The sequence below is a fragment of the Ambystoma mexicanum genome, chromosome 2p, assembly GCF_040938575.1.
Source record: "Ambystoma mexicanum isolate Mex_15411 chromosome 2p, UKY_AmexF1_1, whole genome shotgun sequence".
Taxonomy (NCBI): Eukaryota; Metazoa; Chordata; class Amphibia; order Caudata; family Ambystomatidae; genus Ambystoma; species Ambystoma mexicanum.
In genome coordinates this window covers 865,138,850-865,210,938 of record NC_090923.1, presented here as the reverse complement: position 1 = coordinate 865,210,938, position 72,089 = coordinate 865,138,850, and positions in this window count along the sequence as shown.

The following is a 72,089-nucleotide window of genomic DNA, read 5'->3' as shown; positions in this document are numbered from 1 at the left end:
TTAAAGACTGCCCTGAGTAATGGGCAATGTATATGATTTATTGAAAGATTTTCCATCCATCAGAGTACTTGTTGTAATTGCAAAGCGTCAAATTGAGAGACATGCTAATTCTGCCTGTCTCTAATATTCACTTTGTAAGTTCAGAGTGAACAAATATGATTTGTGCTGTGTGAGCTCTGAAGATCCAGGGCACTTGGGAGGTGTGTGTATGTTTATTTCGAATGAAACCGAGCAAAAAAAGCAGATAATTAGGACAATTAAATGTCTCAATAGAGGCTAACAGCAATAAAGTAATGAAGGGTCCCCAAAGGCTTAAAGGAAGAATTTACGACATGACTAAATCACCATCCAAGACCTTGTACAGATTGTGTTTAAATGGGTTTGCTGCCATCCAATCTCACGCATTTCCCATACTAAATACAACTCTGTGAATATATAATTATTAACCCTATTAAACTTTGGAAAATCTGTATATATAATGTGTGTGCATATATACCTGCAAATCACACTATGAAGCAGATTTTCAAGTGGTTGGAGGCACCGTTTAAATAGGAAAAAGGAAGCCATGGCTTCTCCTTAATGCAAAACCAGGCCAACATCAGATGACCCCTTCACTGATAAGGTACTTCTAGTATGCCCACAATATTGTTTTAAGGGAAACAGTCAAAAACAGAACAATCTGCCATACACGACATATATACAGCAAAAATAATGTGTTGCCAATTTCTACACTACTTACATTGTAGATGCTTAACTAACCTGTAGCCAGTCACTGATCTTTCTTGAGCATCCATAACACAATCTCTAATAAATGTGAAGAGAGCTGGATTCTTCTCATACACACACCTGCTATTATGCTTCAACACTTAGTTGTGTGCTGTTGAGAGAGAGAGATATTTCACCTTGTGTATGGGTACTGTGGTTCAGAGGAGTGTTCTAGGGTCGAAATATATTTATATTATAGATTTACCTGATTTTTATCAACTTTACAATCATTTCTGAAAATGTACAAAAACAAATACATTACATAACAAGTTCATTAGCTAATTCTGTACATTTGGTATGATTCAATAAAAATATAAAAAGGATTTGAGTGCTTGAAATAAAATCAATGGGCCTCATTACACGGACGGCGGTAAGGGTTAACGGTCACCGTCAATGGCAACGGTGACCGTTAACCCTTACCGCCGTACTACGAGGTCCCTTTGCGGGTTGGAGGAATTAACGTCTGCTTCTTGCAGGCGTTAAGTACCAACCCGCTAAGGGACCTCGGAGCTAATTACGGCACCGCAAAATTGCGGTGCCGTAATTAGCGCCTTCCCCATTCCCATAGAGCCCTATGGGGCAGAAATGGGAATGGGGAAGGGCAATGGCGGAAAGGGGATTTACCGCCCCTCCAACCTTGGAATGGGGCGGTAAATCCCCTTTCCGCCAAGGCGGTGCCGGTAATTTACCGGCATGGTCCAGGGTGCTAATAGCACCCTGGATTACCGCCTTCCGTGTGATGAGGCCCAATATCTCAATGCTTTGATTAATTGGAATAAAATAAATGCCTTCACACAAGATACATAAATCACCGAAAGTGAACACCTGTTAAAATTAACAAAAAATAATCATGTTTATTAACTTATATACAACAATATGAAGCAAGATTCTAATGTTTTAAATCATTACAGAATCTTAATTAAACTGAAGTTTAAACGAAGATGAAATGGCAACTTTAGAGGAACAACAGTGGGTCAATTGTCTTAATACGAGTTAGCATAAGTGAATAAGATGTTATTTCCTTATGTGTCAAAAAAGAATTTGCATCATAGCTAAGCTATTGTGCACATTTATTTTTCATTCTTAGCACTCTTGTTTTGATGACAAATGTGTTTTAGTAATAATTGCTACTTCATTAGTTCAGCTGTACTGCATACAAAATTCCAATGACAACAATTCTTACTGAAGTTTGTTTGGTAGAAAGAAATTAGTTGCCATAACATGTCAGGTGTTACTTGTTTAAAATCTTGAAACTGTTTCTTTAAAAAGAGAATATGATTTTGATCTAGCATGTGGCATTGAACTAGCAAATGACGTAGGGTTTTGTTCTGAGAGGGTTTGTCGTAAAATCGACAGATATTGTCTTCTTTATCTATTAGCCCACGTCTTGCTTGTACATCTTTTGTAAGCCACAAATTAATCTGACATGCAAAAAGGCTGACCTACGCACTGGCGGTGGATATTTGTTTATATAAGATTCCACTTTGTGGTATCTTTTGTCTTGCAACGGGTTATTCCTGTAGTATTGATAAGTTTGGCATTTTGCCTGTGTTTTGAACCAGTCATGTTGGATGTTGGAAACGTTTCATCTTAGTTTGAATGGGATTTTCTAGCAACAATTTTAAGTAAGATTTATTTTGTTTCTGAACCATATAACAACATGGGGGTAACCTTCTGATGGTAATAGGTTAGTGCAGGGATAACAGAATATTTGCCAACTGTTGCCAGTATAATAACAGCCTGTGTAGTTGCTGTGGCACATTTCTTTCTCCAGATATAATAAGTAGGACTTGTTGTTGTTCTGATCATTGATGGGAATGCGTAAGTATGTGTATTGATGAACACGCGATAGTGATTTTATTCCTTGCGGCATTCCTTTGCAACACATTACCTTTGTTTTTTTGAGGTTGATGGTTAATCCTTTTTTCTTTTGTAAGTATGTTCCAAGAGCATTTAATACACTCTGAAGATCTTGTGGGGTTGTAGATAATAGAGCTAGGTCATCTGCATGTACTACTGCTGGAATTTGATGTGGGCCTAGGTTCACAGCATCTGATATCCAGAAAAGATTGTTTTAGATCAAAAATGAAAAAAATGAAGAGGACTGAAGCAAGTATGCATCTTTGCTTCAACCCTCGGAATTTGTGAATTGGGGCGGTTTTATCACCTTCAACCGTTAATCTGATCTGGACCTTGGTGTTGCTATGCAAATATCCGATGAGTGAGCTGATGAAGATGGATATTCGGCTTGACATAATTTGTCAAAAGTTCTCTTGAAACAGAATTGAAAGCTGCACGAAATTGACAAATGCCGGATAGAGAGGCTGTTTTACAGAAGTCATATGTGTTTTGACGGTTTATAGTGATAATTTAGAAAAACATAGGGCCTCATTACGACCCAGGCGGTAAGTTACCGCCTGGGTCGTACCTTTACCACCATGGCGTAAACTACGTTTACGCCATGGTGGTTGGCGGACTTACCGCCCCATTCCGAGGTGAGTGGGGCGGTAAATCCCCATTAACCCATTTACCCTTCCCCATTCCCATTTTTGCCCCATAGGGCATAATGGGAGTGGGGAAGACGTTAATTACGCCACCGTAAATTACGGTGGCGTAATTAACAACAAGGTCCCTTAGCACCATGGATTTTAACACCTGCTAAAAGCAGGTGTTAAAACCTCCATGGCGCTAAGGGACCTCGGAATCAGGCGGTAAGGGTCGGCGCTGTTTACGCCGCCGTAAACCCCTTACCGCCTGGGTCCTAATGAGGCCCATAATGTCAAAAGTCAAAATGTCGCAAAAAAATGGCCAAAAAAAAATGTTGAATGTCTTTTTTTTGTTTTGTTCGAAATGGGACGGTGGGGGGTTCCCCCCCGTTTTTAACCCTTTTTTAACGCACGAAAGCAAAACAAAAACATGTACATTAAAAAATGCCGTATTCGAGAAAAAAAAATGTGGCCAATTTTTTTCAACATTTTTGTCATTCAACATTATGGATTCGACATTTTAACTGGACACCGTTTTGACAGCAGTGATGGTTAGCAGATTAATTGCTGTCCCCATCTCAGCCACAAATCTAGTCTAGCATAGATCACACGTCTGATGTGTGGCAGACCATTGATTAAAGTCTCTGAGGATGAACCGGGCAGAAATCTTTCCTGTGGAGTCACCCTTCTTAAATATGGGCGGCACTATTATGTAACAGTGCCATGAATCCAGGATAGTATTGGTTTTTAAGATGTTAGAAAAAAAATTGTACAGAAAGATTGACCACGCTTGTGGATGTTTTTTAAGCATTGCATTATTTAACCCATCTGGGCCCAGAGCTCTTGAGCTACTTAATTTCTGAAAGTAACTAAGCAATATGCCCCAAGCGGCGGGGGCAATACCGACTCAGGTAATGCCCCGGGGCCCATAGTTATAGGCCCAGAGCGAAGCGAGGGACTTAACGAAGGCCCCGGGGCATTACCAGAGTCGGTAATGCCCCCACCGTGAGGGGCATATAGCTATAAGTGCCCCGGCCCGCAAAAACTGCGTGACCGGGGCACTAAAAGCTTTATTTTTTTCACGAAACGCTGCGGCATTTCGGGAAAAAAAAAAGACGTCAAAGAAAATGGCCACCATGGAAAAGGAAAACAAAGTCAGTTTTCCCTTTCCATGGCGGCCATCGGGATTGGAAGCGCTGGAAACAGAAGCATTTCCAGTGCGTCCGCTCCCGAAAAAAAGAAGGTAAGTGGGGTTGGGAGGGCAGAAGGAAGGAGAAAGGAAAAAAAAAAAAGAAGAAAAAAAAACGTACCTGGGTCCCGGAGGGGGACGATGGAAGTCTCCAGCCGTGTGGAGCCCCGCTCCAAGTCTTCACACGGCTGGAGGCTTTCATCGTCCCCTGCCGGCACCAAGGCATAGAATGTAAGTGGGGTGGGGAGGGCAGGGAGGTGGGAGGAGGGAGGGAAGGAAAAAAAAAAGCCTTACCTCTGTCCCCGGTGTGGTGAGAAGGTAACCTCTTCGCCTTGGGGAGGCTCGGAGCGGGGATGGCCCTGCTTTGAGCCTCCTCATTGGCTGAGGGGCTGCCACGCTCCCCACTGGGGACAAAAGCTATGGAATCCTGACAGAGGGATTCCCGGCCTGGTAACGACTTGGCGAGGGCCAATCAGAATGGCTCTTTCATTCTGATTGCGCCCTCGCCGGGTACTAATATTAGATATCCTCCTCTGAGATTTGTAGTTTTGATTCAGTTAGTGTAGTTGTCATTAGGCAATGGCTTGACATGTCAGGTTGAGAGTATATGCTGGAATAATGAGATACTCTGTTGATCTGAAACTGGGATTTGACCTGCATGGTTGGCTAAATTGAGCAGGGACCATGTTTGAGCTGAGTTTTTTTGAATTTATAGGTTTAAGCATGGTTTCTCCATCACGTTGGTAGAGTTGTGCCTTTTTGGCTCTCGACCACTTTCTATATTTACATCTTAGTCTTTTTAGGGCCTTGGCTCTTTCAGATCAAGGAAGAAATAAAGCTACTTGTTTTGACGGTGAAAGTCAGCCTTTCTTATCTTGACTTCTGGGTCAAAGCTGTGCTTATTTTTAAAGTTTGGTTGAGATGCTGTGGTAGAACAAATCTTGAATAGCTGTAATGAGGCTGTATATGTTTCAGCTTGGAATTTAGGGGCTGATTCATGGAATTATTTGCGCCGAAAAATGCTGATTTTTGCACCATTCTGCCCATTTGTTAAACAGGGATTTGCGGGCAGAATGGCACACAAATCGCCGTTTTTCGGTGCAAATAATTCCATTAATCAGCCCTTTAGTGTTCTTGGCCGCAATAGCTTGAGCTTGTAAGATATTTGTATTAAAATGTTGTAGACTGAAGTCCATCCAACGAAATCGAGTTTTTGCATTATTGACAATGATTTGTTCATTGTATTGGTGGTAGCTCGTTCACACAGGAGATTACTCTACAGACCAGTGCAAGGTTAACATTCCGTGGTCGCTATGAGGTTGTTTGATTATCTCAAGTTTTGTTGCTTTCGAGAATGTGTGTTGGTCTACATAAATGTATTCAATAATGCTTTCATTTGAACCTCTGCACCACGTGCTTTGAGGGGGCACATCGCCTGGAAGAGATCCATTTGTCATTATTAGTTGTCTGTCTTTCATTAGAGTTACCCATTTTGATCCCACTGTATCAGATATTTTGGTCTGTTATGATAAACAATGCACATTTAAACCACCCACTGAGATAGTGTTGGTGATATCTGGAGATTGAGCAATAATGTCCAAGATGTTTTCAATATCATAGAATAATGTGGTATCTGTTATAGCCAGAGTATTTCTAAAGATGTTAATAAGAGCTATCACACCCTGAGAGTGTGTTATTTTAACCAACTGCAAGAATCGGTTTGGGTCTTCCCACTGGTGTATCGTGAAGCCTGAGTTGTTCTTAACTGCTATCATAAGGCCTGAGGTAGGAAACCTTTTTGCAGTGACTTGGCTGGATGTAGAATAATATTATAGCTGTCCCACATTGGGACTTGAGTAAGCCATGTTTCTTGAAACACAGTTATATGAAAGGAATTTATCGAGTTTGCACTTGCATCTAGGAGGTGAGTGAAGCCTTGTGTATTCCAGCTGACAAGTGTAAACATTTTTTGACCATTTTGTTTGAATTGTTATGGTTGTGTTCTATAACAATTTCGAAGGTTTGATGGATTGTCAAAGATAGGCAATATACATGGCTTTGTCTGGCCATGTATAGTAGATAAAATGGTAGAAAGACATGTCTGGATTTCTGGATTAATAGATTGTTCCGTTTTTTTAAATAATTGGGCACTGTGGGATCTTGAGCAATAACACATCATAAGGCAAAGAGCTCCATTTTGCCTTGCCATATGGCATTAATTACCACGCCCAACGGAATCCATAGTCTCACCACAGATAAATCGACATTGTTCAGAATTCTACTTGGTCGATGTCAGCTGTTGTTATGTCTTCCAGGGTTGGAATATCACCAAAGATACCAAGCACACTAGTCCTGCTAAGATCATACCAGGTATAAGGAGACGGGCAGCATTTCATAATTAGCCGATAGTGCTGTTTCGGTAGGCTTTTAGATTTATAATCGTTATTTCTTCTGACATTAATTCCACTTTGCCAGTGAGACTGTTTGCGGGAGGATTTCTAACTCAGACGCGAAGATATACCATGTTGACTTTGATGTTGTTCCAAGTTGAGTTGTCTACTCGTATCTCTTATCTTTTGTCGTCGGATGCACAAGGTCTTGTGATTCCACTAAATGAGCATTTCCATGTTGTGAAGCTAGATATATTTCTATTGATTTTTGTATTTCTGCTCTAACCTGTGAGAGAGACAAATCACTCTGATTTGACGGCACTGTTTTATTGGAATCTATGGTGTCTGGTGTCAGCAGTGGTACAGTTTAGTTGGTTGTGCTAGGTGTCTGGGCTGCACTCTGAGAACTACGAAGTACATTCTCTGAGGCAGTTATAGCCATAAACGACTCATCTAGCGGGGGATGGGTAGGTATATTGATTGGGTTTTGACCATTAGGGTCTCTTTTGGCGCAGCCATGTCTTTATACTTTCTGACAACGGCTATGCTAGAGTTAAAGCTTTGTTTCTTAGGTATGTGAATTGCTCAAATACATTGTTTGGAACTTGATTTGGGAAGAGGACAAAGAGTTTTCTTATTCTTAGTTTTTTTATTTGCAGATTGCATAACCAGGAAATCATGTGTCTTTCTTTTCTTTTTTTGATTGAACATATTGTACATCGGTTGAACTAAATAGATGCACGTGTTTGCTGACTCAGTAAGAGCTACTGGAGGAGACTGATCAGATGGGACAGAGAACTGTTTAATGATACTATCCTCGCAAGGGTGAATTACTTGCGTGAGCATCAGTAGAACTGCTCTCTCCAGCACTGGCATAGGAGGGACAGTGTTTTGTAGATTAAATGTCACTTCAACCCTTGTTGTTTTGTCCTGTTGAATTTTGTCATCCAATTTAATATTTGATTTATTTGTATAGACTGATTTGAAATCTTAACATCTAACATTTCACACAATTTGGAAAGGGAAAGTATAGCCATGTCCATATCGGCCAATGTAATTTCTAGTAAGGAAGGCTCTGAGGTTATGGGGTCTTGATTAGGAAATGAAAGTGGAAGTTGAAGGGAAGGAGAAGCAGACATGGTTTTACGAGATGTGGGACAGCTAAAGGACAAGGAGGGAGTCAAAGATTCATGAACAGAGTGCCTGACATGATGGGCCACAGTGAAAGGCTGTGAGTGTTTTAGGGCATGTCAATTGTAATGGGTGTGGGTGAAGGAAAAACAGCATTGTGCGGTTGCAAAAATGAACGGAAGTTATTTGGTCGCGTACAAGAGAGTGGTCAGAAGCGATCAAGATCGCTGATGATTGTGAATTGGTAGTCACTTGATTTACCTCAACGTCTGGAATGTTACTAGTGGACTGAATGTTTGACTGATCAGAACATAAGAACACTGGGACAGGCGGAGTGACGTTAGCAATGAGTATTGGCATATCACTAAAGCCTGCTGCTATAAGGGAATTGGGTATGTGAATGCACTCAGTTTGACTTTTGTTGCACTGAGGCCTGATGGGGATTTGCTCCACAATGGTAGGAGATATGCTAATCGAGTCATTCGCTATGTGTGAGTGTTCTGTTTCTTCGCTTTAAGGAGCAATGGGGCTCTAGTGGTTAATACGCGAGCCGGCATCCCTGACTTTAAGGTGCACAGAGATTTATGCATACAAGAAGTGAAATAATATTTGGAACTCGCACAGTGGGTGAAAGTGATACCTTTGCAGAATGGTTGAGAACCGGTATGACTCACCACCCCAGTCAGTCAGCCTCCGGTCCCGGGAGCGGGGATTGTGTTTCACAATAGTATTTCACTACAAAACGGACCAATATTCTACAAATAATGAGAGTAAATACACTGTTAGGGTATTACATCAATTTTGAAGTCCTTATACGTATATGAAAGTTGGTTGTAGCAATATAGTTGTACCAGCAATAATTTCAAAATGAACGTGTCCACAGGGAGCAGAGTCCAAGGATGCAATGCAGCACTTTCTTGCACTTCTTGGTTGAACATATGCGGTTGCTTATGCATACCTGGTTCTATGGAGACGCTGATGTTGGGGGCGGGGCTTGTGATTTACAGTAGTATTTCACTACAAAACAGATCAATATTCAGCAATAATTTCAAAAGGAACATGTCCACTGGGAGCAGAGTCCATGCCACCAAAGCAGCACTTTCTGGCACTTCTCGGTTCTGGCACTTCTCGCATATATTTTATGTATATATAATTAGAACCTGGGGTGGGAGAGGCAACCAATAAGGTTGCTCGTATCATGGACGGACTCCCACGATCTCAGCCAACATTCCATGCAGCCTGATGGCTGCTTCCCCCGCACTGCCATTTTACCCCCAACCTTCCTCTTCCTTCCACTCAGGGGGCAGGTCCCTTCCCACCCGCCCAGCCCCACTTACATTTTTCATTCGGGAGTGGCAGCACACCCGCTCATGCTGCTGCCACTCCATGTCCCTGTGTGGAGGCCCACCTTCCAGCTCCATGGTGGCAACCTTAGGTAAGTATTTTGTTTGAATGAACGGTACGCCATAAGGCATCTCGCTCATTCAAACCAAATACATCGCTTTCAGCACCTCAGGTTTCCGGATTCAAAACGGAGAGGTCCATCGTTAAGTTTAACTTGGGCCCTAGGCCATTACCACCTGATCAGGCTCACTGAATTGGGTATCACTCTATGATCTGCAGCAACTGTGGAAGCTGCTATCTGCTGCTCCTAATGAAACACTGTGACCAATGTCCCTGATGGCTCTGGCACCTTTACATAAGGTAAGCCCTCCTGGACTAATTGAGGATTGACCAGTACTTGATTGCATATTTGCCGAAAAATTATTAGTAACAGCTCATTTTTGTCCTGATATGATTTGGTGCATATCTTTGCATCGGTAAAGGAAGCAGCTTCCTCTACGTTCCATTGTGCATCCCGAGCTGCCTACTATAATGGAGGAAAGATACCCCCTTCAAAATGGCAGCCGCACCACCCACATCGAAATATTCTCACATTGCAGCATGAAGCTGCACTGATTGGTTGGCCACCTGTTTAAGTAGGGCAATTTGGGAGCTGGCAGGCGAACGCCGGCTCCCACCAAAGGCCCACGCTCAAGTCCCCTGTCTGAGCCTGTTGGAGCGCTGGGGAGCGCCCAGGACTTGTGACAACTCTTACTGTGCCCCACCAACCCCCTATCTACATCCGACCCTTGAACCACTGGAGAAGTTGAAGTTGAGCCCTATGTACACCGAAGTCTCTGGAAATATAGCCCATCAATCTGTCTCACGATATCGTGAGACAGATAGACTGTCAATCTCGCCTCTTAAGTAACATCTCCCCAGGCACGTCATGTCACTGCATATCGCAGTCATCTGGCACCTGGTCATCAGCATCTAGTAACACGATAGATCTTCTGTCCTTGCACTGGCTACTGGCTACAGTGTACCCACTCCTATGCCCAAAGCCTCTAACCATATTGTGTCAGGCTCACTGCTGTATCCCTGCATTACGCACTTTTGCAAAATATAAACCAGGTACTTTACATAATGGCTGCAAGACTTTAACGTACTGCATTCCTGCCTGCCCCGTTATAGCTCACTGCTGATTAGTTGGATTGACCTACATTATTGTGTCCTATGTACTAGATGATATAGCCTGTTATGATAGCTTGAACTGTGTCCTATCTGCTAGCAGCCCGTTAAAACTCACTGTAGATTTGTTGCCTTGACATACAGTACTGTGCCCTGTGTCCTGTGCACTACCACATCACTGCCTTAATGTATCTCACTTAATGTCCCCTGATTGCAGCTTATTGCATGCTTGCTAGCCCTGTTACAGCACACAGCGACTATTAACACGATACAATATTTTATCATCTTGTGTATCTCTTTTGTCCTGCCACCTGGACCATTAGAACCTAAGCCCACCACCAATGACTGCCTTACCTACATTGTCCACGGTAAATGGCCGCTCAAACTACTGTCACGTGAGCATCTCCCCACCCACACAGACCTGCCCCCCCATTAAGGCATCATGGCACCTCCCTGTCAAGTACCTAAGGCACCTCCAGCCACTACTAACAGAGTTGCAACTACCAGAGGTATCCAGACCACTAATCAACCAATCCCAACCACAGTAACACCAGCACTCAAAGAAATCCTCTATCACCTCCCACCCCTGATGAATTGCCATCACATATTGCGAATGGCCAAAGTACTCCTTAACCATCTTACTATCCCACCATCACTCGTCCTTCCTCAGATGCACCCTTTGAAACCACCAACCAAACCCCCTACCCTTATAACTGCCGACCTACTAATAACCAGGAGTTGGCCACACCCAGGACCACACAGGAAATCCCAGTTTCACCAGCCTTGCTGTTGACCCGACCCATATCCTCTGCTAATTCCACACTGCCTAGCTGGGAACTGTAGGATTGTTTAGCGTGTTTTGGGAGCACAGAGCGCAGCACCACTGCACAGGATCAATCTATAGCATGTTTTTTGAAGTGCAGCACCACTGCATGGGTTTGATGCATTGATATAATGTGGTACAGCAAGACATGTGTTATTGAGCATTTTTTTTATGCAGCGCCACTGCATGGGTTTAATACAATTGCTTCAAGCTATGTGTTGCCAGTGCAACATATGGATATGTAAATGAAGACAGACTACACAGGTTAAAAACAAACCATTTTCTCATTTAAAAGCGCATTTTTTTTTTCATATTCAAAATGCACACAATTTTTTTTCTTTTTATCTGAAATGCCTATGTTGCAAGAGCCACATTTGAAGATTAATGAACTAATATAGTTAACCATACTAACATGATTCTAACTTCTTAATAATATAATGTGTTCTTCACTACAAAATGAGGCAGGGTGAGACTCATTTCAGACTGTGTGCAGATTTTTTTTTTTTCTTCTTGTTTTTTCTGTGCTGCTTTGTCCACAGTATTTTGCAGGAAGCAAGGATTTGAATAGCAGGAAATCAGTTTTGTTACAGTTGCTTACTGTAAAAGATTTCTATTGTGCGCAGAGGGTGGATAGGGCATGATAGAATTTCATTGGTTAGGATCCTTTGGTAGGAGGTAACCAGAGTTTTCTTGTATAATATCGGGAAGAAGCTGGGGAGACGACATCTTGACACAGCTCGGAGAAGGACGGGGTTGATAGCTGGGGATGCCTGATTCCTAAAGCAGATTCAATACTGCAACAGAGGCTGGGATTTCCAGTCAACAAGTCCCAGTTTGAGTGACAGCAAATGCTTGTCCTTGCTGGGTGAACACCTCCAGAAGGCGAACAGCCAAAGAAGTTACATGCTGAACAAGCCTGGTAATTATCTCGCTGAAGTGTGGGAGCTGTGCGTATGTTTGCAAAAATATTCAGTCAGAGTAGGAGTGGAGATTCCTGTGTTTTAACCACATGTTAATGTTGCAAATTGAATTCTTGTTCCTCGCCACTCTCCTTTCATTGTGTTACAGATAATGTTGTTACTGTGAGCTTTCCATTTATTTCTGTAAAAAAAAAAGTAAGCCCATGTTGAAATGCAAGTTTTATAATACAAAAAAATTATCTGAAAGCAGGCGGGAAGTGTGTTTCATTTTATCTTGTCCTTTGTGCATCTATCATTATAACACTGGGAATATCGGAAGACCTTTGCACAGTGCAATTGTCATTTTAAAAGTTGCTAAAAGATAAGACATGGCAGTAGCTGTGTACATATGAATCCATTCAGTATATGAGTGTGTGTGTGTTTTCTGAATGGAACATAATAATAACAAGATGAAATAGCCGGCTGCCGGAGGTCTATGAGTCGGCAGGAAGAGAGGCCCTGGACATAGCTCACCAAATGTAAATAAGTTGGTGATAAATACCACTGTCGTAGATAAGTCAGTGAGAACAGCCCATGGTGGCACTCCAATTGGAAATGTGGTGTTTCTGAAATGCAAGCCTGAGGTCTCTCTAGTGATCACACGAACAAACTAAACAAAAATAAGGGGTTCTGGATATTGTGGTCACATATATAAAACAAAGGATTTATGCTCACCCATAAATACCACCAATAATGCATACCAACATAATGTATACCACTAAATGTATCAGTGTGCTGAAATTATATATGTATACATACCAAATCTAATCTGAATGCAAAGAGTGATTATTACTGAATTATTTTCATTTTGGCGGTAAGAAAATACTGCTAGGCCCCAGATCTATACAAAATACCCTACAGAACACAAAGGCACTGAAACCAGCAATTAAATCTTGCCCTGTAGATAATGGAATGGAACAGCCCATACACCACCACCCTGCATGTCATGCCAACATAGTCACAACTACCATCCATGCCACTTCGCTGAGAAACAAAAGACTCAGCAACAGGATGAAAGTCCCACTTTCCTCCAGAAACTGACATCAGCTCAGAGGATCCAGCCCCCTACTTAAATGCCTCTCTCCTAAAACAACCAAGCACCTATGTTGACCAGTAGAACTAAAGAAAGAGAAACACTAACACATGTTAAGGGTGCCCTCATAAACGCCAGATCCCTCCCAGCACATGCCCTCGACATTGCTGACCTGATTACCATGAAGAACTTATCACCATCACCGAAACCTGGCTGCACCCTGCAGCCGACCCTGCCCTTGCGCTAGCCATACCTGATGGTTATTCCATCTTCAGAAAAGATAGAATGACATCCAAAGAAGGTGGAGTCACTTTCATCACCAAAACAAACCTCGGTCTAACAGAAACTACCAACCAAGCCTTCCCAGCAGGAGAACTGATTTCTGTCAAATTAGCCCTCTTGGCAGACATAGCCTCTCTTCTGGCAACAGGCACAAAGCCCATCTCCAAAGTTATCATCTTAGGAGATTTTAACCTAGGACTTAATGACAGCACTGACACCAAAGCTCTTGCAGCAGCCAACGCTATCAAAGCACAAGGCTTCACCCTGTGCATTTCTAGCCCAACTCATGCTAAAGGCTGCACCCTGGACTGGCTTGTCTACCTTCGAGTTTCAAGGCACCTATTTCCAACAAATAGAAGGGACAGCGATGGGGGCCACTATGGCCCCTAGCCTAGCAAACCTATTTGTAGAATTTTTTGAGAAAAAGTACCTATACACAACTAATCCTTTTGAAGCTCACATTCTATCATGGGCTAGGTATATTGATGATGTGCTGCTAATTTGGGCTGGCACAGTTGAAAAAGCAAAGGAATTCCTGATTTGGCTAAACAATTGCAATCCACAACTACAATTCACCATAAACATTCAAAATACCTCCATTGACTTCCTAGATCTTACCATCTTTCATGACAACGGGCGCCTTTTGGTCAAACCCTATCAAAAAAAGACAGAAAAAAACTCATTGCTACACTACTCAAGCCATCATGTCAAACATTTGAGAGATAACCTCCTGTATGGCCAATTTTTAAGACTCAAGAGAAATAGCAGCCAAAATCAAGACTTCGAAACAGAAGCGAAAAATCTGACGGCCAAATTAAAACAGAGAGGATATCCTAAAAAACGGATTAAAAAGTCAGGCAAAAGAGTTGCTAATAATAATAGGGAGGCCCTCCTAGAAGCCAAAAGCAAACAATCCCAATAAGATCTGCTAGTCTGTGTAAATACATTTTCCAACTTGAGCCTTAAAATCAGCCAAATAGTCAAAACGCAATGGAAAATCTTTGAAAAGAGCGACATAGGGATCCCAGCACCTCTATTTGCTTATAAAAAATCCAAGACTATTTGAAACAGAGTAAGTAGCAATAAACTCAAAGAAAAACCGACAAAAACCAAGAGTCTGACAGAAACTTGGGGATTGAAACCAATAATTGGATACTACCCCTGTACAAATTGCGCTATGTGTAAATTAACACATACAACTAAAGAAATAGATATAGGACTATCTATCCCATGGCAACAAAGGTTAATGACAAACTGTAATACTGAATACGTTGTATACATGATTACATGCCCGTGTAAAAAACACTACATAGGAAAAACAAATTGTAAGGTTAAAACAAGAATGCTAGAACACAAAAGCTGTTTGAAAAATAAAGTCATCAATGCACCTTTAGTGAAACACTTTATGGAAGCTCAAAACGGTCATGAAGATTTCAGCTGGACCGTATTATTAATGGTACAAGGGAGAGATCATAACACCAAAAGCAGAATTTTGCTTGAAAAGGAACAAAGACTCAGTTTTATAACGAAAAGCGACAAGATAGGACTGAACGAATCTATAGATTGGGTAAAAATCTGACTGTCCTAGTTTAAAGACATCTGCTGATGCCTTTTCGTTAAATTGAAGGCATGTTCTAAGTATCTCTATGCCCATAGGGTCGAATGAATAAAGACTATAGGCCTTTAATTTCATGAACACTAAAAAAGGACCACCTGAGAGCCTTATCTAGACCTCTCAAAATGGCGGCCGAGACTGGCGCCCGGATCCTAATGTGCGCTAGTACGTGTGGAGCAGGACCTCTTAGTAGGTGTTAATTCCAGCCCGTGGATGTCGCTACCAAACAGGGATACCAATTCATCCGATTGCGGCACCAACTGGACGAATACAAGAGTAGGAAACAGGTAAACCACCGCACACGTGCCATTTCACTCCGCGTACTACACCAGTAATAAGTTGCTAAGAGCATAGTGCTAGACACATGGTTCTAATTGTGATAAATTAGGTTATAATTGTCTGTAGCCAACTGCTAGACTTGACAAACAGAACTCCCCCGTTTTTTCCTATCAGTATTTCTTAACGAAGAACAAGAATTTCCCTACATATAAATGATATGTTCCCCTCGGCTTTGTTTTTATATTAGCAACCACCTGTAGAAATCTCTACTTAAGAAGCCAGAGACCATTAGAACACCTGCGACTCACCGCGTAAGGATAAACGAACAGCGGAACATATAAATCCAACTTAATGGTAAGCTGACAGCACGTTACCCTTTTCATGTCACCAAGCTCCATGACCTCTAGGAATAAGGATTTTTTACAAAATATTACATACTACGTAAGACTTGATTCCTTACCTCTAAAAATGCAACGGGGCTTTACCCCCAATAGAACTACCATTACCAGAATGCTTTGTGTTTCTATAGATTGGAGGCTGTAATAGACTTTCTTGCAAATAAAACATTAATTTGTTTTCAGAACTTGTAGGAAGAACTACTTTCCTCTCAAGAAAAGATATCCAACATATGTGGACTTTTCTCACCTGCTAGCCAAGGAAGCCCCCACACCAAGAAGACCAGGTAACCAATTGGATCCTGTTTCCTTCTTTGACACATTTTGTTGTGTCCTAAGAACATGAACTGATTCTTTTTAATGGTTCTTTATCAACAGTTACTACTATTCAAAAGAGAGGGCCAGAAGACCCCAAATCTGTCTGAAGCCCACTCTAAATCCCTCATTTTGACCACTACTGAAGAAAGTCCCAAGATCAACAAAGAGGACTGAAACATGTCGAGTTTTTTGTCAGTTTAATTAAATTGCATAAGTGAATTGAAAACTCCACTGAAGGGATGTTCTAATTCTAATATTTGAATAGAATTAGAATAGTAGAATAGAAAAATATAACGATTCATGATAATCGTAATTCCGATTTGAAAATAACTACACAACAGAGATTGAAATAGAGATTAAAAATGGAAATATCTCTATGTTATTTTTAGAATTGAATGTTTGTGATTTTTGTCATTGTTATAACGATACACATGTATCTTTTTAGAGGGTTTAATCATGTATTTAAGACAATTTTTAAATCTCAATTGTAATGAAACTATATTAAAATTTGTATTTTTTAATCATTTGATGGAATCCAGATGAATGTATAACTGTTGATATAGGACCTAGTCCTATCTTTCTGAGTCTTGTGTTGTCTACCTCAACTGCATCATCAATATTTAACCATGTCCCTGGTCTGACCACAATATTATACTTTCCTCCATCAGCACCCCCGCACAACTCAGCACTCCCTCTATCCTTGCCCGTGTGGCTCCACACACAACCATTGCAACATTACGCCAGACAACATGCTTCCCCTGTTACTGCCTCTCACCTCCCAACACGGATGACAACGCTAAACCCATATCTTTAGTAGCTCTCTTCAACCGAATTCTGGAGGCAGGTATTAACAAAGTGGCACCCCTGGGCATCAGCAAAGCTAAACCCACAGCCCACATCAACCCCTGGTTCACCACGTGCCTCAAAGCTCTGCGTAGCAAACAAAGAAATGCAGAGAGTAACTGGAAAAACACACCTACTGACGTCAACAAACAGTACTTCACCTATCTAGCCACTGAATACAAAGAAACCACTTTCCAATCTAAGAGCAACACATACAATATGAAAATTGAGAATGCTAACTCAAGCACCAGAGAGCTATTTTCCATCCTGCTGGAACTGGAATCACCCTCCCATGTCCCAGACCACTGCACTAAGGACCAAGCATGGTGCGAAAACATTCAAAAAGCCCTCACGGATATGATCTCCTCGCTCCAACTCAAAATCAAAATAAAGAAACTCAAGCTTGCCCCGAGTGTTCAGCCCATAGCTGCGGAATACAAGATACTAACCTCACACCCTAGGTTTGATTTCACACCCATCACCACAGCGGAATCCATCAAATCCATAAAGAGTTTAAAACCTTCAAGGTGTCAAGGTGATATATGCCATGCCTCACTTATCAAAGAGTGCACAGACAAACTGGCCCCATTTATCACAACTCTGATCAATAACTCCTTTGCCGACAACAAAGTACCCAAAAGCCTGAAGGAAGCTTGGGTACTCCCACTACTGAAGAAACCCACGTTAGACCCCAATGTGCCCACCAACTACTGACCTATTACCGCTGTTCCCTTTCTACTAAAAATAATAGACAGAGTAGCATATGTAGAGATTAAAAACGTTCTCGAAACACATAACCTCCTTGACCTTCGCCAATCAGGGTTACACCCAGTCCATGGAACAGAAACAGCCCTTCTGGACCTTAAAATTCAAATGGATCAAATCAGAGACAGGGGTGATCTAGCCATCCTCCTCCTCCTCCTGGATCTGTTGGCGGCATTCAGCCTAGTAAACCATAACATCCTGTGCCAACACGCCCACTTCTCAAATAATGTCATAAATTGGATAGAATCGTTCCTCTCCAGCCACGCCACGAGAGTCTTTTCCTCGTCTGCCGCAGCACCTTCCACCCCATCATGTGCGTAGTCCCACAAGGGTCCTGCGTCTCTCCAACATTGTACAATGTATTTACAAAACATCTCCTCGACCTCCTTGACAAACTGGATGTCACGTATACTAACTACATGGATGCCACCCAAATACTGCTGTCTATCACTGCAAATCATGACATTGGGCCTCATTACGAGTCCGGCGGTAACCGAGGCGGTAAAACTGCCTGGTTACCGCCGGACTCGTATTACCATTCCGCCTCTGTGATTCTCGGAATTACCGGGGCATTACAACCCCGGTTTTCCGGGAATCACGGAGGCGGAATGGTGTTAATCCCCATTCCCATTGAGTCCTATGGGACTCAATGGGAATGGGGATTATGGAAACACCAGCAGCATCTCGTAATGCTGCCGGTGTTTCCTCGTCCGCCTGCAGGCGGGCGGTGTTAAACCCGCCAGGTCAAACCTGGCGGGAACATCACCTCCCGCCTGCAGGAGTCGGGATCAGGCGGTTCGGAAACAACGGTGGCGGCGGGTTTACCGCCACTGTTATTTCCGGACCGCCTGATTTGTAATGAGGCCCATAGACTCTAATTCCCTGAATACCATCTACCACACTATCCAAGCCTGGATGGCACAACACAGACTCTGTCTTAACGATGATAAATTGGAGATCCTCATTATGGGTAGCTCACCAAGGCTAAAGAACGTACCACCAGCCTACAAATCCTTTGACGTTGACGGCAACAGCATCACGGTAGCCAAAGAAGTGAAAACACTAGGAGTGCATTTGGATTCGTCACTCTCCCTAATTATATAAGCCAATGCCATCACTTTGCCCTCAGCCTACACTGTCAGGCTCATCACTGCTTGCAAACACTTCCTAACTACGGATAACGCTAGAGCACTTATCCTCTCCAGGATCAATTGCTGCAATGCCATCTTTGCAGGATCCACCGCAAAAAACATTAAGAAACTCTAGACAGTACAGAACAACGCAATCAGAGCTGCCCTCACTATCCCCAGAACAGACCACATCACCACAATCAGAAGAAATATTAACTGGATACCAGCGAAAGAGTGCTTCAAATTCAAAATACTATCCGTATCACATACATTTCTGTCCAACACTGCTCCGCTATACCTGACCAAACAAATCTCTAAAATACAATCTACTAAACTAACACACTTAAAATGTGTCGGCCACCTGCCCACCCAGAGATTCAAATGACAAAAAACTGCAGGCTCCAGCTTTTCCGGTTGTTGCAGCTAAATATTGGAATGCCATGCCCTTGGAGTTAAGAGCAGACCCATCACTTTGGTCCTTCCGTAAAAAACTAAAAACTTGGCTATTCAGCCAAGACATTGAGAATTGAACCCTAACCTATCACTGATGATAAGGCCAGCCGGTAATAAGATGCTCAAGCTATGTATGCAAGAATTGTATATTCAAACTGTTGTTATCCATGTATGTATTTCCTGTATCCTGACCAACAATGCAACGCAGCTGATTAAGTATGCAATGTAACCATCTGTACCCTAACCAAGAATGTAATGTAACTGACTACGTATGTAACATAACTGTCTTCTTAAGCATAAGCGCCCAGATGCCTAAGGGATAGGTGCGTTCTATAATTGTAAAAATAAATAATTAAATACATAAATAAATAAATTATTATTAGCACCCCATGTATTATTGCTACAATATTCACTGAAAGACCTTTGCTAAAGAGACGTTAACGTGAAAACTTAATTCAACAAAACCCTTGAAATTTGGCTGCCATTTCAAGCAAAGTCACTTTAACTACGCACCCCTTTAGTACAGCGTATGACCACAATGATGACATCAGAGATTACATCACTGAGAATCTTCGGGTAGCCCACACCAGGGCATCTGTGGTCTAAACCCCACCCTTATTTTTTATGTGCCCATACTTCCTTCCACCTTTCGCATCATTAAATACTGACCATTTGTGGTAATTTGGAGACTAGGGCAGTAATTAGAGGGTCTTTGCTCTCAATGTTGTCTTGGCCATGGTTTCAAATTGTCCATGTTCACCATGGCAAAAGCCTAATGACTACTGATCAAAAACTGTCTTTGTGTCCTTGCAAGCTTTGCCCAGAAACACAAGCCTAGGGCATGTCACCCTCTCCATCAGGCTCCATTATCACGCTAAGCAGAAAGGATCAGGCAGTCAGAGCTTCCAGGTGGAAAATGGACATTCAGGGGACTCAGTGGGTGGGTTTCAGATCAACTCATACTGTGTGCACCGCCTTCTCATTACAAGCACCCACAATTTGGACCTCTGCCCTGTAAACAGCTGCCGAATAGAGTACCACTTGGTCTTCAGGAAAGCACTCAGAGCATCAATCTTCCCCTCTTCCCCTTCTCTCTTACATACCAAAACTGATATACTTGCCCCAGCACAACTAACAATTCCCTTATTTGCCTCGATACACCCACCAAACCCCAGTGACCCCACCACCTTCCACAACCTACATAACCTATCCATAAGCTTTCTATTTAAACAATTCAGATGTGACTGCTGTGACAGGAGCCAGTGAATGTCAATGAACAGAATCAGGTTCTCCTAACATAACCTATTCCAGACACCATCCAGAGCCCACCTGCCAATTGAATTTCTATTAACTTAGGCCCTCTTAACCTAATCTATCCTAGTACCTCGCAGAGCCCACTTGCTTCTGATTTATTTTTATTTGACTCACCATTTATAAGCCTCTCTGGGCTTTTCAGCCACGCAAAGTGGAAAGGATCAGGCAGTCAGAACCTCCAGGTGGGATATGGACATTCAGGGAACTCGGGTGCGTGGGTCAATGAGAGGGGACTGAGGGGCGCAGTGAGTGGTTTCTCTCTTTCTCTAGAGGACCAAATCTGGAGACTTTGGTATTTTTCTATAGGTGACTACGCACTATCGCTGCCACGTTTGAATCCATTGTACTACATTTAATGCAATAGCGAGGTGGTACAGACAAAGTTGCACGTTAACTTCAAATCCATACTAATGGCAGGAGGCACTACACAAATATCAAATAACCTAGCATAACATACAATTCTTGTGGTAATGTGACGTAAATTAGGAAACAAATTAAAAAAGTTATTTTGCTCACTGTTCAGGGATGATTTCCAAACTTTGCAAGTTAACCTTTCTGGCATACAACCCCTCCCGAATGTTTTTGTGGGACTAGTGGAGTAAGTAGAAGGGCTTTGCCGTCTGTATTTTCTCGGGCATTACTTCAACATGCACAGTCTCACCATGACACTGTGGAAGGCTCAACATTCTGACCACTACTGAGCCAAAGGTGCACTTTGTGTCCTTAAGAACGTTGCAAACAAGCACAGGTCTAGGGTTTGGTGGAGTATAAAATCCTTGCTATAGGATACATGGTGATACCCTGGTGAAGGGTAATTTCATTGTCACTGTAATGTTGTTTATGAGGGTGATTCTTCCACTCCTCTTGCTGGTGAGATTAACAACATAGATAGTTAGAACAAAAAATAAGCCTATGCTGCCCTAAAAGGAGTAGTTCATATGTGTTGTCATTTGGACATAAAATGAATGCTAGTGAGAAGTCAACTCGTCCTTCAAATTTCTTTCTAATTTATCTGGGAGGATGGAGCTGTTAGGTATCTAGTATGTGGTGGAGTTTATCCTGGAAGAGACTAAAACATTTTCACTTAGGATTTGAATTGCCTTCCTACAATGTGTAGCTAGTCGCTTGTCATTAAAAATGGCATTTTATTAAGTTACAGGGAATTATAGCTCCTAGTCAATTCCATTCCACAGACTATCGTCTGGCGACACCCTGGCAGGATCACAATATGTCAACCAACTTTTGGCAAGGCCAGGCGCCATAAGACCACTATGATGGTGATGGGCACAGTATAAATATTCAATAGCATAACATAACATATTGTTATAGATACCCATCAAGTTCATTGCAAGGGTGTTGTAAGTCTGTTCTGTGCTATTAGGCAGCCCGTGTTCAGCCTCATGCTTAGAGATGCAGGGTCAATTCACCACAGCAGTTTTGCTTCAGTGTCCTTCCATATGAAAACTTGAGGAAAAGCCAGAAAGAGCGGGCTTGAAGGAGGAGAAGATTACACTTAGGTGCACCTCAAAAGTTAAGCACGGACTGAAAATAAGCAAAAAGACTGCAAACAAGGAAAGAGGGTGCAGGGACTGGTATGAAAATAATGTTAAGACAGAAAAACAAAACAACATCAAGGTACAACAGGGACATGCTTCGGCCTATGAACCCATGAAAGTGATTACACACAGCAGCAGTCCTGACAGTGACACAGAGCTAAGCGGGAAAGGGACAATAACACCCCAGTAAAGGTAGAAGTATTGTGAGGGCGATCAAAGGGGATGGTGGGGGACCGGGGGCTCTGCACAAGTTGGCAAGGATCTGTGTGAGAAGGGGTGTCTGAACAGTGGTGGGATAGAGAGAGAAGCAACACGTCGGCACGTCAGTAGATGGTATGACCCCCCAACTCTTTCATTATCCTTCTAGACTACAGATGGGGGTACTTTATTCTATATATCATGTACCTGGCTTCCTCACTGGTTCTAACCACTTCCCACCGAGAAGGTTTATCCTGGACAGCTAAAACATAGTATAAGTTAAGTTGGTCATTATATCCGTGAAAAATGTGTGTGGACTGACTGTCCTTCAGTAGACAAGCTAGCAGCTGCCTTTAAGAATGTCCAATCAAAAACGCAGGGACTGTTCCGAATTGGTATTCTCAGTGTTTTCCCTGATTGTGTTGGCTAAAACGATTTAATGATGCTCCCATCTCGCCAATGAGACTGCGACCTTGATAGGTGTGCCAATCTGGCCCTGTTCCCGTTCCCAGGACAGACGCTAAGGCATAAACTATGTGAGCTCTTGATGGAATGACTGACGCATCATATGTCATGAGACTGAAGGATTCTGCTGACAGCATCTGCGCAGATTGTTATGTGGATTGTCAGAGGCAGATTGGAAGGTCATTTTAATGCAGGCACCTTATGGCGGGCCTTCCGCACCGGTAGCGCGCAGGATCCAATATAATGTGACGTTTACTGATGCGTTAGGCATGAGTTGTGACAGCTTGCTGTGATGTGCTCTACCTTTCTGATGTGGGAGTCATTGGAAAAGCAGTGTACATTTCACAAGATTGCAACAATGATTTAGAAATCGGTTTCGGATCAGTGTATATGTGGGGACTTGAAAATTGAATATTTGTGGGTATGTCAAGTAAATATCGTTAGAATCAATAATGCATAGGATATTGATGTTTAGATCATAGCAAAATTGCCTTTCGGTAGTAACATTAACAGTATGATAAGATTACAGAGCTGTTTTTCTCCATTTCTCAAAGAAAGACGTCCTTCAATTTGAAGCTAATACACTGTATAAATGCCTAAGGACTTCATGCTGAAGTAGAGTGCCACAATTTACTTTCAGAGCCGAGCACAATTTAGTGACGAACGGTAAATGAGCAAATTCACTCGCAACACAGTGCATTAAGATGAAGAAAAAGGTCAGGCATCAACACATACTTGCCCATTGCACTTTGCGATGCTGCAACACATGTGGAAACAAACTGCAGTGCACCAAACCATCGCAGCATTCATTTTATTTTGTGGCACTTTCCAAAATACAACCCTTCAATGCATGTTTGCACCAGAGCAATTTGCCCTAATCCCAGTCTCTGTGCCTGATGCACCAGCGCTAAAGATTCGGCCTTCGACAAACAATGCCCTGCTGCAAAAATACATTGACAGAATGCGTGTTTGCACAAGGGCAATGTTTGTGTTAATTGCACTTGCACTTGTGTAAATCGTGTTATTCAGGGACGTGTATTTGTTATTTCAGAATTACATATGCTCAGGTTCCTTCCAAGCCATACAAACATTCCAACTATTATCAGAAGAAACCGAGTGTTAGAAGTTCTATTGTTCAACCTGTTTTTATCTAAACAGAAATGTCCGATTTTCTCAAATCTGCAGATAATGACCCATTTACACTCCTAAACGTAACCAAAAGCACACTTGTGTGCTCCGTATATCCATCCATACATTAATATTTATGCTCAATTCCGAAATTAGTAGTACAGATCGATACTTGACATATCATATATCAGATCTTAAAGAGTATTGGCCTGGAACAAGAAACGGGATTCAAGGTAAAAGAGACTAAAACGGTAAAAAGCTCGGACAAACTGTGAATAAGACTTAAAACATAAGAAACATCAGTGGGACAAGGGAACCATACCAGGGGACACGTCCTAAAAATTAAAGTGGGGGGGCTCCTCAACAAACGCAAATGGATGCGACGTGACCAGAAATTAGCATATCAAGGTGAAATATACACATTTCATTAAATTGGCTTTGCATAACCCCCCAAATTGCATGGGACAAATGGCATTTGCCTTTCATAAAATCAACACACACACAAAACCAAGTTAGGATATTTTCCTCTAAAAGTGTTTTTGAAACCATTAAAAGGTGTGCATGTTTTAAACTCCAGGAACCAATACAAATGTTTTCGTTGTGTCTTGAAGTACTGAAATGCAATATTTCACCTTTAGTTGGCTGTCATTTTTCATGAGGTTATATACTGCAGTGGGGAAGTGTCCAGCCTACAAACCTGACAACTGCGGTTTGATACCCGACGTCTTCTTTAATTCATAACTTCAAAGAGGTCATTCAGTATTTCTCATTTTAGGTGGTGGGACTGAGTCCACCCTCTGAATAAAGTGGGTGGACTCCGTCCACCCGCGTGTACCCTCGACTTGAGCCCTGAACCATACTCATGTTTTGTAAACATTGTTAAATAACAATTAAATTCAAATAAAAGAAAAAAAAAATCATATATTTCATTGATGATGTTGGGATATCAGTGAAGCACCAAAAAAATAAATGCAATTATCATTGGAACCATAGTGCCTCCTATCCCCTGAAGATGGTGTAGCATTTCAGTGCATTACAGACCAAAGCATAGGTATGTCGGGAATTACATACAACATAGAAAACTGTGTGTCAAGAAACCTGGCAGTCACATACATTATAGAGCATAAAATACAGTATACACATGTAGTACAAAAAGAAAGAAGCAACAACTATAATCCTAAATACACCATAAAAGAAGCTTTGCTTTACTCTATCCGATAAACCCTGCATTATTGTCCTTGGGCTTATAATGCATCCCTATTCTTTGTTTAGCATCCAGTAATACTGACTTCTAGGAAAGTGGTTCAAGATCCTAGAATTAATCTTTACCAAAGAGCTGTATCTGAGCTGAGCCACCAAAATACTAACATTGGTATGATTGGCTCGAAATCTGGTTCAAATGTTTTGTACCATTACGAGCCTCAGCTCCAAATGGCTTGAATCTTTTCAACACCAATTTCGATATGCACACATCTTTTTAAAATCAGTTTGATCATCCTTTAGGATAATCTGGAGGAAACAATACCAAATGCCATCACATCATTTCATGTTCCTCTGTCTTCACATTATACTTCTCTCAACTGGTAATGTCCTATGCATCTCTTGCACCCATTTGCCTCTCATTAGGGGCCTCACTAATTTCCATCTCACTAAAATCCATTTTTAGGCGACCATTAACACTATAAACAGCTAGCCTTTCTGTGGGAAAGATACGTTCGTTAAATTAGATTCTCAACCCAGTATCATCATCTTAAAGTCCTATTCCCAGTCAGTCATCAATACTGTGTTCAACACTATGTTATTTTCTTCCCAATATTTACTGATCCTACTACACTCACAGACTTTATTTTCCAGCATAGCATTCCTGTGCTTGTGTCTGTGACAAATTTCAGAGTCACTCATTCCCCCTTTGAGTAACCTAGCTGGTGTCCAGTATACCCTATTGAACAGTTTAATCTACCTGGCTCTGTATCCCCAGATCTGGGAGACCGATTTGTCATTCCAACAGAACTCATCCCTTTTTTCTTCACAGATATCCCTATCTAACACCTAAGATCATTTTACCAGCAATGTGTGATTCCCTGATCCCAATCTCTGTAGAGAGTAGATTGCTGAAACTGTATACCCTTGCCTCCCCAACTGTATTATTAGCACCCCTAAGACTATCCTAATTTTACCCAGAGAATCCACTTCCATTATCACCTTTTTCAGTGTCCTGCATTGCCCATAAGGGCAGCCATCCAAACCTTTACTCTCTCATAGGACATCAAAGGGGATCCATTTCTCCTTTACTACCTAGTCGCCCACCCGCCAGACTACATCAGGTGCTATGCTGGCAAATAAAGCAACTTACAATTGATAACAAACTTTGGGTTAAACCAAATTGAGTCATTTCCCCCAATGCGTATGGATCCTGTCCTAATGACTATGATGTATCATTCCATCTCTTCCTGATAAATTCTGTCTGACTTTTCAGGTCAATCTTTTTCCAGACAACAAATATAAGCATGGCCTGTTATTCCAACAGCCACATCACATTGGCCTTGGCGTACCCCATGCATGGTGTTCCCCTATCAAAAATGCATTACGTATGGCGCTGAGAAGGCCAGAGGATAGAATGGAAAATTAGTCATACTCATTCCCCCATTTTAGCTTGACTGCTTGAGTTTCCATAATTCCAATCTCAAAAAGTTTTGAAATACCTTCACTTCCCAAAACATCCTCTGATCTGCAATCAGTCTTATCATGGCAAGTAGATAGTTACATTTCGGGGCCACCCTCACCTTCAACACATTTACTTGATAAATGTCCAAGTCTGCCTACAGGCGTACAAACTCCAATAGACAATTTCACCTTCATCAACTCAATCTCTAGTTAGCCATGGATCAGGATATTTCATTCTTAAAGGACACCAATTGAAGCCAAATTAAACCACATCTTTGTGGCATCACATTGAGCCTGAAGAGGCTTCAGTCTTGGACCAGTTCATTTTATATCCAGAGATTGACCCAAAGTAGTAGATTTCCAACATCAGGAGTAATAGTAACAGGTCTTTGGCATAAAGCCACAGTTTTCGCTGTTGCTCCACTGATTGCACACCTTGGGTTCATATTTGCCATGTAATCCATTTCTCTAGTGGTACCAGAGCCAGTACAAAGAACATTGGGGAGAGGGGCCATCCTTACCTTGTTCCACAGCACAGTGAGAACATCTGGTAGCATATGTTATTTGTGATGATTTAGGAAGTTGGGTTGCAGTCTAGTACCATAATCCCATTAAAATAACACTGATCAAAGTCCATTTCTTCGTGTGTCCTAAAGGAGAATTTCCAATCAATATGATCAGAAGCTTTCCCTGCATCCAATGATAATGCTTCAACTGATGTGTTCAGCCTCGTACCGTCCATCGGACTAAGTTGGCAATGTACATAAATATGCATTATAGCATTAAAGCAGGGTACAATACTACTATTCCTTCTTCCCAGCATATCTGTTGTATTGTCTTTGAGAGGTCAAAGGTTACAGACTTACTACGGATGGGTGAGCTTTAAGATGCTCAATTTGAATGCCAGTTGGAACTTTTGAAGAACAGGTACACATCGGCTCGAGACATGCAAACTTCCATGGGAGTCACATCTAGCTGAGTCAGTGAATACTCAACTTGGGTAGAAATGACTTGATCTAATTTGCTGAAGTCATGTTTGTGTTGAATCCATAATTATTAGGTCATCAGCCTATGTCAAACAACAATATCTGCACTGGGAAATAGTGTTTCTTTTCAAATTTCAGACCCAAATCAGCTAAATAAAGATTAAATAAAGAGGCACCAACACCCACCACCTTTTAAGGCCCTCCGTTTTAGTGATTATCTCCTAAAGGTGACCCATTGCATTGACCTGATTTGACTGACGTGTTCTTAATTAATATCACAAGCTGTAAAATAAAATTAGGACTACCCCATGAAGAACGCTTATGGCAAAATCTATTATTGTCCACTGGATCAAAAGTTGCTCTGAAGTCTAGGAATTCTACAACAATTGAGTTATCTCGATTTAATGAAGTCATGCTTAAACATGTTTAAAAGAAATCCATTAACTATTGTGTTCATTCCAGTATCGTTTGGAATACAGATAAGATGTTATCATCAGAAATACTTTTCTAGTGTTTAGCTGGTAATTGTGTGATAAATATTTTGATTGCTGATCGCACAGTGAAATATGGGTAAAATTGCTGTGCAGGTCTCTTTTTCCATTCTTAAAAAAAGGTTGTATGTGAGAAACAGTCCAGGTAGAGGCAAGGTGCTCTGTATTGCAAGTGTGCAGAAGGGGGAGATTGCAGCACAGGTGGCATGATGATTGCTTTAATCAATAAAATAAAGAGAATTCCTAACTTTCCCTATCTCTAAAAGGGTTTTCCATACCTCAACTAATGGATACCATGAAGGGAATGTCACAATGTCCGTGTCAATCAATAGTCCACCGTCCTGTGTCAAAACCCCTAATTCTGTCCCTTACACTAGAAACTAAATGGAAAGTAGACCTTCATGGTCCCGAAGAATGACTCCCTTCTTCTGGACTCAGGATAAAAGTTCACTTCTAGGCTTTGACTTCTTCTTATGGGAATGACCCCCTTCCTTGGTTCAAAAGTGTCCTCCAACACAAAATACAAAGTTCCAGCACTTTTCTTTGCCAGACACACTGCTTATGGTTCAACACGTATCAGAAATTCATTTTAGCTTTGGTTATGAGGAGAATTACATGCTTTTCCTGGTATCTTGATTTCACGGTTCCACCCAACTAGGGGGAATGACTCCACTCCCATGGCCCTCCACTCCCACTCCCATGGCCTTGGTTACCAAGTCAATGGGGGTCATTACGAGTTTGGCTGCCTCCAAACTCGTGTCCGGGTTCTCTGAATGGGGATTTACCGGGTCATTCCAACCTTGGAGGACCTGGTAAGTCCCCATTAAAAATAAAACCTTCCCCATTCCCATTCGAGCCCCCATAGGGCTCAATGGGAATGGGGAGGGAGCTAATAACTGGCCCATAAATTATGGGCCTGTTATTAGCTCCCTGGTCCCTTAGTGGCTCCCGCTGAGGACGGCTGATTTTACCAGCCGGCCTTAGTGGGACCCGCTAAGGGACATCAGAATGTTGTGGTAAGGGGTTAACGGCACCGGCATCCTTACCGGTGCCATTAACCCCTTACCGCTGCACTCGTAATGACCCCCAATGACTCTCTTCTCCTGATATCTTGACTCCAGAGTTTGATACAACCAGCGAGAATGACTCCCTTCCCCTGGTCTCTTTTTACTTGGTTGCACAATTCAACACCACCATGGGGCAGGACTCTCTTCCTCTTGCCTCTCTTTCACTTTGGTTCAACAGTCAACAATTTTAGTCTTTCACTTTAAGGGTCACAAACCCAGGCTTCCCTGTCTCTGTACTTGTAGTCTGGGTTCACTCTACTGCCAAGTACTGCCATAAGGAAGATGGTTTGTACCTTCTCTTGTGGGTGCATATCCCAGACCTGTATTTCTTTCCTGCTTTGATTTGGCAGATTTGGTTCACTCTCCTGCCAGGTACTGCAACAAAGAGGATGATGTGTGCTTCTTTTCTTTTGTGGGTGAGGTTTCCATACCTGTATTGCTTTACTGGTTTGATTTGGCAGACCTCGTTAACTCTCATGCCAGGTACTGACACAAAGAAAATTACTTGTAGGGATCTTCTTTTTTGGGTCTGTGTCCCAGACCTGACCTCTTATCGTTTTTCTTTTGGTGCTCTTAATGTTTTCTTCTCCCCCAGGGGCTTCCTTCTCACCCCAGCTTTGTGGGTAAAGAATCTTCCTCAACTCTTCAGTGCCCCTACCAACCGTCCCGACAAACCCTGTACCTTCAGGGTGGCTGCGGGAGTGCTCTGGTCAGTACTGGGCTCTTGTAATTTCTGTTTTGGGCTTCTTGTGTCTTCTCCCACTCTCCAGCATGCTGAGGTGGCTCCACAGCCTGGGGTTCCTTGCAGGATGCAGGTCTTCACTTGACAGCACGGTCCAGCTTCTTTGCTCACCTGAACCACTGCATCTCCAGCTTTCCAGTCGGTCCGTCCACGGCGGAATGGATAGGGGCTCCTCTGCCTTTTTGCCAGAGCCCCGGTCCTCAGCCTCTTTTGTCCTTGTGCCAAGCAATTCCCATGCTCGTGGCTCCTCCAGGGATGGCTTGATGAAATTATAAGTTCTTCTTTTGTTTGTATCATAAATGGACACAGAAGACTAGACCATTAATTCAAGATCTCACCATCGCTCTTTCTTGTTCCTGACCACCTTCCCTCCTCAATACGTGTCAAGTAGGTCTCCCTAGGTAGTCCTTGCTCTTCCTTGTCTCAGTAATTATTAAGTTTACACACTTACAGACATACATGGAAGTATGGGATATGGAATTTCGTTTTATGGCATAGGAAGATGTACACAGTGTGGGTGGAGGGTTGGCATACCATGTTTTCCCTTGATGTCTGTCTTTAACCCCATAGGGGAGTCTCTTCCCATGAGATACTCCCGCTGTGCTCCACCCCAAGGGGGACTTTCGGGTATCAGCTTCGCTTTGCTGACTTCATGGGAAGGGGCTCTCCCTCGGGGAGAAGTGACGACATCTCAGGATTCGGCATAGTATGTATTATACCAATGAAATTATAAACAGCATTGAGACTCAAAGGGCTTCATTACTAGCTTCACGTTGCAGGAAATGTGCAAGTAAAAGTGCCGGTCACATGACCGGCACTTTTACCATACCGCAAAACTAGAAGATTGCTGGTGGGAGTGACTGATTTACCTCCAGCTGAAAACTGCATGTAAATCAGGGTCCCACTGCAAAAAACTACCAGAATTACCAGCACCGGAAATACCAGTGCCAGTACTATCAGCAATCCCCTCAATTACCAAAATTTCCACCACCTCTAATACTCTGGATATTCAGGGACATCAACTGGCACAAACGATGGGTCAGTTTACCAGTATCCAACAGGAATTACTAGCGGGATACCGGCAGACTTGTAATGAGGCCGAAAGAAGAGGTCTACATTAAGGACCACTTTAGAAAATACATCATGACCCAGAGAATAGGACATTTCCCACCGTCTAATGATCTCGTAAATGTCTATTTCAGGGATGTATCATTCCAAATACTAGATGCTGGACTTGCAACCAACATGATATTAGCTAAATGCATAGGCAGTGCATTTTCGTTATACAAATCGGTATAATGCAAGACCCATAAAGGTTCAGGAATTAGCCTGAAACTAATCTTCATTAAAGGATGTTTCAGAAATGGATACCCAAAATGTACAGGTGTCTTTAATGCTTATGATAGAAAGCATACTTTAGAATTTTATGGTAGTGTGATTATTTAGGACAAATAAGCCAATGTGTACTTACCTTTCAATGACAGCAACTTAAATGACTACCGATTTTAAATGAAAATCTCAAATAAGTTTCTAACTTCTTGTTGAAGTTCACATTTTCTGTCTCGAAGTATAGGATCAAACTGTGCCTGAACTTATTTATGAATGTAAGCACGTCTTAATGGGTAGAACATGTCCTAACATCAGTCAAAATGATCTCAGAAAAGTTATTAGGTGTGAGCCATGCCTGCTATCTTATCATAGATGGATCATGGACAAAGTCATGGGATTTTAGCCTTTGTGTCATGGCCCTGATGTTTTCGACGTCCATCTCCCTGATTCTTATTCTGGTTGATACTCAAATTGCTAGATGGAGTATTAAATCAAATATCAGTATTTGTCTGCCAAAACTGAACAGACAAGAACATATAATCACTAGCCAATGTATCTATCAAATCTAAACGTTGAAAAAACTCATATAGAATAATAGAAGTGAAGATATAGGGGCTCATGATGAGTTTCCTGGTACTGACATTGCCTAATGTAACATTGTTTGAGTCAGTTCTCGCCATTCTCATTTGCCAGTTAATGCTGTGTCTTATTAGCCCAATACCTTTACATATTGTATACTAGACTTATCCCGACGTAAATATACTATAGCAGTTACTTCCTCCATGGACTGACTCCTATATTGTTGTGACTATCTCCCACTTTTCTGGCATCTTTGCCATTGAGATCTTACAGCACAAGTTGGCACAACTCGCTTTCAGTGCCTGTACCGGTCCATATTTGATAATACAATACTTTGATTGCTAACCACTGAATACTGGACCCATTCAATGCCGGTAGTCAAGCCTGCATCATTGCTTACAAAAACCCCTTGGGTCAGACCACCCAACATATTTTGACTGCACATTTGTAGTTACTGTCCTACTCTGGAACCTTTATTGGACATTCACCCATAGACTAATGTATACCTTTGTCCAAATATCAACAAAGTGAACCAACTAGTCTCCTCTTCATGAACGCACGCCCTGCCCTCCTTACCCACCAACAGAACTTCCACCATATATGTGTATTACACCTGCACCTCAAGTCATTCACTTCCTCGCCACAACTATTTTACGTATACTGCCGCTAATCAGCTACCTCCTCATATTAACATTACCTCCACATACTATTGCCTCGATGGCCAACGCCCAGACACACAACACCCTGGTGACAGGTAACACCACTATGGCCATGCCTCATAAACCTTGGATTTCTCTTACTATGACTACCCCACTACCACAGTCGGATCTTATAGTACTGACTAAATTCTTGCCACCTCTACAACCAGTCACTGACAATCCCACTCCTATTGGCAAAACAATCACAGGCCCCACCTGTCTACTAACCCCAGCTAAATGGGCCTCATTACGACCCTGGCGCTAATGGGTTAACGGCGTCGTAAAAGGCTGGGGCGCCGTTAACCTATTAGTGCCTAATTACGAGGTCCCTTTGCGGGACCCGAACATAACGGCTGGTGTAGACCAGCCCTTAAAGTAGGGACCCGCAAAGGGACATTGGTGCTGATTAGGGTGCCGCACTTAGCGCCTTCCCCATTCCCATTGAGCCCTATGGGGCAAAAATGGGAATGGGGAAGGGCCATGGAGGAAGGGGGAATTACCACCCCGCCAACCTTGTAATGGGGTGGTAATTCACCCTTTCTCCATGGCGGAGTCGGTAACTTACCGGCGTGGACCATGGTGCTAATGGCACCATGGTCTTCCGCCAGGGTCGTAATGAGGCCCAATGGATCCAACTATATCCCACCCCGCCAACACCCATCCAACCTTTCTCCAATAACTTCAGAAACTGCAGGCTTGGATCTAGACTGAAAAATGTCCATCAAGCGCTAACTATCAACAGTGACAAACCAAACATCCAAAACTCACTAAAGAATAGAATCAAACAAAAGCTTAACAACGATATTTATACCAATAACCAAACTCGACAGAAAACTGTGCTCTATCTGCCAAACCCACCTGCAATGACTTACAACATATCAAAGGTGCATTGATAAATGACAGATCTGTGGTAGCTCATGCATTAAACATTGCTGACCTCATTGTCTCAATCCAACTAGATTTACTATCCATAACTGAGACTTGGCCTCATGCAGCAGCAGGACCAACTCTGTCACTAGCTATACAAGAAAATAATACCATACTAAGGTTAGATAGAGAAACTTCCTGAGGAGGCAGCATTGCCTTAATTGACAAAATTAAATTGGGACTAAGGGTCCTCCCACATTTCTTGTTCGCCTCTGGAGAACTTTTGACAGTCAAATTGCCACTCACAGCGTCACATACTATAATTATGCACCTCATATATAGACAACCTGGCCCTATCTTAACTTTTGTGGAAGATATCACTTCACTATTTAACATAAACACGAAACCTAGCTCACAAATTATACTACTAGGAGAACTCAATCTAGGACTGTTGATTTAGTTAACCACAATGTTTTATGTAATTGGGAAGATAGCTCAGCGGCGACGTGCTCGCCTTGGAAGCAAAACAGAGCAACACAGGTTCGATCCCTGGGTCCGCTCTTCGAAACCTCTGAGTATTAAGCACGTTATAAATGACCTATAAAATGAAATCATTTGACATGAGCTGCCCACCTTTCTACTGAAGCCACTACCTGGTTACAATCCTTCTTGAATAATTGATCAATGAGGGTCTTTTTACCAACTTTATCAGCTGTGCCTGCACCTATCACCTGTGGAGTACCGTAACGGTCATGTGTCTCTCCGACGATGTACAATATCTTCACCAAGCCACTTTTCGATGACCTTGACAATCTGGGTGTCACCTACAATAGCTATGCAGATGACACTCAGATTCTCAATCAAATCACTGGTGATCATGACACTGGGTCTCATTACGATTTTGGCTGTAGCCATGCCCCCAAAATCGGGTCCGGGTCCAGGTTCCCAGAATGGGGAATTACCGGGCCATTCCGAGTTCGGAGGGCCCGGTAATTCCTCCCTCCAGGAACCCAGGCCCGGACCTTCCCCATTCCCATTTCAGCCCCCATAGGGCTGAATGGGAATGGGAGAGGGAGCTAACAACGGGTCGATTAAGACCAGCCCGTTGTTAGCTCCCTCTTCCCCTCGCGGGACCAGCTCTGCACGTCTGGTTTAACCAGGCGTGCAGAGCAGGTCCCACGAGGGGACCTCGTAATGTGGCGGAATGGTGTTAAACGGGTCTGCATCATTTTGTGGCTCCAGTTAACCCATTCCGCCACTCTTGTAATGAGGCCCATTGACTCAACCTTGCTTAAAAAAATGCACCTTTTCATCCAAGCCTGAGTGGCAACTCATGGCCTCTGTCTTAGCGATGAAAAGACAGAACTCCTTCTCACTGGCTCTACAGTAAGACTAAGCAAATTAACCAACCAGTTTAAATCATTCAACATTGACGTTATAAATATCAAAGTATCCAAGGAGGTAAAAACCTTGGGCTTTTACCTTGACTCAGCCTTAAACCTAAACAGACAAATCAGTCCTACAGCCTCGGCCACAGCTTACACCTGTAAAATAATTAATGCTTGCAAACCATTCCTCTTGACAGCAAACTGTACCACCTTGGCTAGAGCATTAATTCTTTTGAAATTTGACCATTGCAATGCGTTGTATTTAGGGTCGAGCAAATGTTAATAAATTCCAAATATTGCAAAATAATGCTTTAAGAACTGATCTAAGCATTCCCAGAATGCAGCACATGTCATCTGTCAGACGCAACACTGAATGGTTATCTGTTAAGGACAGAATCAACTTAATTAACCCTCACCCACAAATGCCTTTCCAATGCAGCCCCTAAATATTTAGCAGACACATTTTCCAAGAACACATCAGAATGTCCTACGAGAACCTTATGCTCACATTGCCTCAAGGTTCCCAGATACAAGCTTCAGAAAGCAGGTGAAAGTAGCTTTCCTGTATTGGCATCCAAACTGTGGAACTCCCTGCCTGCATTCTTAAGATCAGAACCGTCCTACTACAGTTTTAGAAAAAGACTAATATAAGGCTCTTCTCTCATGATGTATAATTTTGCATTACCCTGCCATCCTTGTAAATATCTGTAATGTAACCATGCAAAATGCAGTGTAATGTAATAATCATAATAATGTAATGTAAATAATCTCATGTACATGCTTATCTGTATCACTGCTCTATGTTTTATGCAACTTTGTAACGCGCCCAGATACCTCCAGGTGTGGTGCACTATATAAATAAATAAACAAACAAACAAACATTCCAGCGGTAAATCTGCCAGAATACTGGCAGACAGAATTACTGATACTGCCACTTGGTCACATGATATTACCACTGCAGGTATTACCTCTGGTGGTTAATACCACCCGATTACAAGTGGCAGTTTGCTGGTGTAAATCCCAATTTAATAGAGTTCATATATATACCTCCATAATGCACTGGTTTTACCATCCAGTAATACTGGCGGCTGTCATATCTGCTAACTGATAGTTGAGTGGTACAGGAAAAATTGAGGTAAACGGTATTACCTCCATCTTTTTCCCTCATCGCCAAATTCATAATGAGCCCTATAGTACAAACATGAACTGGGTTTTCCCATTGGACTAAGTAGACTTGGCTGGAATAGCACCCTTAAAACACCCGTTTAACATAATCAATGCCAAGGTATCCATAAATTCAGTCAAAGAGGAGGACAAACTGGATAAATATTTTGATCTTTATCAAAATTTATGAAACCTGGACCCACACCCTTAAAATCATGCAAAACTATACAATTTAAATTACCTTTATTAATAGACCAGGCACTGAATAATGTAATAACATGTGCCAACGTTTCCATCAACTTTCTCCTATTTGGTGGGCTATAAATATTAATAATTAGCCAAAATTCAACATTGAATAGAAATTGCCAATAAGTCGGAACTGCTTGTGTATAACTGCTTAATTATAAAGGGGAGACACTTTTCTGGGTAGGAATGATAGGTTTCTTGGGGAACCCCAACAGTCCTTTACTGCCTCTTGAAAAATAAAAGAATAACCATCAAAATGTGGAGTTACTCAGGTTTTCTCAAAACAAATAATATCATGTGATGGTAGAATTCCAAGAGCCTCTGTATTCGCTAAGAAACTATTATGTCAACGAGAACACCAACATAATATATATATATATATTTTTTATTACGAGTATATAATCACCGAAGTGATTTTTACAAGAAGATGAACAGGACAGAAGGTTGTGAATAACGAAGGTAATAATAATTTAAGTCCTATGATATTTATGGGAGGGTCAAATAGGTGATTATTGAAGCATTCGAGTAACCAAGACCAATCTTTTACATTCGAAGCAGAGGATGATTTTCCATTTCCAGCCTGGCAGACCTACCCATCTTATTGATATCATTGAATATAAAAGCCATATTTTACAATGGAAATAGAAAGAATATGTGGGGCCAGTTGATTTCCTTTGATCGTATTTTGGCAGTGTATTACTAAATGCCCTTGAGTTTTAAGAATCGTATTGCATCACTTGCAATAAGTCTCTCTCTGCCAAAGGTCACTTAAAAATAGCTGCTGATTTACTATGAAAGTTAACCAAAATTAAAGTCTAAAACTATGGAAATACATCCTGATTGATGGAGAAGGCGTTGCCCTGGGGACAAGCAATTCGTTCAGCAACGTTGACTTTATCCTTAATATGACTGTTCCACAAGGCGCAATATTAGCCATTAGATGCTTAACAGACTCTCTGACTTACTGGTTTACCGCCTGCCCCGATGTGATACTGACTATGTTAACCATCTTTTTGAAGCCACTTACAGTACATTAAACTCACTATTTTCATCTCAAACTTGGGCAACTTTACACTTGATTTTAATGATTATATAGATCTGGAAGCTTCCCACAGGAAAAGGGTTGTGTACTCCTAAATATTGTGGTACCCCATATCAATGGACATACTATTGACTAGGTAATCTCTAACCATGCTTTACCTGAAGCCTATTCCCTTAAACATTTTACATGAAATGATCATTGCGCTTTTCCATTCATCTAACCTGGACTTGGCGTGTTCAAAGTTCAGACATGCTAAAATGGGAGTCTATTCCAGAAATAAACATCTCCTAAATGTTAGGTCCCTGGGCCCACATTTAATTAAACTATCTGCAGCACTAGTTAGCATTTAGATCCCGACCTCGTTCACTACTCACACTAAATTAGTTATTTCAGGTAAACATGTGATAAATGGTTCTCTGCCAATTTGGAAATGTCGAAATAATCCGTTAGAAAACCTAAGAGACAATGGAGGAGGAATCTCCATACTGAGAATACCATACATTACAAAATAAACCCAATATTTCGTTTTATAGTCTATGCATATGTTTTATGCAACACAGATTAACTCTTCATCATATTCTCCTTGCTAGCCTTCCTATAATAACTTTACTTTTGTTCAAGTCGCAATCGAATCCTCTGAGAATTGGTGCAATACTATTCATTCCATTTTTAGAGAAACATTTCTAATAACCGGACAAAGCTGACTGCATCTAACATTTTGTCTGCTGATGCCCCTCTGGATTTTATTTAAACTTCATCTTCACCAGATCCGGTTTAAGCAGTTATTCATTCTTGTTCTCCAGACATCCCACTTATTTTCACTCATGTTTCTTGTCAGGGCTCAAAACTCTGCTCTTCTCTACCTCTTTCCCTTCCTTGCTAATCACCCCACTGCTGCTGTGACCGGTGGCCTGATCCTCATGAACCTCACAGGCTCTCAGGCCCTTCCTACCCATCATCACCAGCACCACCCAAATGCATTGCCCTGCAGCCCTCCCACATACCACCCTCAGATCTGCCTCTGCAAGCACTTAGTCTAAGGTGCTCCTCTTGACTCCCCTTGGCAATTCCATCTTGCACCCCTTCACCAGCACATGTCCACTCCTCTGCCCCGCCTTCCATCCCCCTCCCCTGCACTTTTCATCAATGCACTTGCACGGCCAAGTACCATAAGGCCTATTAAGACCATGACTGTATATATATTACATGGCCTGTGGTAGGGGCCATGTAGTTAGGGGCAAGTTGCTCATCTCATAGGAAGAGTACTTTTTGGGTGGCTTATAACTTTGCTCCCCCTGGATGAATCCTCACCAAACTTTGCACAAAAGTATATGGCCCACTCTGAATTTTAGTGAGGTTTGGTGCGGGGGGGGCAACGTTATAGGGGAGGTCCCAAAATGTCTTTTTTTCCCATTGAGTGAATGGGGAAAAAACTTTGCTCACGCCTACAGCTCAAACCGTAGGGTGGATTTTCGACCAATTTTGCGGGCAGGAGCAGCGGTTTGGTCCCGAAAGTGTGCTTTTGTAAATTTGGTGGAAATCCGTCCAGTAGTTTTTTTTTTAAATGACCAAAAAGTAGGTTTAAAAAAATCTGTGATGTCTGTGTCCGCTCTGCGGACATTCTTCCCTGTTCCCTCCGTGGACAGGACACTGATTGGCTAAACGGCTTACGTCATGTCTGCAGACATGCGACATGTTCGCTGATTGGCTGGGATGAAGCGTGAGGTGTATCACATTGTTTTGATGCACCCGCCATCTTGGATCTGCGGACATCAGCGGACAGTGCAGCGTCGAACGGGGAAAAAATACCATTTCGGGGAGTGTGTTTGTGTGTAGGAATGCTTGGAGAGGGTGGGGGAGTAAGAGATGGACCAAATGCTGTATTTGGTTTAGTTGGCAGGTGCCCCTGATGTGCTCGCTATGTCCGCGGCCATCGCGGCTGCCCACGGACATAATAAATGCACTACTAGCTATTTTAGCTATGATGCTGGTTTTGGGTTGTTAGTAGAGAATTGATTGTATTTCATATCTCCTATAAGCAGCCCTCATGCCATAGTCATAATGTTTGATTATATGGGTGTGTTATACTGCGGTGGTTGTGGCCATTGCCTAGAGTCTTGGTGCATGGCCGAAGGCCTTCCCCCAGCATCCAGGGGCACCCTCCACCAGGCCCACACTCATGTCTCCGAGCACCCCCACCACCCTGCATCCAGGGGCACCCTCCACCAGGCCCCCACTCATGTACAACTCATGTCTCCCAGCACCCCCAACCCCCAGCACTGTAGGGAACCCTCCACCAGGCCCCCACTCATGTCCCGCTGCACCCCCACCCCCTGCATCCAGGGGCACCCTCCACCAGGCCCCCACTCATGTGCCCCTGCACCCCCAACCCCCTGCATCCAGGGGCACCCTCCACCATGCCCCCACTCATGTCTCCCTGCACCCCCACTCCCCACCAGTCAGGGGCACCCTCCACCAGGCCCCCACTCATGTCTCCCAGCACCCTCCTGCATCCAGGGGCACCCTCCACCAGGCCCCCACTCATGTCCAACTCATGTCTCCCTGCACCCCCACCCCCCAGCACTGTGGTGCACCCTCCACCAGGCCCCCACTCATGTCTCCCAGCACCCCCAACCCCCTGCATCCAGGGGCACCCTCCACCAGGCCCCCACTCATGTCTCCCTGCACCCCCATTCCCCTGCATCCAGGGGCACCCTCCACCAGGCCCCCACTCCTTCCTACCACACCCCCCAGCAGTGTGATTCGCATGTGAACGTGTATATCAGGGTTGCACGTGTAGTCTGACACTCGATATCAGCAGGGTACGTGCATTACTGGGATCGCAGGAAGTTCCACACGCGATTGCCCTGGGTACGTGTATTTCGGGATGTGCGGGAAGTTCCACATGCGATTTCAGCAGGGCACGTGTATTCTAAGGTGCGCGGGAAGTTCCACATGCGATTTCAGCAGGGTACGTGTATTCCAAGGTGCGCGGGAAGTTCCACACGCAATTTCAGCAGGGTACGTGTATTCCAAGGTGCAAGTGAAATTCCACATGCAAATCCAGCAGCCTACGTGGATTCCGGGGGTGCCGGGCAGTCCTACACGTGAATCCGCCATGTGGGTCCTCCCAGCTGTTCACTCGACACCCTCCACGGCCCCTGCAGGCGGCCCACACCACAGGGGACTACCCTGCACATGTCCTGCAGGCAGCCCATCCACCATGCCCATGCCCCCCAGCCAACCCACATGTCACCTTGCACTACTGCCCATCAACACATGTCTCCCTGCACCCCCACCCCCCTGCATCCAGGGGCACCCTCCACCAGGCCCCCACTCATGTCTCCCGCACCCCCACCCCCTTGCATCCAGGGGCACCCTCCACCAGGCCCCCACTCATGTCTCCCTGCACCTCACCCCCCACCAGTCAGGGGCACCATCCACCAGGCCCCCACTCATGTCCCCCTGCACCCCAACCCCCCAGCACTGTGGGGCACCCTCCACCAGGCCCCCACACATGTCCCCCTGCACCCCCACCCCCCTGCATCCAGGGGCACCCTCCACCAGGCCCCCACTCATGTCACCCTGCACCCCCACCCCCCACCAGTCAGGGCCACCCTCCACCAGGCCCCCACTCATGTCTCCCTGCACCCCCACCCCCCACCAGTCAGGGGCACCCTCCACCAGGCCCCCACTCATGTCTCCCTGCGCCCCCACCCCCCTGCATCCAGGGGCACCCTCCACCAGGCACCCACTCATGTCTCCCAGCACCCCCACCCCCCTGGATCCAGGGGCACCCTCCACCAGGCCCCCACTCATGTCTCCCAGCACTCCCACCCCCCTGCATCCAGGGACACCCTCCACCAGGCCCCCACTCATGTCTCCCTGCACACCCACCCCCCTGCATTCAGGGGCACCCTCCACCAGGCCCCCACTCATGTCTCCCTGCACCCCCACCTCCCACCAGTCAGGGCCACCCTCCACCAGGCCCCACTCATGTCCAACTCATGTCTCCCTGCACCCCCACCCCCCAGCACTGTGGTGCACCCTCCACCAGGCCCCCACACATGTCCCCCAGCCAACATGTAATCACAATCTAGAACCCTGGCCCTTATGGTCAGCCTCCAAATGCCAAACACCCACCCGAGTATTGCATCCACCCACTTAGAAATGGCAATTACATGATAGAACCCCAATTGCAAGTTTGTAAATGAACACATGTCCCTCACATACACACAATGGGAGTCAGTGAATGTCAAAACCCATATCATGATATGCATGAAACCAATGAGATGATACTATACATTGAAGTTTGAAGAAAAAATATGTATTAAAAGCAACATGAATTGAATCAAAAATAAACAAACAAAAATGGGAATTAAAAAAAAAAAGCAGCATGTCCGTGAAATAATGTATCATAATCCAAAGGAAAGGTGTCCAAAGTCACAGTTCACAAAAGTAAATCCAATGGAAAATTAAAATCGAAAACCATTGCTCCATGGGTAAAACAAAAAAAAAAATGAAAATCCAACAGTCAACTATATACAGATAAACAATCCAGGGTCCATGATCCCGACAGAAGAAATGAAACCTATCTAATAACACTACCTAATAAAAACAACTATATACATAAATGTGGCCCATTGTCCAAAAGGTCCAAAAAAAATGCAAAACCAAAGGAAACCTAACACTAACTACAGAACTATTTACAAGGGCAGCGGGCTAGTCCGACGGCTCACTTCAGGATGTTCCGGGCCAGGGCATCATCGAACTCCTGCTCAATGTCCCGGAGGTGGTCCTCCTCCATGGCCCCGAGGGTCCGCAGGGCCGTCGACATGTTCATCTCCAACTCCCTGCGGATTGCCTCGAGGCACTCGGCCAGCCTCAGGGCCCTCCGCATGGAGTTCTCCGCCCTGACCATCGTGAGCCGTGCCTCTTCCGCCCACTGCCGCTCCGCATCTATGGAGTGGCCCAACCGCTGCCACACGGAAGACACTTCCCGTCCTGGGTCCTCCTGCCCTGCGGCCGATGCCTGCCCCTCCGATGTCAAAGGCCCCGAGCCATCATGGCTCCCACCTCGTTGCTGCTGCTGCTGTGCCTCTGCCCGTGCCCTACCTCCTGCTGCCTGCACATCCTCCACCAGCTGGGGTGCAGTCGTTGATGTGGCCACCCCTGCTGGACGTCCGACTCCCGACTGTGGCAGGGATGCCTCCTCCACCAGCCTGGCTTCACCGTCAGAGGCAGCTCCACAGGGCACCCAGGTGACTAATGGGTGGGAAGATGGCACGGAGGACGACTGGCACATAGGGGGTTCAGCTGAGGAGGGGGTCTGAGCAAGCCCCATCAAACGGAGGAATCCGGCCTGGGTGACCTGTCCCAGGAGGCTGACGCGGTCAATGAGCCATTCGAGATGACGTGCAGTCTCCTCATGAAAAGACTGCAGGTCAACTCGCATGGCCCGTTGACGCAACGCCACACCAGTCAGGACAGGCTCAACCCGGACCCGGATAGCCACGTCTGCAGGCAGAGGAAGGCCAGTTGTTGTGAGCTCATCCCCTGCCTGAAAACGGGTCTGGACGTAGGCATCCCTGCTGGTGCAAGATGCAGTGACAGGATCAGGGACAGGATTGCACACAGGCACCTCCGCGGCGGCCTGTGCTGCCTCCTGTCCTTGGTCCTGCACTGCACCACTAGCACCAGTGGAATCCCCACCTCCAGACCCCGTCTCTGTTGCTTGCACGGCCTCCTTCTCCACCAAACCCCCCACCAACCTGGATGACTCCATGCCATCTTCCCCCGTTGGGCCCTGTGGGGTCCCAGCTGCCCCTTCTGCTGCCGAGGAGTCCAACTCCGACCTCCGCCTCTTGTACCTCCCCCCGGCAGCTGCGGCCTGGGATGCGGCACCAGACTCCTCACTCCCCGACGAGATCACAACCTGGGAGGGGAGCCGGGCCTTGCGTCTCCGGCTGGCGGTGCGATCCCCGCCGCTGTGCTCCACAGCACCTTCTCCGCCCTCTTCATCAGTTGACGCTGCAGACAGGGAGAAATAAAACACAGGCATCAGGGCACTGTACAATGGACACATACACACATGACAGTTGTACATGAGTGGCATTGGCAAACCTCAGACATGGCATCACAATCACCAACACACATGTCATTTCAACTTGCACACATGAGCCATACCACAGCCATATCGCAACTGCCTGCACCATCCATACACATACAACAGCATGAGCAGGCAAAGGTGAGCCAGACATCACATGCAACACATGGAGTGCACTACACATGCACACACACCACCACACTTGTATACATGTGTACACCTCTGCCAACTGTCGCAGTGTTCAGATGTGCATCCATGTCACATCTGCCAATCAGGCTTCCACATCCCGCTGTCACATGCATCCATTTTGCATCACTGTTGCACCCTTGTCAAATACACACACATGCACATGTACACAGTGCTGATACATGCAGCTGAAAACAACATCCATGTGTGACATCACGAACATGCCTCTTTACATACACATTCATCCAAACATGTGTGCCCACACAACTGCATTTGGCATGCAAGCCTACACACACAAGCACCATCCATGTCTCACACATGAGAGCCTTCGCATGTGTTAGCCTCACAGCCCTGTACACCCCCACCCATACTCGGCCCCATACAAACACATGTGCAACCTGCACACTACTGGCACATCACCACACGCACAGTTTACAATCATGATGCATGTACACTTACCGCTCGACTCCAGATGGGTCTACCTCTCAAGGACCTGGACGTGGAGCGCTGGGGATATGCGTTCCAGGACCCTCATCTGATCGTCCGACAAGTGGCTCCGGCGCCCTTTAGCACCGGGCCTTGTTGAGAGTCCTGGACCTGAAGTCCTCCCAGCGCTTCTTGACATGTTGGAAGTTGCGGACTGCCACCCCCTCCGCGTTGATGGCAGTCACGATGTCCGTCCAGATCCGAGTCCATCCTTCCTTGTCGGCGCGCAAACTTCCGAAGAGGGCATCATACTGGCCCAGGACTTGTTCCACCAGGACACCAACTTCGGTGGCAGTGAAGCTGGTGCCCCTCTGCCTCTCTGGCAGGGGGTTGTAAGTGGTGCCAGATGCTGCAGTGCCTGACATGACAACCCCAGAGGCAGGAGTGGGTGGGCAACTGGGTCCTCGGGGCTGGGCTGTGGAGCGATGGAATCCCAGTCGGGAGTCTTCGGTACCAGCAGGGGTGGTCAAAGCAACAGCACCCCTGGCTGATGTGCAGGCAGCAAATGGCAGGGCACGTGGGCAGCAGGCAATCAGGCAGCAGCAGATGGCAGGTGGGAGCATGCTCGGGGCTCTGGGGGGCAGTAATTCGGCCTTCTGGGCAGGAGTGTGGTTTTCCGTGTGCTTATGCGTGGCCAGCTTGATACGGAGTGATTTAGCACGTGAAAATCCAGCACGTCTGCGTGTAATTCGAGGAAAGGGCCTTAGCGCGTAAGCGCGTCCGCACACGTACGCGAATTCATTGGCCCAAAGGCCAACAGCGCGTATGCGCGTCTGTGACGTGCGTGCGCGGGCATTTCCCTGTACACGGGTGCATGTTACACGTCCAATGACTGCACGTCAGAGTGTCAGTGTGTGTAATTGGAGGATGGGGCCTTAGCGCGTACACGCGGAAGTGACGCTGGACGTGTGGGCATGTTTAAAAGGTACATGTAGAACGCCATTTCCTTGTACGTGCTTTTCGTGGAGAGCGAGTGGGTGAAATCTGTACTTCTTGTCGGTTCACACGCAATTTACTTCACGGCGTTCCAAGTTCGTTCTCCCTGTTACCTCTGACAGCTGTTTCTCTTCTTGTCTTTTTCCTGGGCCTGTTTCCTCAAACAGCATTCACTTCTCCTGTTGTCCTGTCTCCTCAGACAGCGTACAATTCTTCTTTTGGCGGGGGTGTTGCCAACGTGCACACGTGCGTATTTTACATGCAATTTTTCCTGGCAGACGGTGAGTCGCGCACGTATCTGTGCTTGCCCCGTGTGTTGCTTACCCCTTCAGAGGTCAGTCTAGGCTGCGTGTGACACGCATACGTTCATTTTTGTGTTTCTGGGTGCCACAGCGTAGTGCAGGTTTTTTGTTCTACACACGTGGTCTAGGAGGGGTTGCGTGCACATTATCTCCCTTTGTTGGGGTGCCTGTGCGTTGCGTGACCCGTCTTCTTCCCCCAGGGGTCATATACAGCCTTGCTAGAGCACTAGGGTACGAATTCCATCTAGTAACCTACCCCTTTGACCCCCAATTGCCCAGGACAATAGTGTACTGCAACTGCCATACGCACAACTACATCAGTGCCATGGTTGGGAGGCGAGCACGCGGTAAGGGATGGCAAAGTTGGGCGAGCCACAAGAGGTGGCCGTGGTGGATATGGTAGGGCACATGGCCAGGACTTGCAGGGTGCCCCAACCCCCCCATGTGTGAGTGACCAGTCAGGGACACCCATGCCCCACCCCCCCCCTGGTTGAGGGTAACATGGCTGACACCATCCCTGCTCAGCCCTTGTTGGACCAGCCATTGTTGCATCAGACCTGGCACAGGGTGACTCCATGGCTGACTTCCAGGTCAGCAGGTCTAGGTCACGTGTGGCGGTGCACGATGGTGTCACCAGCCCCTAGTGGATCAGGGGCAGCTATGTCATCTGCTGCCCCGAGTAGGCAGGGTGGAGAGGCTGCAGGGGCAGCTGCGGCTCCATCCATCCCAGCTCTGAGTGTCCCAGCCAGGACAGTGTCGGTCCTAGTCCATCCTGCTGACGTTCCCCCTGACTACATCACACTTCAGCTAATGCCTGCACCAAGTCCCATGGTGAGTGTTCATTCCCACACTCCTAGTCCACAGTCCACCGGGGCTCCTGCCCCTAGTGTCCAGAGCGGCGTAGGACACTCAGTATCACCACCACCTTCCAAGCGGAAGAGGAAGAGTGCTCGTCCAGTACAGGCTGATGCCCCAGACACGGCTACACAGTCCGGCCCACCAAGGAAGCCCGGCTTCAATCGGATCGAACTTGATGCACTTGCGGAGTATGTGTCCGCACATGACAGCGAAATGGTGATTACTGCAGGATGCAAGACCACACCTGCACAACGTCAGGCACAATGTCAGGCACACTGGCAGACCATTGCGGAACTCATAAGTGCCCTTGGATTTGTGAGGCGCACAGCTAATGATTGCTACAAGCGCTGGAATGACCTTAAGCGCAGGGCAAAGAAAAAGCTGGCATTAAGTCATGCCGCAACTCTAGTGACTGGAGGTGACTGGAGGTGGGTCTCCAGCAGAGGACATAGAACTCACTCCACATGTTGCTGGGACCTACGTCACGGAGGAACAGATCCAAGGCGTGGGAGACCTGCCAGATTACGAGGCATTGTCCGGTGAGTGCACATGCATGTGTGTCTCATCCATGTGCATGGCGTGTGTGTGAGTGCTTCTGATTGAGTGCCAGGTGAGGGGGTGTGTGCCTGAGTAGTTTGGGTCACCCATGTGCTTCATCCCATACATTCTGCGCACCAGGATTTGGGTGTTGCAGTATCCCTTCTGGCAACAGTAGACATTCAGCCCAACCTCACACCAGTTGCCCTTGAATTGTCATCTTGCCACAACATAGTTGCATGTCATTCTGTGTTCATTCAGACTGATTGTCTGCATTTCACCACTTTCACTAGGCATTTCTCAGTCCTATTGTCACATGTGTGACATGGCTAGGGTACATGCCATCTGTGTGATGGCATGTGTCATGTATGTGTATTGGACATGCCAATCACAGGCCAATGTGTGATAGCACTGCTAGGCAGCATGCAGCAAATTTGTTGGTCTTCCATCTTGGTGTCATCAATGTGTGCCATTTGCCTCCCCTTCATACGCAGTGACAGTGTATGCATGGGAGGGTTATAGTCATGTGGTACATGTGTCAATGAAGTACTGTTTCTGTTGCTTCTCAGCCCTGATTGTGCTCCATGTTGCTAATGCCTGTTCCCATTTCTTTTCTTTCATGTCTTTGCAGGGAATGACACACTTGATACTGCTGGGGTTGTGGAGATGGAGCAGACCCAGGAGGGGTCTCAGGCCCGACCAGGCACCAGTGAGGGATGTGGTGTGGTGGTGGGTGAGAACCCACCCTTGCTGCAGGCCGTCATCTCAAGGGGTGTCTCTGGGTGCACCTCCCCCGAGCTCTATTCAGGTGTCGATTCGGATGATGAGACCTATGTTGCGTCGCAGGTAAGTGTCTATGGGAGGGATTCTGTACTGTCCACCCCACCTGCACCAGGGGTAGAACCCTCAATGGGGATGTCAGTGTTGGTAGGTCAGCCTTTGGTGGTTACGGATGCAGGGTCACACTCCGCTACATCTGATCCTGTTCCTGGGCCAGCAGATCAGAGGGGGAATGCAGTCCTGCAGCCTCAGGCAGTGCCGGCACAGCAAGGTGCAGTTCGCCTTGCCCCAGACAGGTTTGGTGCCCATCGACGCGGTGGCCGTACGCCACCTGGCAATACCGCATGGGAGCAATCCATATACGGTATAGCAAACCAACAGGCAGCATCAACTGAGATGATGGCTCAGGCCATGGATAGGGTGGCCACTTCCATTGTCCCCCAAGAAAGGCTAATTGAACAACTACAGCAGGCAACAGACTCCATTAGCCAGTCACACAGGGAGGACATGTTGGCGTCCAACGGGAAAGGCGGGCGGCACTGGAGACTCTGCGGGAAGCCATTTCCATTGAGTCCCAGGGCCACAGGGAAGCCCTGAGGGGGGAACTCCGTCAGCTCAGGGCAACTCGGGTTGAGCTTGAGGCTTCAGCTAACACGAGGACAGAACAGCAGCTGTAGCGGCTCACACGTACGCTCTCAGCTGAGATGCAGGCAACTAGGGCGGAGGTCCGGGCATCCCATGAGTTGTTGCATGTGGACCGACTCACAATTATCCTCCAGAACCAGACCTTCCACACCCGCATGCTTGCTGCCATGGAGGACCAGACTAGGGCTTTGCGTGGGCTGCCTCCCATAGTGCCACCACCTCCTGATGCAGCTGCAGAGGATGAGGAGAGCGACAGCAGCGATTCTCCCACAATAGGGTAGCTGTGCAGGCCATGAGCCCATGGAGGTGTTTTTTTTTTGCAAGATCCACACAGGTGGGTTTTGGTGTGCACCCTGTCCGCGGACCTCCTGGGTGGCCTCCCCCACTCTCCCGGGCCCATTAATGGCCATTTTTGATTTTTATTTTTATTTATTTATTTTTTTTATTTTTGATTTTTGGGACAGTGTGTTGCCTTGTGTGGCTCCCGTGGGCATACGCTGTATTGTGGCTGGGCACATGCAGGCTTGTCCTGAATTTGGGTTGTGACACACACCCCTCCTGCTTCCCATTTCCATGGGCTTGCAAAGGGTGTGCCCAAGTGACATTGACTTACACAGTGACGTTGGACTCCCATTTGATGTGTGGGCAGTCTGTAGTCAATACTGTGTATACATTCCCAGTGCATGTTGTTGTTGTATTGTACACTGCATGGTGTACTGATATGTGCCTCTGCATCCATCTCATCCTCCTAATTTGCAGGTCCATTTCTCATGTCTTCACAAGGTGGTCTACTTTGGGACTGGAGTCCATGTTGTAAGCAGTGCACCTACACTCTTGCGTGGCGCTAACACTGTATACTTGGAAGTGTTCGAAGTGCTGCCATTATCAGGTAGTGAGGCTACCAATTAGTCCGTACTGTCATGTTTATGGTAGGTTGGAGGTTATTTAGGTGATTGGTATTCTTGGTAAGTATTTGGTCATGTGAGTTGTTGGTCCTGCATTACTGTGAGCATTTCATGTGTGGCCAGTTTCCATTAGGGACACTGTAGTTGGTGACACTTGGGGCATGTTGTGGGGATTAATTTGTTTGCTCTCACATTGCATGACATGCCATGGTGTGTTGTGTGGTCATGCCGGGGAGGGGTTGGGTGACATGTCACTGTTCTCATGTTGTATTTTGCAAGTGGGTATTCATTTTTGCAGCATGGAAGTGTATCTTTTGATGACACTGCATTGGTGGTGTTTGTGTAGGTAGGGATGCACACATTGCGACACTTCCAGATGAACAATCTCAGGCTGCTATGGTTCTGACAGTTGACTGTCCCTTTGTTCATCATAATTGTCAGGTTGAGACATCATTGATTGTCAGATAGTATGTGCCAGGGCTGTGTGCACTCCACAGGGGTGTGCTTTCTATGTGAAGTAATTAGCCACCAGCTGCGTACGGGCTGCCTCACCCCGTGCCCTTTCCCCTCCCATGCGCAGCGGGCGTGCATGTGGTTGGGGATGTGGGGGCACCACCATGTCCACAGCCAGGCCCCAGCGTGTTGCAACATTGTGCAGGACACATGCTGCCACTATGATCCTGCACACTACTGGGGGAGCGTATAACAGCTGCCCGCCAGAACGGTCAAGGGAGCGAAAGCGTGACTTGAGCACTCCGAATGTGCGCTCCACTATGCCCCGGGTTGCAATATGGGCTGTGTTGTATCTCACCTCGGGAGGCGTGATGGGTTCCGAATTGGCATCATCATGTGTGTGCTCAGAGGGTAGGCACTGTCCCCTGCGGAGGTGGTGATGGGGATCATTAGTGGGGTATTGGCATTACTCTGTATCTGTCATGCATGCGTGTGCTGTGGCATTTCTACTAACCAAGCAGCCATGCATCGCCATGCCGCCCAGCTTCCATGTCCCGGTTTAGGGTTGACATCCTGTAAATGAAGCTGTCGTGGGTGGACCCTGGATAGTTGGCATATACTGAGGTGATGATTCCCTTGGCATCACATGCTACATGGACGTTGATCGAATGCCAGTGCTTGCGGTTTCTATAGATGTGCTCAGATGCCCTGGGGGGACGTAGAGCCACATGGGTGCAATCAATGGCACCTAGCACTTTGGGTAATTGTGCCACCCTGTAGAAATCCTGGCTGACAGCCTGCCTTTCTGCAGGTATTCTGGGCAGGTATATGTGCCTGCGGACTGATGGGCGTGCAGTGATGATGGCCAAAACCTGGTGGAGGCACCGTGACTGTTTGGCCTGTGACACCCCCCCCACTATGGCACTTGTCCACTGAAATTATCCGGTAGCCAAGAAGTGCAGTACATTGAGGACCTTCTCCAGGGGGCTGAGTGCTTGGGAGCACAGGGTGGGTGATGTGAGGTCATCCTCCCACTCACTAACCAGGTCGAATATTATGTGTGGTGGAAACCTGTACCTCCCATACACCTGGTCATCTGGCATACCAAATAGGCTGGTTCTGGGTGTGAAGATTCTGGCCCTGACTATCCTTCTCCTCCTCCTGCGGTATCCCACGGCCACTGCTGCTAGGAACGGTATATTCATCCTGGCGTCTGAGCTTGTTTGTTGTTTGCGCACTCTTTTATGCTGCGCGGGATGTGCGCCTGCTTCATGCTGGCGTACGTGTTTCAGGATTGGTCCTTTTATTTTTTGGCGCATTGTAGGTGACCGTGGAAACCTTCCCGCCCACCCCAGGAATACACGTAACACGCTCTCCCAGGCCCAGTCGCAAGTAAATAATCCCGCCCACCCCTGGAATACACATACCTCACTCTCACAGGCACAGTCGCGTGTGGAACTTCACGGGCACACACCGAAATACACGTACCCTACAAATTTGCGTGTGAAACTTCCCGCGCACCCCGAAATACACGTACCCTGCTGGTATCGCGTGTGGAAGTTCACGCGGACCCATGATACATGTACCCTGATGGAATCGCGTGTGAGACTACCCGCGCACCCCTGGAGTACACCTACCCAGGCAAATCGCATGGCTGGGGGGTGGGGGTGCTGGGAGACATGAGTGGGGGCCTGGTGGAGGGTGCCCCACAGTGCTGGGGGTTGGGATGCAGGGAGACATGAGTGGGGGCCTGGTGGAGGGTGCCCCAGGATGCAGGGGGGTGGAGTTGCAGGGGGACATGAGTGGGGGCCTGGTGGAGGGTGCCCCTGACTGGTGGGGGGTGGGGATGCAGGGAGACATGAGTGGGGGCCTGGTGGAGGGTGCCCCTGGATGCAGAGGGGTGGGGTGCAGGGGGACATGAGTGGGGGCCTGGTGGAGGGTGCCCCACAGTGCTGGGGAGTGGGGATGCAGGGAGACATGAGTGGGGGCCTGGTGGAGGTGCCCCACAGTGCTGGGGGGTGGGGGTGCAGGGGGACATGAGTGGGGGCCTGGTGGAGGGTGCCCCTGACTGGTGGGGGGTGGGGGTGCTGTGAGACATGAGTGGGGGCCTGGTGGAGGGTGCCCCACAGTGCAGGGGGGTGGGGATGCAGGGAGACATGAGTGAGGGCCAGGTGGAGGGTGCCCCTGGATGCAGGGGGGTGGGGATGCAGGGAGACATGAGTGGGGGCCTGGTGGAGGGTGCACCACAGTGCTGGGGGGTGGAGGTGCTGGGAGACATGAGTTGGACATGAGTGGGGGCCTTGTGGAGGGTGCCCCTGGATGCTGGGGGGTGGGGGTGCAGGGGGACATGAGTGGGGGCCTGGTGGAGGGTGCCCCTGACTGGTGGGGGATGGGGGTGCTGGGAGACATGCATTGGTGGGCAGTAGTGCAAGGTGACATGTGGGTTTGCTGGGGGGCATGGCCATGGTGGATGGGCTGCCTGCGGGACATGTGCAGGGGTGCAGGGTAGTCCCCTGTGGTGTGGGCCGCCTGCAGGGGCCGTGGAGGGTGTAGAGGGTACAGCTGGGAGGACCCTCACGGGCAATTCACGTGTGGGACTCCCCGGCATCCCCGAAATACACGTAGGCTGCTGGATTTGTGGTTGGAATTTGCCGCGCACCCTGAGTACACGTACCCTGCTGAAATTGCGTGTGGAACTTCACACGCACACAGAAATACACGGACCCTGCTAATTCGCGTGTGAAACTTCCCCCGCACACTGAAATACACGTACCCTGCTAATTCACGTGTGAAACTTCCTGCACACCCCGAAATACACGGACCCAGGACAATCCCGCGTGTGGAACTTCCCGCGAACCCCGTAATACACGTACCCTGCTAATTTGCCTGGGAAACTTCACGTGCACCCCGGAATACACGTGCCCAGGCCAATCGTGTGTGGAACTTCCCGCGAACACCGTAATACACGCACACAGTATTTTTCACACAGCGCGTGTCCGTGTTTGTCGGTACCCCTTTGCACCTCATTTGTCCTAGAGGGCCACTGTATGGACCATTCATCATAGCTGTATATGGGTGCTTTTTGTTAGCGCACATTTTGGTGCACATTTATTTCAGGCGCAGGGACGCGACCGCCTGCTTTCTTGTGGCGTACTTGTTTGGCCCTGTGCGCGTCTTTCACCGGGCGCTGGTTTGCCCTATTCGATTCCATGAATATGAGTTGTAGGCGAGCGTGTGGGCGTTCCGTGCACTTGCCTCCTGTACTTCCCCCGTTATGCCCATATTTTCACGCATTGTTCCCCATTCCGAGTGTTACGCCCCGTGTTACGCCTACTTTTGTGATGTGCGCCGCGCTATGTGCGATTTCGCAGTGGCCGTGGCGCACGCCGTTGGATGACCTGTGCGCCGGCGTGCGGCGCGCACTTTTTCAGCGCACATCCAATGTTTTTCTCACGCACGGACTTCCATGAATCGATGTGTGCTGGTTTCCCTGCGATTTTCGCAGTTGCACTGCGATTTTCGCACTTTTACTGCGAATCGCACGTTTTGGCACCTCTGCATGGGAATCTTTGGCGCACATTAATTCTGATTGTTTTTCAATCTCTGTGATAAAAGAAAAGATCATATGTTATTGTAGATAGTTCATAATGAGTTATTGCATTGCATAACAGACATGTCTGCATTATTTTGACCCTCATATTTAGTACTTTAGAAGTACTATATTTCAAACCAGTGTACTGTGCAAGTTGCCCAGTTTCTGGGTTTGAGGGGGTCTGTGGGAAAAAAAATCCATGCTGGATGTAAAAAAAAAACATTTTTTGTTATGGTACACTATATTTATTTCTTTGTTTTCTGTGTCTATTTCTTGTTTCCTGCTAATCTTCTATCTGTTGGCTTGTTGCAGATTTTTTGGGGCAGTTAGATACCTGTTGGCGTAGTCTAACTGGTTATAGTTTTTTTATTTATACTTTCAAGTTATTCATCTATCTGTTGGGTTGTTGCAGATTTTTGGGGCAGTTAGATACCTGTTGGCATATTCTGACTGTTTATTTCTTGTTATATTTTAGTGGTATTTATTTATCTGTTTAGTTGTTGCAGAATCTTGGGGCATTTAAATACATGTTGGCATATTCTAACTGTTTATAGTTTTCTAATTGAAGTTTTGTTAATGGTTATGCACAGATTAGTTAAACAATTTTGGTTTTAAGAATATTAAATAAGCATTTACAAGATTTGCTAGTATTCTTTGTTTTAGAGTAATGGTAGTATCATTACATTCAAACCATCCTCATTTCTTTTTTATATATGCAGTGCAGTGACCTGCATTGGTTGTGGCTCCTGCGTGGTAGATGATACCTATTGTTGTGAAGGTTTTCTTACCAAGTGATACTTGACCATGTGTGAATCCAGTCAGCTTGCAGTTGTTTTTGGTACCATCTGCATTGTAAAGTAAAAGCATTACTATTACCTATTTACTATGTGTATGTATTTGTAAGGTGGATCGATTATCAGAATTGCAGGTAATACATAATTTGCCATGGTTTGCATTTTGTAAAAGTTACTGAAATGGAATAGTTTCACAGTTAGGTATGGATACATACACGAAGCGTACATTAGGGATTTGTTTCTGTGCCACATGGCTGCAGAGAGTGCATGTATGTTTCCACATGTATGAAATCTGGAAGATTTCATTTATAGGTATGTTTTTTGTTTTCCAGTACTTGTAGTAAGTACATTAAAAATTCTTGTGGATCTTCTTGTGAGTTTATAGTGAATTGGGCCATTCCTGCACAGTAGTCCAATTCTTGTCTTATTCCATGAACACTGTAGGTGTTGTCAAGATTGTTGGTTGCATTTCTATGAATTACGAACATTTGCAAACACAATTGGTCTTTATTGTGCATGTAAATGTTGTACATAATTGGTGGCAATTGAAATAGAATATGTATTGCTACATTTGCGTAGCAATTTAAACCAGTTATATTTGTAAATTTGAATGGACCTGACAGTTCTGTGTCCAAGGCATTTGTTAGGAGTGTGTGTTGCTTCTTTGAAGAAGTACTTGAGTTACTTTGAGCAGTAGATTCTTCTTTGGTTGTGGTACTTGATGAAGTATTAGCTTCTTTTACTTTCTTTGGAGGAATTGCATCGAGATCCTGTATCATTTTTGTTTGAAGTAGTTTTCTTTTACAATGTTTTGCTTTTTGTGGAACAGGATCGGTTTCTAGATGGGAGTGTACAGTGAACGTAGTCTATTGTATTCTAGAATGCAAGGAATATCAGCATTTACTTTACTTGCATCAAAGTTGATTAGAAATAGTCTGTCAAGTGTACATAAGCGTGGTAGTGCTACATAGCTCATGCCTTCTTTAAAGCCTGTGCTCTCAATATCTGTCAATGCTTTATCTAGGGTAAGACCTTATGATTTGTGAATGGTGACTGCTTATGCTAGAGTTACAGAAAATTGTTACGTACATACATGACTTTGAAAAGAAGGAAGCAGGATGTTGAGCATCCTACCCTTGTAAATTCTGAAAGTTTGTCAAAGAGAATATTGACAAACTGAAGGTTGTCACGTGGGTACTTTTGAAATCCAACAACTGTACCAAGTGCTCCATTAACTAGTTATTGCTCCACGTCAAGGTTACGTTTAAGCATTACTCTACATTTTAAAGATAATTTTAATATTTTCTCCCAAACCAGCTTTGCTGGAGATAGAGTTTTCTAAGTTATTTAGTCTAGTTGTGGCTTGTTGACACATGGGTAGTGTCATACCATGTACGTCCAGTTTGTTTGTGGAGCAAATTTCAATTATTGGTTGCATTTCTTTTTTCAACATTGTTTCATTGAATTTTGAACATCTTGCAAGGGTTGGCATCGAGGACATGCAATTGACATTGTTGTGTGATAATTGTTCCATGACATCAGTAGCACATGAGTTATGGTCATATAGTGTATGGTTGTGCATGGTTTTTAATATTGCTTGTGCTTCTTGAGCTAGTAAACCAACTCTAATACTTTTTAATATGTTGGTGTATGTGAGGTCTGCAGACTGGCGCATGTTTTCTGTTAATTCTCTATATTGGAAATGTTGTCAAAGGTTGACAATTCCTATACTGCCAAGAGTTTTACTGCAGTGTTTGTGCCCTAATGTTTTAAAAACAGGTTCAACTTTCACTGGTGTTAATTGAAGAAGATCTCTGAAAACGGTAATGTGTTTTCCTCCAAAGAGCTCTTTGTATTCTGTTTTGAGAACTTCTTGTAATCTGAGGTGAATCAAAGCCAACATTAGGTTGGAGACCATGCTCACCTTATGCATTAGAAGGATTTACATTTGTTTCAAAACTATGCGTAGTTCCATTGCAGCTTCTTTAGAACATTTGTAATAATCTAATTTGTTTTGGTGTTCTCCTGGATGCAGTAGTAATTGGTGTAAAGTGACACCGCCTATGTTGTAGGCAGCTAAACCTGTGGGGGCAGTTACAACAACTGACAGTTTGTTGCTTGTCAATTGTTGAAGGAACTTGCTGATGATTTTGATTAAGAATGTTTTGCCTGAACCAGCTTGACTACTGACGTATAGCAGTATAGGTTTGTAGTTTTGGCAGGTACAGTTTTTATTTTCATGTTGTACATCATGTTCAATTTGTTTTGTTACTTCTTGGAAAATTCTACGCTGATCATTGTTCAGTTTTGATTTCAGTACAGTGAACGCTTGTTTAGCTTGTTCATACTGACACCTGGTGTTTTCTACTTCTGTCATAGCTAATTCTGCCTCATTTGCTATTAGTGGCTCTCCCAGTGTTTCTTGGCTTCCTTTTACAGAAGGTTGACTACAGTCTGGAGTGTCCTCATCTAGTTGGGCCTGGAGTTCTTCTTCGTGTTGCTGTCATTTGTGCAACATTATTTTGTACTGTGTAAAGTTTACATCTGTTATAGTACTTTCATTTGCTTTGAAAGCATCTTCATAGGATTCATAGATATCTAGTAACTCTTCTTCTTTTCTCCATGGTTTAAAAAGTTGTAGCAGGGACATGTAATATAGTTCTTTATGTTAAGGAGTTTTTATTCACAATTTGATATGATTAATTAAGCTTTGTTTGGTAAGTTTCACTAAGCTGCCTACACAATTTGTCACTCTGTATCTACCTTTCTTTTCATCTGGTTTTATTTTATTTATGTACGTGAAGTTTTGAGCTATGTGGTATAGACACATGGTTTCCAAAGTGGTATTCCTGTTTGAGTAGTATGTGTCAAGTAAATAGTTTTTCACAATGTCTTGGCTGTTGGGATCATTTTTGGCTATTGTTTCTATGTCCTCATATGATTTGAGAACTCTTTTTCTAGATTTAGCAGGACCAAGACTTAGCCATACTATATTTTCAGATTTTCCATACAAAGCAGTACCGGTTAAACCGTCTGCAGCTTCATAGCAGCCACATTCTCTATGAGAGAGCATTTTTATGTCTAAGCTGTACAATTTCTGTGACAGTGTTTTGTCAGATGATAAGTCATCCCAGAGGACTTGAAGCTTTGTTTTTTCTGCTTTGGTTAAGTAGTCTGTGACATATCATGCAACTGTAGTGGAATTGTCTGCAATGTACTGCACATCTATGTTTGCATTCACAAACAGGGCAATGATTGCATTGTAATCATTGATATATTTAGCTTCTTCTGTCCTTTTTATGTAATATGTGTCCTTCGGTGATTTACTTTTGACACTATGGGCCTCATTAGGACCCTGGCGGAGAGGGTATTACGCCAGCGTAGTGCATGGCGTACCTCTCCGCCATACTACGAGTTCCCGTAGCGCCATGGCGGCCTTTTCCGGCTGGTTTTACCAGGCGGAGAAAACCATGGCGCTACGGGACCTCGTTGTTAATTACGCCACCGTATTTTACGGTGGCGTAATTAACTCCTTCCCCACTCCCATTATACCCTATGGGGCGAAAATGGGAATGGGGAAGGGCAGAATGGGGATTGGGGATTTACCGCTCCGCCGAGGTCGGAATGGGGCGGTAAATCCGCCAACCCCCATGGCGCTATCGGCGGCTTTCCGCCATGCTTCGCGGTGCATTTAGCACCGCGAAGTCCGCCTGGGTCGTAATGAGGCCCTATGTCTAAATGAAGACATGAAGTTGTTTACTTGACCTGTTGTTGTAACTGGTCTAGGGAAACCAAAGCGGCAGTTGGTGTAGTATTTCACTTTGTTTTTATTTTTGCGATAACAATATTTCCCACATTTGTGTCTTTGAAATTGTAAAATTTGTGCATGAAGGTCACTGGCCCTCATTAGGACCTTGGCGGAGGACCATGGTGCAATTTGCACCATGGTCCATGGCGCAAAGCTGCCAACTCCGCCAAGGTGCTTGGCGGACTTACCGCCCCATGCCGACCTTGGCGGGGCGGTAAGTCCCCAATCCCCATTTTACCCTTCCCCATTCCCATTCTTGCCCCATAGGGTATAATGGGAGTGGGGAAGGCATTAATTACGCCACCGTAATTTACGGTGGCGTAATTAACATCAAGATCCCGTAGCGCCATGGATTTCTCCGCCTGCAAAAAGCAGGCGTAAAAATCATCCATGGCGCTACGGGAACTCGTAGTCTGGCGGAGAGGTACGCCATGCACTACGCCGGCGTAAAACCCTCTCCGCCAGGGTCCTAATGAGGGCCACTATGTGTTGTTTGTGAAGGAATTTCACAAGTGACATACTTTTCGATAAACTGTAAAACACTGGCATCACTGTCTTGACCACATTTAGGAGCATCTTTAATCCATAAAAGCATTTGGATATGTGGTGCTCCTCTGGCTTGTTATTCTTTTCTTCAAAAGAAGTGTTGCACTTCTCTGAGGGGAGGAACAGTTTTATTACAAATAAAGTGTAGCATAGCACAGAAGCGATGATTGAAATATCTTGAAACATTAACAGGATCTAGTGGTACATTTCCTGTGCATCATCTATGGTGTCTTTAGAGTGTAATGGATTAATTGTATAAAGGTCTAAAATATTGGATACTGTAGCATGATCTAGAAGTTGAAATTGACCGGTTTCTGGTTACTCTTGAATTATTTCAATGGTTTCTCTCAGGTTTTCTTCAATATTAATTTCTTTCTAGTATTCATTGTTGTCTTTTAGATATTGCAAGGCTTGTGTAACTTTATGCCACATTTTATTGTCTTTTGTAGGTAACCCATTTACTAAGACAATTAAAGATTGATCTATAGGACGCTGCACTCCCAGAGTGTGTACATTTTCTTTCAGATCTAATGGTACATAAACTACTTTGCCACGAATGCCTTTCACTAATTCAGAGGGAGGTAATTTTGCTGTTTTTGGTTGAAGGCGTATTATTTCTTGAAATGGGTGCACTGTTTGAATTATGATGCTCTCATATAAATTGAGTTGTTGCAGGGGTTTTGGTAGCGGGAATAATTCCAAGTTATTTGCGATAGCACGTGAAGGAGTTTGGTTGTTGTCAAGTTTTGCAGTACAGTAACTGCAAAGTATTAAGGGGTCAGTAATTTTGTATTTGTTTTCTGCTATAAGGTAGGGAGCTAATTCAAATCATAAAGTTCTGCAGCAACAAACACACACATGGTTTGGTACTTCAGTGGATGTACTTTTACATTTTAGTATTTCTTTTTGTATGTGTGTAGCAAAAGGTTGCAATCTGTACAATTGTTGCTAGTCTGTTGTAAAGCTATTGGGGATAATTCATAGAATCTAGCGCATAAGTGACACACGCGGCTGGCGCACAGTGTGCATATGCGAAAGTCTGTGCCAGCCGCGTGCGCTAAAATGCATTTCCGTGCTCAGCGTATTCATGGATTTTAACATCGAAAACCAGCCGTGGCGCAGAGTGGCGCATTGACCCTGCAGCAGCGCCAGTTACGCCCCCAATCCCTCCCTATGCGCCATGCACAGCGCACAAATCCCGTACATGGCGCATAGGCCCCCAACCACGAAAACACCTGTAAAACTCCCCACGCACCCCTCCGAATACATGTGCACCCCGGCGCGGGGAGTTTCACACGCGATTGGCCCTGTGCGAGCAGGGTACATTTATTACTGGGGTTCGCGGGAAGTTTCACACGTGATTGGCCCTGTGCGAGCGGGGTACGTATATAACTGGGGTTCGCGGGAAGTTTCACACGCGATTGGCCCTCTGCGAGCGGGGTACGTGTATTACTGGGGTTCGTGGAAAATGTCACACGCGATTGGCCCTGTGCGAGCGGGGTACGTGTATTTCTGGGGTGCGCGTGAAGTTTCACACGCGATTTTGTTGTCAGAGCAGGGTACGTGTATTTCGGGGGTGCGCGTGAAGTTTCACACACAATTTTTCTGTCAGAGCGGGGTACGTGTCGTCGGGGGTTTGCGAGAAGTTTCACAAACAATTTCGCTGTCAGAGCGGGGTACGTGTATCCAGTGTGGTGAGCGGGCAGTGTGGGTCCTCCCAGGTGCCCCCTCTACCCCTCCACGGCCCCTGCAGGCAGCCCACAAAACAGGGGACTAGCCTGCACCCCTGGTCATGTTCCGCAGGCAGCCCTTCCACCATGGGCATGCCCCCAGCCAAGCCACATGTCACGTTGCAATATGATCACCAACTCATGTCCCCCAGCACCCCCACCCCCCAGCAATGAGGGGCACCTGCCAGCAGGCCCCTACTCATGTCCCACTGCACCCCCACCCCCCAGCAGTGAGGGGCACCTGCCAGCAGGCCCCCACACATGTCCCCCTGCACCCCCACACCCCTGCAGTGAGGGGCACCTGCCAGCAGGCCCCCACTCATGTCCTCCTGCGCCCCCACCCCCAGCAGTGAGGGGCACCTGCCAGCAGGCCCCCACTCATGTCCCACTCATGTCCCCCTGCACCCCCACTGCCCAGCAGTGAGGTGCACCTGCCAGCGGGCCCCCACTCATGTCCCTCTGAAACCCCACCCCCCAGCAGTGAGTGGCACCTGCCAGCAAGCCCCCACTCATGTCCCACTCATGTCGCCCTGTACTCCCACCCCCCAGCAGTGAGGGGCACCTGCCAGCAGGCCCCCACTCATGTCCCCCAGCACCCCACCCCCCAGCAGTGAGGGGCACCTGCCAGCAGGCCCCCACTCATGTCCCACTCATGTCCCCCAGCACCCCCACCCCCCAGCAGTGAGGGGCACCTGCCAGCTGGCCTCCACTCATGTCCCCCAGTACCCCTACCCACCAGCAGTGAGGGGCACCTGCCAGTAGGCCCCCACTCATGTCCCACTCATGTCCCCCAGCACCCCCAGCAGTGAGGGGCACCTGCCAGCAGGCCCCCACTCATGTCCCCCAGCACCCCCACCACCAGCAGTGAGGGGCACCTGCCAGCAGGCCCCCACTCATGTCCCATTCATGTCCCCCTGCACCCCCAACCCCCCCAGCAGTGAGGGGCACCTGCCAGCAGGCCCCAACTCATGTCCCACTCATGTCCCCCAGCACCCCCACCCCCAGCAGTGAAGGGCACCTGCCAGCAGGCGCCCACTCATGTCCCCAGCACCCCCACACCCCAGCAGTGAGGGAAACCTGCCAGCAGGCCCCACTCATGTCCCCCTGCACCCCCACCCCCCTGCAGTGAGGGGCACCTGCCAGCAGGCCCCACTCATGTCCCCCTGCACCCCCACTCCCCAGCAGTGAGGGGCACCTGCCAGCAGGCCCCCACTCATGTCCCACTCATGTCCCCTTGCAACCCCACCGCCCAGCAGTGAGGGGCACCTGCCAGCAGGCCCCCACTCATGTCCCCCTGAACCCCCACCCCCCACCAGTGAGTGGCACCTGCCGGCAGGCCCCCACTCATGTCCCACTAATGTCCCCCTGCACTCACACCCGCCAGCAGTGAGGGTCACCTGCCAGCAGGCCCCCACTCATGTCTCCCAGCACCCCACCCCCCATCAGTGAGGGGCACCTGCCAGCAGGCCCCTACTCATGTCCCCCTGCACCTCCACCCCCCAGCAGTGGGGGGCACCTGCCAGCAGGCCCCCACTCATGTCCCACTCATGTCCCCCAGCACCCTCACCCACAGCAGTGAAGGGCACCTGCCAGCAGGCCCCCACTCATGTCCTCCAGCACCCCCACAGTCCAGCAGTGAGGGAAACTGCCAGCAGGCCCCCGCTCATGTCCCACTCATGTCCCCCTGCACCCCCAGCCCCCTGCAGTGAGGGGCACCTGCCAGCAGGCCCCCACTCATGTCCCACTCATGTCCCCCAGCACCTCCACCCACCAGCAGTGAGGGGCACCTGCCAGCAGGCCCCCACTCATGTGCCCCCTACATGAAATAAAGATGCACAATCATGGCCCACTTCTACACCAAAATACCACAGCACGCCACCCCATTCTTGAGACGCAATGATTTCCCAATTCACCCCACACTGACATGCCTAACTCAAGACACAAACCAAAAGTCAACTATGTACATCAACACATGTCCGTCACACACACACACTGGTTGGCATTGAATGTGTAAACCCACATTTTCACATGCATTAACCCAATGAGCGAATCCCACACATGGAACTAAAATATGAAAATGTATTATGTACAAAAATAAAGCAATGAAATGAAAGCATAACAAAATAGCAAACATGAAATGAAAGGCATGTGCAAAAGATGAGTAAATGAAAAGTATAACCAATCCAAAGAAATCCGAAAGAAAAATAGTCCAAACTCTCCCTCCACCAACGCAAATCCAAAGGAAACGTGAAAAGAAAAACCCATTGATCCATGGTAAAATCAAAAGAAAATTTTCAAAATAATCCATTGTCCAACTATGTACAATCCATTGTCAAGGGTCCATGAGCCCAACGAAAGAAATGAAACCTACCTAAGAAACTACCTAATAAAAAAACTATATACAAATGTGTGTGGCATAGTCCATTCACCACAAATCAAAGGAAAAGGAAAAGGAAACCTAACTCTAAAAATTATTTACGATCGCAGCGGGCTAGTCTGACGGCTCACTTCCCGATTTCCCGGGCCAGGGCATCATCGAACTCCTGCTCGATGTCCCGGAGGCAGTCTCCTTCCATGGCCCCGAGGGTTCGCAGGGACGATGACATGTGGACCTCCAACTCCCTGCGAATTGCCTCGAGGCACTCGGCCCGCCTCAGAGCCCTCCGCATGGAGTTCTCCGTCCTGACCATTGTGAGCCGTGCCTCTTCTGCCCGCTGTCGGTCCGCATCTATGGCCTGGCCCAACCACTGCCACACAGAAGACACTTCCAATCATGGGTCATATCATATCATGCAACTGTAGTGGAATTGTCTGCAATGTACTGCACATCTATGTTTGCATTCACAAACAGGGCAATGATTGCATTGTAATCATTGATATATTTAGCTTCTTCTGTCCTTTTTATGTAATATGTGCCCTCTGGCCGATGCCTGCCCCTCCGATGTTGAAGGCCCCGAGCCATCATGGCTCCCACCTTGTTGCTGCTGCTGTTGTGCCTGTGCCCTGGCTCTTGCTGCCTGCACGTCTTCCTCCGGCTGGGGTGCAGTTGTTGAGGTGGCCACTCCTGCTGGACGTCCGACTCCCGACTGTGGCAGGGATGTGTCCTCCACCAGCCTGGCCGCAGGGTCAGAGGCAGCTCCACAGGGTACCCAGGTGATACATGGGTGGAAAGATGGCATGGAGGACGACTGGCGCATAGGTGGTTCAGGTGAGGAGGGGGTCGGAACAAGGTCCAGCAAACGAAGGAATCCGGCACTGGTGACCCGCCCCAGTAGGTCAACGCGGTCAACGAAGCATTCGAGATGACGTGCAATGTCCTCATGAAAACACTGCAGGTCACCTCGCATGCCCCGTTGACGCAACGCCATCCCACTCAGGACAGGCTCAACCCGGTCCCGGATAGCGACGTCCACAGGGATAGGAAGGCCAGTTGTTGTAAGCAGATCCCCTCCCTGAAAACGGGTCTGGACGTAGGCATCCCTGCTGTTGCGGGATGATGCAGTCACAGGATCAGGGACAGGATTACACACAGGCACCTCCGCAGCGGCCTGTGCTGCCTCCTGTCCCTGCCCCTGCACTGCACCACTAGCACCAGTGGAAGCCCCACATCCAGACCCTGTGTATGTCCCTTTCACGGCCTCCTATTCCACCAAACCCCCCACCAACATGGATGACTCTGTGCCATCTTCCTCCGTCGGATCCTGTGGGATCTCAGCTGCCCCTTCTGCTTCCGAGGAGTCCAACTCTGACCTCGGCCTCTTGGACCTACCCTCGGCAGCTGCAGCCTCGGACATGGCACCGGACTCCTCACTCCCTGACGAGATGACAACTTGGGAGGGGAGCCGGGCCTTGCATCTCCGGCTGGCGGTGCAATCCCTGCCGCCTTGCTCCACAGCACCCTCTCCAACCTCTCCATCAGTTGACGCTGCAGACAAGAAGAGATAGGACACAGGCATCAGGGCACTGTACAATGGACTGATACACACATGACAGTTGCACATGAGTGGCAGTGTCAAACTTCAGACATGGCATCACAATCCCCAACACACATGTCATTTCAACTCAAACACATGAGCAATTCCACAGCAATATTGCACCAGGCAGCACCATCCATACACATATAACAGCATGATCAGCCGAAGGTGAGCCTGACATCACATGAAACACAGGGAGTGCACAAGACATGCACACATGCCACCACACTTACTGTCGGAATAGAAAGTATATTGTGCCTCCTATTGTAATACATATATTTAATATTGGCCTACGCCAAGCTGCTCGAAAGTCGCTTGTGAGAGAAATCTGTGTTGCAACGTCCTGACCTTTAATCTATGTAGGCCGCCATTTTAGGTCAAACCGCCATTTTAGGATTCGTTGTGGAAAAGTCAACCTGTGAGCTAAAATGGTGGACGATGTCATTGCAAAATACAACATGGCCGTCTTGACCTCTGTACATAGCTAATGTGTAATCTGCCTGCAGGCCACTAGTTGAGGTCATGAACTGAGACCTCGTCCTTCGTTGACCTATGTGTAAAGGGATCACTTATGCGATGAAACTAATCCACGAGCATATATTGAGATAATGTGTTTACATACTGAACGAAGAACATCTGTCGTGCTACACTGTATTTATGTTTAAGAAGGCCTGCATGCGAAACTTGCACAGTTAATGCATACGCTTGTTGTTACATGCATTAAAGACAAACCAGTTAAATGCGGTTATTTGAGACTCGGCACGAACCCTAGAATTGGTGATGTATAAAGTAGAATATTAACCCGAAGTGGGGCTGGACATAGTGCCCACGAAATGCATAAAAAGCGAATGCATTATAATGTACAGCGCCTCTCACTGAACACACTGAACCACGCTGGAGTTTGTTGTGTTGTACTGAGGGCCGATAGCTATCTGACTTTGCACAGTTTTTGTAATTGAATTCAGTAGAGAATAAAGTACTTTGTATGTTCCTTTGTAACCCGTGTTCGGTGTATTTCCTTTTGGGGTACTCAGCCTCGATATTTTATTTCTGTTTTCACAGTTGGAGCCCGAATAGGGACCCTCAAGATTGATGCCGGATTGTTGAAGGTTGACAAACACTATCGGACCGGGATCGGACGGTGTGACAAAAAGGGGTCCCTCGATGAGACGCGACACCTCAACAGCGCTGCACGGCCCGATCCCTGGACGATTAGCCCGTGGTCTGAGACGGCATCTTGACGAGGGTCCACTTATCGAGGTGGGCAGATTTGCCGAAATCACCATACACGAGGTAAGATTAGTTAGGTAAGATTCTTAGAAGTACCGATCGGTCCTCCTTAGGTTTGGTCAGGTGAGTCGTGACCCGATTCTTAATTCAACCCTGACAATTTGGCGCATTGTATCTGCAGACACAATTATTGACCAGGTAACACCAAGAATTTGAGATATGCCTGGGAAATTGTCTACCTGCTTTAGGGCATTATTCCGCAGTAATAGAAAATCATTGGAATTTAGCTGCCCGGCACCACAGGAGGGGTCGCCGGCATGTACTATGTACTGTAAGCATGGCATTGGAAGTATAGTATTTAATGATATTTGGCACAGACAAACCAGACATGCCTCCGAACTTCAGTGGCCAATCAATGGTAGTTTTGAGATCCCTCGCATTGAATATTTGGAGTCTGTCTTGTTAAAGAAAAAGGCTCGACCTGTAGCATTTGATGTTTTGCTGAATTGGGAAAAAGAAGCGTTACAACAGCTTAAGAGTAGAGAGAAATATGTGTGCCGTCATAAAACGAATGCCGAAAAAGCGTTGTTATATGAACAGGATAAACAGTCTGAAACGGCAAAAAATGTAGAAAGGGCTTTCTCAATTGGTATTCAGAAAATCTATCCCTCCAAAGATCTTCATGCTTCTGATGAGGTTATTGATAAAATATTAAATGAACGAAGGCCTGGTGCATCTGCGCCACCTGCGTATTTTCCTCTTCCCGCTGATGTACCTCTTCCTGCTGTTATTCCTGCTCAACCTGTTGTTCCTACTCCTCCGGTTTTTGTCCCTCCACCTGCTCCTCTGCCTCTTTTTATCGCACCAGTTATAGCACCTCCATCGAATTTGCCTGCTCCCTCTCTTCCAAGTATTTCTGAGCCACTTGTAATCGATCGTGGTGCAGGGTCGAAGGTTGTCACTCGCAGTACTGTACCACCGGAGAAGAAACGTGAGTTAATTGCATGGGCTAAGCATTGTATGGAGTAGGATGATCAAGCTAGCGTTTTTTCCACACTTTTTAATACGGATAATTTTCTTGAGAAAAATGTTTTTATTGAAGGTTTAGGGATTCAGTTATGTATAATGTGGGGAAGATTAAATAATGCGGATGTTTCCGCAAGGATTAAGGGATCTAAATATTTTAGCACTTTCCAGAGACACTGTGGATAAGGTAAATGAGCATGTCGAGAGGTTATTTGGGTATAGAAAGGAGTTAGAAAGGATACAGAATGAGGATGATGAAGAGGGAAATATGTATGTACAGAAACGGTTCCTTCCATGTCGTAAACCGATATCGGAGGAAATGCAAATTTGTAAGAAAGATGCGATTAGATGGTTTTCAGACATATCGATAACTCCAGTTGAGGTATATGACACATATAGTCAATATACGTTGGAAATGCAGAGGAAAGTGATACAGGTAATGGTAGAGTACCTGCAAGATGACTGTGTGAAAAGGAAGATTAGTTGTCCCACAGAGTTATTGAACATTTATAAGAGAGCTTTTTCACTTCACACTTCTTCGACTGCTTTAGTGCTCGACTTGGCTCTGTTGTTCAGTAAGCGTTCGGAGTTGCCTACATCTCAGTTGCCTATGAGAGAGTTTCCCCCGACATTTGTCCCGAGGGTTGAGGTTGCGGCCGATGCTGCACAGGGTATAGTCACTGTGGACATTCCCACACATTATGTATCACAGTTTGTTCACGTCCCGTTTTCACGACAGGAAGTGAACACCATTAGACAGTCTATTCCTGATATTAGGAAAAATCCGACAGGGTTTTATAAAGAGATGGAATCTGTTTTGCAATCCTCAGTGTTCACCTTAGGTGACATTGATTTGTTGTTTCCTGTACTCCTGCCTGTAGATTTATGGAAACAAGTTAGAACTATTGACGATGTACCCGGGTTGGGAGATACATGGGCGAATATAACTAGACTCGATGGGCAAAGGCCAGCTGGCGAAAGACCACAACAGGTGATACTAACTCTGCCTGATAGAATCATTGCTAAATTAAAAATCATAATTCCCGAAAAAAGAATTATTTGGGGCAAGCTTATGGCCTGTGTCCAAGGAAAGTCTGAAGGTGCTACGGAGTACTTTAATCGGTTCGAACAGGTATTCTCAGATTTCAGTGGACAAGATTTAGGCACAGAGTCTGGGAAAAGATTATTTGTGGACAAATTTGTACGTGGATTACTGCCTGACATCCAGTCACAGATTATGTCTCCTGAGAGCGCTTGGCAGGCGAAATCACAATCAGAAGTACTGCACATGGCTCAGTACTATGAGAACCGTGTCAATAATGAGAAAGATAGGATTCAAAAACAGAAAGGCGATTTAAAAACTAAGGTGCTATTGCAGCAAATTGTTAGGGGCCCCAGAGGGGGTAACTCTCAGGTTAGAGTTCAGTATGTCCCACAGGGGAATGTGCCCTTGGGTCCTGTGAATATTAATCAATGTGCTTATTGTCGTCTAGAGGGTCATTGGCGAGCACAATGCCCTGTCCTTCAACAGAGGTCGAATAATACATTTGGTAATATGGGTAGGCAATCCAGAGGTCGCCCAGGCGTAGGGGCCCCTGGTAGAGGTCAGTTTACACAGGACCCTCAACAACCTTTTTCGCAGGACAATCAGACTCCGAGTGCGGACACTAGGAATATATTTGATCATCCTTCCGCTGCATATTTATCTGAACGGTTTCCTTTTGATAATATTCTGTTTCGTTAGGATTGCCCTAAGCAGGGTTTGGAAACTACACCTATTCCCGTCAATCAGAAAGGTCCCTACGTTGAAATGATGGTGGGAAATAGGAAACATCCATTTCTGATAGACACTGGAGCACAGAAGTGTTCCATTGATCATTCACGGGTTCCAAACATTCCACTGTCAAGGCAAACCAATGTTTCTGTAGGGTTTTCCGGTACACCAGTTGTTTGCCCAGTTTCTATGCCGGTACCTATTTCTTTGGGTCCCTTTACGGACCAGTGTCCTTTTCTGTTAACCTTGGATTGCGGGGAGAACTTGCTGGGGTTGAATTTGTTAAAAGAATTAAATGCAGTGATTTATTGTTCTTCTGATGGAGTGCGCTTGACGATTTCACCACAGCAATCTTCTGCCTCGCAATTTTTGACTAGACATTTGCCTCCAGAATTCATTGATGTACCAGAGAGCTTGTGGGCTGTCGACGACAATGATGTCAGTGTTTTACAGATTGAGCCTTTTAAGATAGTTTTGAAACATGGAATTGAGCTGCCACGCATTCCCCAATATAAGATTTCGGTTGAGGGCGAGCAAGCTTTGAAATGTATTGTTTCCGATTTTGTGCATCGCGGTGTGATTGAAGAAATTTCAGGAAGTTTGTGTAATAGTCCGATTTTACCCGTGTACAAGAAAGGTGATAATGTAATCCCATTCCGTTTTATAATTGATTTACGTGCCATTAATAAAGTTGTGGCACCGCAATTTCCAATTGTGCCTGATGTGACGATAATACTAACCATGATTCCAGCTACGGCTTCGTACTTTAGTGTTGTGGACTTAAATAATGCGTTCTTTAGTATTCCTATACACAAGGATAGTAGATATTTGTTCGCGTTCACCTTAGGGGGACGCTCGTTTACCTTTACTCGTGCACCTCAAGGGTACACAGAGAGTCCTAGTATTTATAGCAGGGCTTTGAAAGAACAACTTGATACCCTTGAATTGCCCTCTACCTGTACTTTGCTTCAGTACGTTGACGATTTGCTTCTGGCTGCTGACTCTGAGAGTGCCTGTAAGGAGGGCACTGTGTTATTACTTATTCATCTAGCTAAGCATGGTCACAAAGCTTCGATTAAAAAATTTCAATATTGTTGTCAGGAGGTCGCCTATTTAGGCTATCTCCTGTCAAAGGAGGGAAGAAGATTGACACCTGAAAGAATAAAACACATTTCTGGCATGTCTGTCCCAAATACGCCAATGGAAGTTAGGGTCTTGATAGGTATGGCTTCTTACTGTAGGTTGTGGATCCCACATTTTTCACTAGTGATAAAACTGATGCTGGCCTTGACGAAGAAGGGCATTTCTTCGCCGTTTTCATGGACCTCGGAACACGAGCAATCGTTTGACTTGCTTAAAACTGCATTATGCTCTGCACCAGTTTTGGGCACACCAAACTATGAAAAGGCCTTTGTATTGTTTGTGCATGCATGTGATGAATGTGCTTTTGCTGTATTAACGCAGGAGCATGGAGGGAAGAATAGGCCGTGCAGTTACTATTCCTCTGCCCTTGATCCTGTAGCATGCGCTTTGCCAAGATGTTTGCGTGCTGTCGCCGCTGCTGCTGCGTCTGTAAAACAGAGTGAGGGAATGGTCCTAGGCCATGATCTGACCCTGATGGTGCCTCACTCTGTAGATTTTTTTTGAACCAAACTCAAACGCAACACCTCACTTCCGCACGGTTGACGAGATATGAATTGATCTTGTTTGCCCTTCACATTCAAATTAAGAGGTGTTGTGTCCTTAATTCGGCTGAACTCCTACCTTTTCCGCAAGATACTACTTGCGGCGATGAAGAATCACATGATAGTTTGTATACGACCGAACAGGAAACAAAGGGCAGGATTGATTTGAAAGATACCCCTTTGGATAATCTGCAAGGAGAGCTGTTTTGTGACGCCTCCTGCTTTAAACTTCTGGATGGTACATCTACAGCCGCTTATGCAATCACAACATTGAGCACGGTTGTGGAAACTTAGAGAATTACGCATAATTCTGCGCAGGCTGCAGAGATTATAGCATTAACCCGAGCTTGTGAACTTTCCGAAGGGCTTGTAGTAAATATATATACTGATAGTCAGTATGCCTTTGGGGTGGTTCACAACTTTGGGGGACTTTGGTCGGAAAGAGGGTTCCTAAACTCGCATGGCACCAAGATTCAACATGGCTCCCTAATAGTGCAACTTCTCTCAACGCTTGCGCTCCCTACTCAGTTAGCAGTTGTAAAATGTGCAGCACATCGAAAGATTGTAGATAATATTGGAAAAGGGAATGCTTTCGCTGATCAAATAGCTAGACAAACTGCCACTGATCTCTTTACGGAGATATATGTTTCAAGGGAGACTGAAAATGGCTATGTAATGGATGAAGGCGTTGGGTCTGTACGGGATATCCAAGCCGATGCCACATTAGAAGAATCCAAGAGGTGGGCTGAGGGCTTGGGAAAACTTGATGATGATGGGTGTTGGGTGGTCACGGTTGATGGAAAATGGCTACTTCCTGATGCTTATGTGATGATGATGGTTGTAATGGCAAACGGTCCTAGGCATGTGTGTGCCCAGCAGATGACGAAAATGTTAGAAAAAGTTTGGGTAAACGACAAACTTTCAAAAATTGCTCAGCATTACCTCCAGAACTGTATGATTTGCCTACAGCATAATGTGGGAAAGGGGACAGCAACCCCAAGGGGAAGTTTTGGGCCACCCTCTGTCCCATTCTAAGTAATCCACTTTGATTTTATTGAAATGGAACGATGCAACAATCTAAAATATGTCCTTGTGGTCATTTGTGCCTTTAGTAATTGGGTTGAGTCTTTCCCTGTTAAAGATGCTACAGCCATGACCACTGCGAAAACCATGTTAAAGGAGTACTTTCCCTGGTTCGGTTTGCCGAGAGTTATCTGGTTGGACAATGGTCCACATGTTGTCGCCGCTGTAATCCTACAGATATGTACAGCGTTACGAATTGACATTCGGCCAGACATCCTCAGAGCACCGGACTAGTAGAATGACACAACGATATCATCAAGAACAAGCTCGCTAAAACGTGTGCCGGCACCAAATTAAAATGGCCGGACACCTTACCAATTGTGTTACTTGCCATGCGTACAACCCCTCAAACTAAGACTGGGCTCCCTCCATTTGAGGTGGTAATGGGGAGACCTGCCAATATCTGGAATCTCCCAAAATGTCGAAATTTGAAGAATGTTGAAAATGTACTACTTTCAGATTATCGTAGTCAATTGACTAAAAACCTGTATTTGATTTACCACCAGGTACGAGAGGCCTTACCTGTGGAATACGAGGGCCCGGGCCACGGCATACGACCGGCGAGCTGGGTGCTCGTTAAATCATTTGAGTGCACCTCCTGCCTTGCGCCTCGCTGGCGTGGGCCATTCCTGGTCCTGTTGGTCACCCAGACAGCAGTGCGGGTAGCTGGGCGAAAGAACTAGATCTACGTGTCACACATCAAGAAACTTCCTCACCCTGTGCCACACACTACAGAAGAAGCAGAACCCCTCGCTGATACTGCAACTGATGATCTCAAAGCAGTAAGCAGCACTGAGAGTGTGTCGGACAATATCTCTAAGCCCAGGAGGCTTGGAGAAGCTGCCATTTTGTCTCCACACTCTCTGCAAATTTTGCACCCGGAAACGGCTGTTTCAAATTCAGCCTCCTCACTTGCCTCTGACACGTTGCTTCCAACGGGAAGTGACGACACATTGTTTCCGGATCAATCAGTACCAGGAACAGCCAGGTACCACTTACGTTCGAGCAAATAGGCATACGGCACGGTTCTGCTGTGCATCTGATAGACATACGGCACGGTTCGGCTGTGCATTCAAGTAAGGAAAAGAGTCATCGAGGGCTTGCTTTTGCCCAAATTTGAGAAAGCGGATTCTGTTGGCTAGGGTTGTGGAAGGACTAAGAAATCGCACAACGGAAGGGTCGCCAGCAACGAACATTGGGGTTTCCATCTGAAGACTGCAATGCCTGCTACCGCCGCCGCTTGTATTGGGGGTGACCAACCGGGACAATGGACAAAATGCCTGGGCCCCGAAAACCTATTGCTGTATTTTTGTAATGATATTTGGGTTTCTTATAGTCGCTGCCTTAGGATTATGGTAC